Source organism: Melanotaenia boesemani, chromosome 15, assembly GCF_017639745.1.
Source record: "Melanotaenia boesemani isolate fMelBoe1 chromosome 15, fMelBoe1.pri, whole genome shotgun sequence".
Classification (NCBI taxonomy): domain Eukaryota; kingdom Metazoa; phylum Chordata; class Actinopteri; order Atheriniformes; family Melanotaeniidae; genus Melanotaenia; species Melanotaenia boesemani.
The window spans coordinates 12,686,581-12,758,208 of NC_055696.1; the positions used below are offsets into that span (position 1 = coordinate 12,686,581).

Here is a 71,628-nt window from a genome sequence, read left to right on the forward strand (position 1 = left end):
ACTGATCGATTGCCTGTTAGGGTTACACTCAGATTTTTTTCCAATTAACAAACAGGTATTTTAATACAGGACTTTTTTATTTATTTATTTATTTTTATTTTATATACAGGACTAATAGAAAACTGTTTAGATTAGGTGAAAGAAAGATTTTTTTTAAACTTTTAAAAGTAGTGCTGTCAATAGATTAAAAAAATTGAGAGATTAATTAATTATGATCTGTAATTAATTAATCTAATTAATCTCTTTTTTAATCTCACCTAAAAATTGCTGAGTAAAGCCCTCACCTTGAGATATTGTCATTAAATTAGTTATTTTGGCAGATCGAAAAATTGATATAACAAAAAAGTGGCTTAGGTGCACTGTCATGATCTGTGGTGTGGGGCTCAGTTTTTCCAGCTGCCCTGAACGCCTCATCTCCACCAGCTCTTGATTAGGGCTGATGCGCTACACCTGTACCAAGCCCTATATATACAGCTCTGTGACATCCCTCCAGTGCCAGATCGTCTTGGTTCTTCCCTGCACGTTTCCAGCCTGTATATTCCTGCCTTCCTACCCGCCTGACGTTGACCTGATTTTGGACCTGGATTTTGATTCTGCCTGCTCCCTGTCTGGTACTCTGCCCTGATTTATTATTTGGATATCTTGGCTTTCTGACCCCTGGATTGTCTTTAGGATTGGATTTTGGATTACGGACTGAACTATCTGCACCCCAAGACAGGACTAGCCATCCCGGCCTCTGTGTCCTCTTATTCAGGGCTCCTGCCAGAAACCTTTATCCCTCCTTTAACCTCTCCTCTGTTCAGCAGCTTTTCCTCCCGCAGTCAACCTCCCGGCGGCCCTTCTCTGTTCACTGGATGAAACATTCTGTGCCCTGTTGGATTTCACTGCTGGTACGTTAACTCATACTCCCTCTTTGAGTTCTCATCAGCTGCCTGCCTTCTAACTGCCGTCTTGTGTGTCCACAGACCCTGAGCGGAGAAAAGCCGGAGCGCACATTTTCAGTATTCAACTCTGTACAATAAATATCTTAAACCCATCCCTGGGAAACTGAGTATTTTTGAGTCCAACCATCCGAAGCATGACAGAACGATCTGGCCAAACGATGGACTCCTCAGATCCCAGGGATTGGAGAACTAGAGTGGAAAGCGCTATTTGTCAGCAGGAAGCGGGTTTGAATGAACTCATTACACAGGTTAAAACTTTGGCAAGTGGTATCTCCGCTCTGATGACGCCGGACGCCATGGAAACCCGCACTCCCGTTAGTTCCCCGACCGCAAACCCGGGCTACGAGCCTCGTATGGCGCCCCCTGAAAGGTACGCTGGAGACCCAGGTCAGTGCCGGGCCTTTCTGACACAATGTTCCATCCACTTTGAGTTACAACCCTCTTCTTTTCCCTCGGAGAGAGCCAAGGTGGCCTTCGTTTTGTCCCTGCTGTCAGGTCGGGCCAAATTATGGGGAACCGCTGAGTGGGAGAGAAAGTCATCTGTCACCAGTACTTTTCAGAGCTTCTCGGACGAATTACGCCGGGTGTTTGATCCTATATGTCCCGATCGAGAAGCATCACGAACACTCCTCTCCATCAGCCAGGCCAACAGAACGGTGACGGATTACGCAATCGATTTCCGGACTTTAGCAGCTGATAGTACCTGGAATTCTTCCGCTTTGTTTGACGCCTTCTACAGTGGTTTGTCTGATCAAATTAAGGATGAGCTAGCCGCCAGAGACCCACCGAAAGATTTAAATGCTCTCATAGACATCTCAGTTCGCATTGACCAGCGTCTCCGGGAGAGAAGGAGAGAGAGAGGGAGGACGCGGATCCCGATCGCCCACCGCACTCTTCCCGGGCCTGCCTCTCCACCCTCTGCCAACCCCGCCTCTGCGTCTTCGCCGGACTCTGAACCGATGCAAATCGGTCGGTCTAGATTATCCCAAGCTGAGCGAGACTGGCGTATCTCTAAAAGACTCTGTCTGTACTGCGGCCAGGCTGGTCATATCGTTCGCTCCTGTCCAGTAAAAGGAAGGGCTCAGCAGGGGTTGGGAGAACACTGCTGAGCCGAACTCTTGTAGATTCATCTGTCTCCCGTCCAGTCTTCCACATCCAAGTCACCGCAGCGGGTCAGGATCATGAACTCTCAGTATTTATCGACTCAGGTTCTGATTCTGAATTCATAGATAAAGAACTGGCTGAACAGCTGGGCCTCCTCTGCTCCCCGCTGTCAAAACCCGTGCAGGTCCGAGCTCTCGATAACCATCTGTTACATAATGTTACGTCAAGAACTGAGCCCGTCCCGGTGCATATTGACAATTGCCATCATGAGACCATCCAGTTCCTCGTCATCGACTCACCACAGGTCCCGGTCATTTTTGGCATTACCTGGTTGCAATTACATAACCCCCAGATTGACTGGCGGGAGGGCAGGATAATTAATTGGGGTACTAACTGTCTGACCACTTGTCTCCGTTCTCTTTCTCCTCCAGCCAACCTGCCAGCTGCATCCTCAGAGGCCAGTTACCCCTGTTTATCGCAGGTACCAGACCAGTATCATGACCTCAAGGAGGTCTTCAATAAGAGCAGAGCAACCTCCCTACCACCACACCGTCCCTATGACTGTGCCATAGACCTCCTGCCGGGCACCACACCTCCCCGAGGCCGTTTGTTCTCCCTGTCTGCACCAGAGAAGAAGGCCATGGACCAGTATATCACAGAATCACTCGCCGCTAAACTCATCCGGCCATCCTCTTCTCCAGCTGGGGCTGGATTTTTCTTTGTTGATAAGAAAGACGGCTCACTTAGGCCGTGTGTGGATTACAGAGGTCTCAATGACATAACCATCAAGAACCGTTATCCGCTACCCCTCATGTCAACAGCCCTGGATCTCTTGCAGCAGGCCACCATATTCACCAAGCTAGATCTCCGCAACGCATATCACCTGGTTCGCATCCGAGAGGGAGATGAATGGAAAACGGCCTTCAACACTCCTACTGGACACTACAAATATTTAGTGATGCCGTTCGGATTGACCAATGCCCCCGCCGTTTTCCAGGCTCTGGTTAATGATGTGTTACGTGATATGTTGAACAAATTTGGTTTTGTTTATCTAGATGACATCCTCATCTTTTCCCAGAACCCCGAAGAGCACCCCTTTCATGTCCGTGCTGTCCTGCAACGTCTCCTGCAGCACCACCTGTATGTTAAAGCTGAGAAATGTGAATTTCACTGCCCGTCCGTCTCATTCCTGGGGAGCATCATCTCGGCGGGCGGCGTGGAAATGGATCCAGCTAAGGTCTCTGCTGTGCGTGAGTGGCCCACACCTGTAAACCGTAAACAACTCCAGAGGTTTCTGGGGTTTGCTAACTTTTATCGCAAGTTTATTAAGAACTACAGTGCCATAACCACCCCTCTTCACCAGCTGACTTCAGTAAAGAAACCATACACCTGGACCGATGATGCTGACTCCGCCTTTCTCCAGCTGAAGCAGCAGTTCACCACAGCTCCTATACTGCGCACTCCTGATCCGGCCAGGCAGTTTATTGTGGAGGTTGACGCCTCCGATTCCGGGGTCGGAGCTGTTCTCTCCCAACGGAGTGTGGATGACTCAAAGGTTCACCCTTGTGCTTATTTTTCCAGGACTCTGATGCCGGCTGAACGGAACTATGACATCGGTAATCGGGAACTGCTGGCAGTCAAGTTGGCTCTGCAGGAGTGGCGTCACTGGCTGGAGGGCGCTGCAGAACCATTCCTCGTTTGGACAGACCATAAGAATCTTGAATACCTGCATACTGCTAAGAGACTGACGCCCCGTCAGGCCCGTTGGGCCTTGTTCTTTAACAGATTCAAATTCACTCTGTCTTACCGTCCTGGTCACAAGAATATTAAACCTGATGCTCTCTCCCGTCAGACCATCTCTCCTGAAGAGGAAGCTGAGGAGGTTGGGGACTTCATCCTTCCAGCCCGCATTCGTCTGGGTGTCAATCGTGTGCAGCTGGAGGAGGAGATCAGCCAGGTCCAAACTGGGACTGCTATACCCGCTGGGTGTCCCGCTGGACGCCTTTTTGTGCCTCCTCGTCTGCGTTCCAAGACCCTCATACTCTGTCATTCCTCTCGCCTGGCATGTCATCCGGGTACTACGCGTACTTATCACCTGCTCTCTCAGAGGTTTTGGTGGCCCTCCTGTCGACAGGATGTACGGGACTTCGTGGCTGGCTGTCCTGTTTGTGCCCGTTCTAAATCATCCCGAATGCGGCCTGCCGGTCTCCTGCACCCCCTAGCCATTCCACATCAACCCTGGTCCCACATCGCCATGGACTTCGTCACTGGTCTTCCGCCCTCCAATGGTATGACAGTCATTCTAACCATCATAGACCGTTTTTCCAAGATGGCCCATTTCATTGCTCTCCCCAAATTACCCACAGCCAAGCAGACTGCTGACCTTCTTACCACCCATGTGTTCCGCCTTCATGGCATCCCCGTGGACGTGGTCTCGGACCGGGGCCCGCAGTTCGTCTCCAAATTCTGGACCGAGTTTTGCCGCCTGCTGGGGATTCAGGTCAGCCTGTCTTCGGGATTCCATCCGCAGTCGGATGGTCAGTCTGAACGCTCTAACCAGACGCTGGAAACCTGCCTTAGGTGTTTGTGCTCCGAGAACCCCTCTGCCTGGTCCCACAACCTGGCCTGGGTGGAATATGCGCACAACTCCTTACCCTCCTCTGCTACGGGTCTTTCCCCTTTTCATGTGGTCACCGGGTTCCAGCCTCCTTTGTTCTCCCCACAAGAGGAGGAGGTCAGAGTTCCTTCTGCGCACGCGGCGGTCCGCCGCTGTCACCGGGTCTGGAGGTGTGCGCGCGCTGCGCTCCTGCGGGCCTCCCAGCGTTACCAGACGGCAGCCAATCGTCATCGCAGGGCGGCTCCTCCTTACCAGGTGGGACAACGGGTGTGGCTGGCCACAAAGGATCTGCCGCTGCGTCTGGAGTGTAGAAAGCTGGCGCCTAGATTCGTGGGGCCGTTTCCCATCACCAAGGTCATCAACCCTGCTGCTGTGCGCCTGCGTCTCCCTGGGGCCATGCGTGTCCATCCTACCTTCCACGTCTCGCGGGTTAAGCCCGTCTTCTCCTGTCCTTTGGTGCCCTCCTCCAGACCCCCTCCACCCGCCCGGTTCGTGAGGGGTGGGCCGGTGTACACTGTGCGTCGGATCCTGCGCTCCCGTCGCTCGGGTCGCTCCCTTCAATATCTGGTGGACTGGGCAGGCTATGGTGTCGAGGAGCGCTCCTGGATTCCTGCGCGTTTTGTGGTGGATCCTGCGCTTCGGGCTCGCTTCCATCGGCGGTTTCCTGCTCAGCCTGGTGGGTGGTCCTGAGTCGACCCTTGTGTGGGGGGTACTGTCATGATCTGTGGTGTGGGGCTCAGTTTTTCCAGCTGCCCTGAACTCCTCATCTCCACCAGCTCTTGATTAGGGCTGATGCGCTACACCTGTACCAAGCCCTATATATACAGCTCTGTGACATCCCTCCAGTGCCAGGTCGTCTTGGTTCTTCCCTGCACGTTTCCAGCCTGTATATTCCTGCCTTCCTACCCGCCTGACGTTGACCTGATTTTGGACCTGGATTTTGATTCTGCCTGCTCCCTGTCTGGTACTCTGCCCTGATTTATTATTTGGATATCTTGGCTTTCTGACCCCTGGATTGTCTTTAGGATTGGATTTTGGATTACGGACTGAACTATCTGCACCCCAAGACAGGACTAGCCATCCCGGCCTCTGTGTCCTCTTATTCAGGGCTCCTGCCAGAAACCTTTATCCCTCCTTTAACCTCTCCTCTGTTCAGCAGCTTTTCCTCCCGCAGTCAACCTCCCGGCGGCCCTTCTCTGTTCACTGGATGAAACATTCTGTGCCCTGTTGGATTTCACTGCTGGTACGTTAACTCATACTCCCTCTTTGAGTTCTCATCAGCTGCCTGCCTTCTAACTGCCGTCTTGTGTGTCCACAGACCCTGAGCGGAGAAAAGCCGGAGCGCACATTTTCAGTATTCAACTCTGTACAATAAATATCTTAAACCCATCCCTGGGAAACTGAGTATTTTTGAGTCCAACCATCCGAAGCATGACATGCAGTCCTAGCAATTTACATTTTGCTGTACTTAACACTAGTCCCAAGTGCTGCCTGCAACCTTTAGTTTCAACCATATTACTGTTTTGTCAATCTCCAAATAACTAGAAAATTAAAATAAAACATCAGGTCCATATGAAGTGCTGTAGTTAACACATCAAAAAACAAGAACACTTTCTGAGCTATAAAAGTACTGAACACTAACTTTTATCTGAAGCTGAAGGAAAGCAAAAAAATTCAAAGACCCATTAATCACAGTGCTGTAAGTTAGCACATCAAAAATAACATTGTTCATCATCCCAAATTAAAGTGCTGAAATAGAATAGAATAGAAATACTTTATAATCCCTTCGGAGAGCCCTCAGGGAAATTTGGGTATATATATAGTCTCCAGACTCTATTCCATCTTCTTCTGAATCAGAGTCAGACCCCAGCAGGAGAACGCTCCTCCTCTTCTTCTGAGCTGGTTCATCATCCTCTGTGTGGGGCTGGAGAGTCGCTGCTCTTCTGGGCTCTGCTGTTTGGAGCATGCTCTCCAGACTGGTCCACACCTGAATGGATGGATGAATGGATAAATGAATGAATACTAAGTGCAGCAGGCTGTTTTATTTTGTGAATGACTTTGTGTTGCATTTCTCATGTGTGAAAAGTGCTATGTAAATAAAGTTTGATTTGATAAATTGGGCTCATTAGTCCAGCTTATCCTTATGGTCTTTACCTGTTCCCTCTTTTCTCTTGGAAGACATTTCAAATCCTTAAAACGTGGATCCAGTGCTGTGGCCACCATGTACCATGTCTCGTTTGCATCAGTTCGCCGTACTGCCAGTTCCTTCTGGAAGGCATTCTTGAACTTTACCACGTAGGCTGGATCATCATCAGTGATGTCCATGACACGGTCCAAATGGCGAAAAGCAGGCAGCACTACAAAGCAAGAGACATAGGCCTCACCACCCAGCAGCTCAGTCACATACCTGCATAAGTGGATAATTTTGCAAAATAAACTTAGCTGGGTATTTAAAGTGTAACTGATTTCCAATTTAATTGTCCTTAAAAGTAACTACCTAATGTTCATTCATGTTTGTATTACAGATTTGATCATTGTTTACATAATTAAAATGGACAGGTGTTTATTTGGGCTTACCTGCATGGTTCAAGCAGGGCCACCAGCCTCTGCAGTTTCCCCCACTCAGCTTCGGTTGGCATGACCAATCTGTGATTGTTCTGTTGTTCCAACGTCGCCTGGACAGCCTCTCTGTTGCGTAGCAGACGTGAGACCATTGCCAGTGTCGAATTCCACCTGGTCGGTACATCTTGTATTGCTCCCTCTTTTTTCCAAGTGCAACTTGTTGCTGGTTAAGTTCTGTGGTACTCGCAGGGCTTTGTTTAAAATGGCCAACAATCTTGCGGCACTTTGTTAGTACACCAGCAAACCCACTGCTATCGAGGCAGACCATAATGGTCCTCTGGAGAATGTGAGCATGCAGGCGATGTGTTTACATGGAAGGTCTCTCACAGCAGCCAGCATGTTTGCTGCACTGTCTGTACCAATGGTGGATATCTTGTTTTCAATTCCCCAGTCATTTGCCACCTTGACAAACTGTTCGGCACATTTATCAGCAAAGTGCCTGGTTTCTGTTTTCATGACAGTAAGCGCTAATGAGTTGAGGTTCCACTCACCATCAATAAAGTGTCCGGTCACACCAAATTAGCTGTGGTTGCCAGCTGACGTCCAGAGATCTCAAGTTATAGCAACATAGTTGGGTGAATCTTTTGCTAAAATCTCAAGTTTGTTTTTCTTTTCACCATCGTACATCTTGATGATTTTGGTCATCACTGTAGTCCTGCAAGGTGGCTTTTAAGATGGGTCATTGGACGCAGTTTGCAACACCTCTGTTAACCCCTCGTCTTCCACTATGTTTATCGGCCTGCAGTTCATCGCTATCCACTTGGCAATCACATTCGTCAGCTTGTCAGTCACAGACTTGCTCATACGCGGGGTGTTCTCCTCGAGTTTAGTTTGGCGAATAGCTTTGCTATGACTTACTAACTTGCTAACATTTTTGCTGCTAATGTTAGCTGTGGCTGCACTCGTGACAGGGTGCTTTGCGTTGATGTTGTAGGCTAAACTTGAGCTGCTTCAGTGGTAAGCAAACTCCTTCTTACAAAGAAGGCATATCACTCTACCTTTATCAATGGTGCAGTCAGAACATTTTTGAAAAGTAAATTTCCCATTCATCGGACCAACAACTCTTACATGCTCCTCCATTTTCACGTCTCCCACTAATGACTCCTGACCTATGCTCCTGACCTTGCCCTCCCAACTACGACGAGAGCCTATCAACATTTTGCTAGACAAGACTAAACACCATAACAGCCAATCAATGTCCACTTTAGGGTGTGACTGACCTTTGATTTTTATCCCCCTTATTATAAAAAACCCCCCCAAAAAACTCACATACAGTAACAGTAAAAATAGAGATCAAAAAATAGATTAACACGATTAAAAAACATAACACGCTAAATACGACTAATTAATTAATGGCAATTAACGTGATAATTTGACACCCCTATATATATATATATATATATATATATATATATATATATTAGGGCGTGTAGTGCGGTCACAAATATAGCAACACACAAAGCTCACAAATTAATGCTATTCTTTTCAAGAAACACCAGGAACCTTATTAAAAATTAAATGTAAACTTAGAGTGGACTATTTTTAGGGCTCCCCCTTAAAATATCAGCTGAACGTCTTTAGGGGAGCTCCTCTGCCCTTCAGAGGAGCCGAGCTCCCCTTAGCTCCCCCTTAATTTGAACCCTGATGATAAAGTATCTTATAAAGTTTATATAAAGTCCTACAACCTACTGAGACATCACTGTACTCTGGACTTGATCTGTAATAGGTCCTGCCTTTTAATACATTTCCACTGATATGACTGGCTCTGCTCTTTCATTTAAATGGACCACTGCCACACTTTCTCTTGAAAAGCCATAAGTACACCACGGTACTCCTGGGCAAAGAATGGGGCATCACGCCTATGTTGATGCATCATCAGGGCATCAACAATCAACAGGGCATCGACTGGAACACTGGGGAGATTTTGGGTTGGTCTCCTGGCTGTTTGACCACCTGTCTCCGCACCGCTACCACCCCACGGATGGGTTCCGGGACCGCTTCAACAGCTTATCCCAATCTGGCAGAGGTTCCTTGGGAGTATCATGACCCCAAGGAGGTTTTCAATAAGCATCGAGCCACCTCCCTTCCTCCGCATTGACTGTACGACTGCACCATTGACCTCCTGCCAGGAACGTTTCCTCCTAGGGGTCGTTTGTACTCTTTGTCCGGCCCTGAGAACCAAGCAATGAAAGACTACACTGATGACTCTCTCAAAGCCACTATTATTTGGCCTTCCTCGTCTCCTGCTGGAGCGGGCTTCTTCTTTGTGGAGAAGAAGGATGGGTCACTCAGACCTTGTATTGATTTCAGGGGACTTAATGACATAACGGTGAAGAACCGTTACCCTCGTCCCCTCATGAACACTGCTTTTGATCAGATCCAAGGATTCACATACTTCACAAAGCTGGACCTTCCGAATGCCTACCATCTTGTCCATATTAAGGAGGGTGATGAATGGAAGACGGCCTTCAATACGCTAACAGGACATCATCAGTATCGGGTTATGCTGTTCGGATTGTCAAATGCACCAGCTGTGTTCCAGGCACTGGTGAACGACGTGCTCAGAGACATGGTGGGTCAATTCATCTTTGTCTACTTGGACGACATCTTAATCTTTTCAAAAGACATGCCATCACATAAGGAACATGTTCGTGTGTTGCTTCTCTGCCTCCTGCAAAATAATCTGTATGTCAAGGCTGAAAAATGTGAGTTTCACAGAAGGACAACTGCTTTTCTTGGACACATTATCGCCCCTGAGGGCATCTCCATGGATCCTAACAAGGTCAAGGCAGTCACGGATTGGCCTGTTCCCCTGAACCGCAAGCACCTGCAACGGTTCTTGGGGTTCGCTAATTTCTACAGGCGTTTCATCCGGTCCTTCAGCTCCATCACATCACCTTTACACGCCCTCCCAAATGCAAGTTTGTCTGGTCGGACCAGGCAGACAGGGCTTTCACACATTTAAAACAGCTGTTTACCTCTGCACCTGTGCTCTTCTCACTAGATCCATCACGGCAATTCATCGTTGAGGTCGACGCCTCCAACTCAGGAGTGGGCGCGGTCCTTAGTCAGAGATATGCTGACAATAAGGTTCATCCGTGTGCCTTTTTCTCCAGGAGCCTGTCAGCGGCTGAACGGAACTATGATGTGGGCAACCGTGAATTGTTAGCTGTTAAATTGGCGCTCGAAGAGTGGTGGCACTGGTTGGAGGGGGCAACTGAACCCTTCATCGTCTGGACGGACCACAAAAACCTGGGGTATCTGAGAACCGCCAAGAGACTCAATCCCAGGCAAGCCCAGTGGGCCTTGTTTTTCTGCCGGTTTAACTTGCTTTATCTTACAGGCCTGGGTCTAAGAACCTCAAACCAGATGCCCTCTCTAGACTCCATGACTCCCCAGAATGTGAACAGTCGGTGGACCAGACGGACTTCATCCTCCCACCTTCCGTGCAGTTGGCAGCCACCAGGACTTTTTTTTTTTATTTAACCAGGTAAAACTGTTTGAGAACCAAGCACAAAGTAATTGATTCCTATCAGCAACACCCTGTGCCTGCTCTCTGTCCCAAGGGCCGACTCTTTGTTCCTGGTAATCTGGTTTCGGAAGTGCTGTCCTTCTGCCATAGTTCCCGTCTGTGTTGTCACTCAGGGGTGAGTAAAACCATATCCGTGGTCCAGAAATGTTTCTGGTGGAGTACCCTTGGCAAGGATGTTAAGGAGTTTGTTCGTGTCGACACTGCTGTCAGGCCAAGTCATCTCGTCGTCCTCCTATGGGGCTGTTACGACCCCTCCCTATTCCCAATCGACCCTGGTCTCATGTTTCAATGGACTTTGTTACTGGCCTTCCCCTGTCTAATAATCACTCTGTCCTACTCACCATTGTGGATCGTTTTTCTAAGATGACACACCTGGTTCCTCTTCCCAAGCTGCCCACGTCAAAGGAACTCGGTGTAATTCTGTCCAAAGAAATCTTCCGTCTCCATGGCCTACCTGTCAACATTGTTTCGGATCGGGGTCCCCAGTTCGTCTCCAGATTCTGGAAGGAATTATGCACCCTCCTGGGAATACAGGTGGACCTCTCCTCTCCTCATGTTTCCACCCCCAGACAGATGGACAGACTGAGAGGCTCAATCAAAAGGTGGAGACGAAGTTCCGCATACTCTGCGGGCGGGATCCGTTAATGTGGTCATAAAACCTGCCATTCTTGGAGTATGCCTTTAACTCCCTTCCTTCTAGTGCTACCGGGCTTTCCCCTTTCTATGTTGTTTACGGATACCAACCTCCAGTGTTTCAGATTCAGGAAAGGACTGCTGGGGTTCCCTCGGCCCATGCTGCTGCCCGTCGTTGCCAACAAGTATGGAGACAGGTCCGCTGGGTACTGCTTTCAACTTCTGCCGTGTATTCCAGGGCTGCTAATAGGTGCCCAATCCCCGCTCCCGATTACCGTGTTGGACAGGAGGTTTGGTTGTCCATGAAGGATCTCCCTCTTCGTTTGGAGAACCATAAGCTTGCTCCCTGCTTCATCGGTCCCTTTCCTATTACCAGAATTATTAATCCTGTAGCTGTGCATCTTAGTCTGCCCAGGACTCTCCGGATCCATCCCACGTTCCATGTCTCCCGGATCAAGCCCGTGAACTTTTCTCCTCCGGCACCTGCCTCCAGACCCCCTCCTCCCGCCCGGTTCGTTACTGGTGGTCTGGTCTACACTGTGCGGCGCATCCTCCGCTCCCGGGGCCGGGATGTACAATACCTCGTTGATTGGGAGGTTTACGGGCCGGAGGAGCGCTCTTGGATTCCCTCCCGGTTTGTGGTGGATCGCACCTTGGTCCGGGATTTCCATCTCTCTCATCCTGCCATGCCTGGTGGTCCGTCGGGTGCCAGCTGTTGGGATGCCCACTCTCTCCACCTGCTCCCCTCTCTACTTAAACACATTCCAGTCTCTGCTTCCCTGCCAGATGGTCAACATAGCTAACCCTGTTGATATCCAGCGTTTGTCTCTTGTTTCTAGACTCCTGTTGCTGACCTTGCCATGTCTCCTGGATTTCCGGGTCCCCCGTGACAACTCATTATAGTGTATTGTATTGTACAGTAAATATAATGGTAAATGTACAGCAAGGAGGAGTCACAATCTTACCTCTTTAGCAAAGGAGTAGGAGTCACAATCAGAGATGCCCTCCTTCACTGCCTTGGCCTCTCCGCCCATGCTTTCTGCCCTAGCTTCTCTCATTCACTCTGAACTCTTTTTCAGGAGTCTGCAATTCATAGAAAACACATGCAACTTACCAGTGCTAACTTAACTTTGTTTAAATCAAGCTCAACATTATTTAATATTAGCATGCAATGCAGGTAATTGATCTAAGCAAATTAGTTGTTACAACAGCAATGTTCCTTTTTCTTACATTTTCTAAATGAAATATAATAATTGTGATCATACTTAAAATAGATATATACAGCACACAAAGCTGAAGTATTAACCTGTAGTGCAGCCATCACTTCACCTGAGGCTACTGGGTCCACAAGTGAAAACATGTTTTAAATTTTCTGAAAGAATTTTCTTCTTCTGGTGTTTTATGCAAACAGCATTGTAGTGGCACATTACCGCCACAAACCAAAAATAATGTATCAGGACAGTTAGGTTTGGCCACTGATGGCCACCTTCCTTAATAACTGTGTGATGGAGGATGTTTGAAGTCATTGTTATGACCATTTTTAACCTCTAGATGTCACTGATTCTTACACACTAACTTTAAGTTGGTTCTTTCTGTTTTCTATAGAGCCAGTTCGCTCTGGGATTTTATAATTGTCATGCAGTCTTAAAATAAAAATTGCATTCAAAGACAGACATGTCTCTTTTGTTTTTTTTTTTTTAATTTTTTTTTTTATCCATGTTAAGTCTGGTAATCAAGGGCTTTTTAATATTTGCCAGGTCTCCAAAAGAACATGACTGCAAAGTAACTTTTTAGTTAAGCAAATAATTTCTTATTAACGTTCTATAAGCAAAGTGCAGCTGAATGAGGGGAAACACTGCTGGGCAATGATGGCTCCAGAAATGTACATGGTAAATCTCGCTGTGCAATCAAATGCAAAGTTTTAAGGTTAGAAGGTTACAGACTTTAAAAGAAAAAGAACCATACAAAAAATAAGATACAAGGACAAATAGAAAGTCAAACTTTATTAAATAAAAATAATTAAATGGATATGGTAAACAAATAAAATGAAAAAATAGAGTGAAAAGGAACAGAAGTTAGATTTTTTTTAAAAAAACGTGTCAACAGCTTTTGTCTGATGCTCAACACCTTGATGCTGCAGTATGGGCTGTCACACGACATCTTCGGTTATATCACTGTCCTGATATTATGACTGTAACAACAACTAATGTTGATGTTTACGGTACACAAGCATAGAAATTTGTAGCTGGTCAAAATTAAAATAAAAAAAAAGGCAATTTAGGTAAAAAACAAAAACAATTGTAGTTATTTCATTACTTTTTTGTTTTAGGATAATCTATAGGAAGACACATCCAATCGACATATTGACCTGAAAGATGAACAACTGAATAAGCATCGCTCTTTATTATTAATTTCTCAGAAGCAATCTGTCTCTGAGGAACAATCTAAACACCTGTAATGTACCCAGGGCACTAATTCTATTTATTTTGGCAACAACCTTAATACCGAATCCCTGGGATAATACTTAATGCAGCAGTTTTACTGTAGAGGCCCTGGAGCTTTAATAGCCTCTTGAGACACATTCTGATATTGTTTTAGGCACAAAACACTGAGCACCAAGCAATAAAAACTAATCATGAATGTATGTTTCATAGCTATTTAGACTGTGTTTCCTGAGGAGGTTTGGTTTAATCAGTTTCCCTCTTGGCTTGGGTTAGACTTACACAAAGTAAGTTGTATATAATCTTTCCATTTGAGGAAAAAGAGAATATAAAATTTTAAACAAATAGTTATATGTTTATAGCACATACATTTCTTTCTTTCGAACTGATCTGACAAAGCAACCATCGAGAAGTGGTAATGTCAGAGGTGGTGGTTTAAAAAATTATTCTTTAAAATTATTTATCATATAAGCCACAAAATTATATAAATTATGGGTTTGTGGACTTGTTAGTATATTTATATATATATATATATATATATATATATATATATATATATATATATACATATGTATATATAGTATATACTATATATGCTGTAAAAACTTGGCTTGTTTTACTATTTTATTGCTCGTCAGGTCAGTTTCACTGTTGTTCACTTTATCCATAGTCTCAAAAAAATGTATTGTAATGAGCTTTACAAATTTGATCCCTCTGTCCTTTTACTAAAGTTGTCTAAACAAATACTCATTTATTTCAAAGACAGTGAAAGAAATGATCCAGGTCTGTTTTTAACTTAAAAAGGAAATGTATTTCTTACTGTTTTAAAAAAACCTAAGATAGCTTCCTTTCTCCCTGGAGTGTCGCCGGCAGTTTGAGAGCAGGTGTCCCACATCACATACTAAGGATGTGTCATCACGCTGCAAGAGCAACAACAACAAACAACTCATTAACAGTCTCATTAGTCAGAGTTGTTTTTCCCGGTTGTCAGCCTGGGAGTGGAACATAGTTGAGTTGGGATGTAAAGATTTTTCCACCCTAACTTAACTTTGTTAACTTGTTAACTTTTTATGGAAATACATTATGTTTTATGTTAAAAATATATAAGAAAAAAAGAAAAAAGGAAGTAACATTTTGATATTTAGACAATTACTGAGGTTGAATTTAATGAATTTGTATGATCCATTTTAAAACATGCCATAGTGCGGCTAACATGATCATTTTGAAAATACAGTAAATTTGACTATTAAAGCAAGCTGTTGAACATTGTCTGAAATCCAGACTAACTTTATAACCCTTCAGATGAACACACCATGTAATAGTTCTTATCCCAGGATGATTCCATCCCTTTTCTTATTTTACTGCACATCACAAGTTCCCACAAAAGGCACATTTTAAAGCTCTAGCACATCCTCCACTTAATGATCTCTAGGAGACAAAAGAAAACAAAAAACAAAACTTGTACAAATAGAATGACATGATCAGAGAACATATCGGTCTATTTCTGAAGCTGCACTGCTACAGATTGATTAGAGTTCCCACGCTGACATGCTTACTGCCAAAAATGATTCACAATGCACATGTGACCATCTCAAATGGGTCACAGAGTAATGCAAGCTGGTCAAGTTAGATAAATTGTATTTTCTTTTAAATAATTTGGATGCTTAGTTTCGTCTGCGTTACTTACAGATGGAGGACATAGCAACAGGATGCGACATAAAAAAAAAAAAAAGAAGAAGCTGGCTGAGTCAGTGATGGTTTGAGCAACATTTTGCAATCATTATTGTTGTAGATGCTACATTAAAACATACCAGCTACTCAACCATCATTAGTCCACTTCTTCATGAAAACAGTGTTGCTTGATGGCTATAGTCTCTTTCAACCAAACTTAAAAAAATGAGTCAAGGGAATAACATACATGGATAACATACTTCAGGGGTTCGCTTCACCTCACAATTCTCCAGATCTCTCTCTAATTGAGCATCTTTGGGATGTGCTGGAAAAACAAGTGAAATCCATGGAGGACCCAACTCACAACTTAGTGTTTTAGTTTAGCTTTTATTCATTCATTCTTCAAATAAGACAACACATAAAAAAATAATCCAAAACACGAAAAGGAGCAGAAATGACTATAATCAACTTAGAGGCCTTAAGGAATCTGCCATTGACTATTTGGTGCGTATATTGACTATTAACTGACTTTGGGTTGTGGGTAGGACAAATAATTTGGGGACGACTTCTGGCTTGAACATATGGGGCTGGTTTTAGAGACAGGGCATAAGACTACTCCCAGACTAAAATGCCAGTTATAGCTGACTCAACTCAAAATTGTAAAGATTTACTCAGAAGACCCAATAATTCAGCCTCACACCAAAGTAAAGGTTTTAACAGAAACAGATTTATTTCACAGGGGAGGCAGAGCAGGAAACAAAGGAGTAATCCTATGGACTGTGGTGGAAAGGTCCAGGTAGACAGAGGCCTTCAGGAATCTGCAAAACTCCAAAACATCAAGGCTTACTTCCAAAAGCCAAGATCCGAGGTCAAGAGGGAAGGCAGAGGTCAAAAACAGAGAGGCAGTTACTTATCCAGGCAGGCAAGAATTTGTGGTCGTTACAGGCAGGGCCAGATACCCAGAGAGATTTGAAGCAAGACAGATCGTTGTGAGTCAGGCAAGGATAATCCATGGGCAAAACAGGTCGATGACAGGAGATCTGAAATATAAAGCAAGGCTGGATATCAATAGAGCAAGAGCAATTGACCATCTTGCAGGGAAGCAGAGACTGGAGGGAGTTTAAGTAGAGCAGAGCACAGGTGAGACAACGGAGCAATCAGGGAACTCCAGGTCGAGCCAATGAGCCTGATCAATGGACTGGAGGCCCTGCAACCGTGACAAAGTCACTTGCAAAGACTTGGCCTAAATAAGTCGCAATTTTAGTTTATTCTGGATTAAACTAAACCAGCTGCAAGAGGGAATATTAGACTTAAAAGTCCAATGTCCTGGTTTAACTATAGATTAAGGCCTGGTCCTAGTTTACTCTAAGCCCTGTCTTTGAAACTGGTCCATGATGCTGTTTTATTAGGAGAGGGGATCTTCCTACATCCCTGTTTCCTGTGTTGGGGCTGGAGGAGGTCAGAGGCTTGACTTGGCATGGGTGGTTGGGTGAAAAGGAGAAAGTAATCAAAAGAAAGTTAACGAAAGAGAAAAGGAGAGTGAAGAGAAGAGAAAAAAAGAGACAAGTATACACCAGATATAAAGAAGCAGCATCAGCCGTTCAATCTTAGAAGAAAAAACAAAAACAAAACACAAACAAAACAGGTGCTTCTTGCAAGTGCCCCTCATGATTGTCTGCTGTTTTTTTTTACAGAGCCTGTAGGATGTTTTTGGTTTCATGTGTGAACCCTGGGTCAGGTGTTCTGTAACATGTAAATTAATCATGCTTCTTTGCGGGAAAACAACAACAACAACAACAACAAAAAAAAAAAACATATAACCCTACCCACAGCTCAACTGCTCCAAGTGCTCTCCAAACAAAAATTAGGAAGATGGCCGCCTCAGGATCCTTCCATCCATTTTCTATACCGCTTAATCCAAATCAGGGTCAAGGGGAATATGGAGCCTAGCCCAGCAATTAACAGGCAAGAGGCAGGGTGCACCTTGGACAGGTCGCCAGTCTATTGCAGGGCCATCACAGAGAGACAACAATAACCATTCACTCACATTCACTCACAGGAATAGTTTAGAAATACCAATCAACCTAGCATGAAATACCAATCAACCTAGCATGCATATCTTTGGATGGTGGGAGGAAGTTGGAGTACCCGGAGAGAAACCACGCATACATGGGGAGAACATTCAAACTCAGTAATCTGAATTCTAAAAGAATTTTTTTTTATATGAAAAAATGAATGTTCTGCTTTATTATTATTGTTTATATTAAAATACTTTTCCATTGCAAGAACAACTTTGTGAAACAGTTTGAGATAATCTGTTTCCAGTAGAGTACACTCAAGGGATCTGACGCATTACAATGACTAAGGCATAAAAAATGCTGAAGCCTATCAGAGCTTCATTATTTGAGAGAGACTGACAGAGATAAACGCTGACAACATATATATTTCAGATCTGATGTGCAATATTGTTATTTGTACCAGCAGTGCATGGACAGCATAGGCTTGATCATCAATACACAATGGACTTTTTCAACTCTGCTTCTGGAAGAAATATCACCTTTGTGCATCCTGAATATTTTATTATAAGTGGATTTATTGGTATACCCAACATGAAGTATTACTATGTCTTTCTCTTTTTTCTTTATGTAATTTCAGTACTTGGAAACACAGCTGTAATGGTTGTAATTTACCTGGATCATAACCTAAAAACTCCTAAATATGTTGCTGTCTTTAACCTTGCATTTGTGGACTTGTTAGGTAGCTCTGCTCTAGTTCCAAAGGTAACAGACATCTTTCTGTTTAATCATTACAACATCTCTTACAATGACTGTTTGACGTTCCTGTTTTTCTGTTACACCTGCCTTTCAATGCAAGCTCTTAATCTGGTTGCTCTCTCCTACGATCGACTGGTAGCCATCATCTATCCTCTGCACTATCAAGTGATGGTGACCCACAGATTTATGTTCTCTTTGATTGCCTCTTTCTGGATTATTGCTATTATTGCTATACTAACTGTAGTAGGTCTTCTTACCAGACTTTCCTTTTGTAAATCTGTGGTTATTAACAGCTACTTCTGTGATCATGGCCAGATATACAGACTTGCATGCAATGATTATACTCCTAATGATGTCATTGGCAGATTGTTGACCTTTCTTTTTCTTTATCTTCCCCTTATAATTATCTTGTGTAGTTACATTTGCATTGGCAAAGCTTTAGCTAAAGTAGCCACAGTTCAAGAAAGAGTGAAGGCCCTCAAAACTTGTGCAGGTCATCTTTCCTTGGTGGCAATCTATTTTATTCCAATAATGATCACATTTGCCATGGGTGCAAAAATAGATCCAAATTTCAGGATTATAAATTTGTCTTTGACCTCAGTCTTACCTCCTATGTTAAATCCAATTATTTATGTTCTGCAGACACATGAAATCAAAGTATCAATGAAGAGAATATTAAAATTTAGGAAGCAATCCAAAATTCTGGTAAAGTGAGATCGGATGAAGCCCATCTTATAGAGTAATCATCTGTTGTTATGTTGGTATTTGTTATGCTTTAACTGAAGATCCCACATATTCAGAGTCGATGCTTTTGTTTGGGGGGGGGGGGGGGGGGGGGGTTGCAAAGTTTATCAGGAAGGCACCCTCCTGGCATGATCAGGGTGTACTTATTGTTAGTGATATGGAGCAGATAACAGAGAAAACATACGCAAAACACTTTTGCTATTGATGAAGTACTTTATCAGGTTTTTTCTGATTTTTGTTAAATATGCAAAAGAGATAAGTAACTTTACCTTTATCCTTAACCACTTTCAAGTGACAGCCTTTTGAATTCTTGATAAGTTGAACAACTTACTTGTAAAATCCTGGCACCTAAAGAGTTAATTGCCACAAGAGGCTGAAGTAATTGTCATGTTATTTAGAATCCAGATGTAGGATTGTAAATTCTTTGTATTGTGTTGAATCATTTTAAATCACATCATAAACTGCATCAAACCAAATCACATTGTATAAAGTCAAATTGTTGTCAAATCATTAATGAATCTCACTGCATCTTAGACATTATTGCATTGTATCAGCAGGGGCTTCATTTATTGTTAATTTATCGTTTCACTGGCAGCTTATTGAGATGTGTTTTGAATCAGCCTCATTGGTGGAGATTCACATCCCTACACTGTATGTGATTGATTGATTTTTATTTTTTGGTCACCACCTTGCCCTGATGTAAGCAAATAACATTAGATTTCACAATAACTCCCAAATTACCCTGTCTATCTGCCACCTCATCACACCCCATTGCTTCCCACCACTCAACTGTATTTAAATAACAATTTTATTTTAACTTCTTAAAATAATTTCTCTGTAAAATATGTATATAGCTGCTATTATTGTTATTATAATATTTCAGGGTTTAATAATGTTTACGATACAGTTATGTATAACTTTCGTTCGTTCGTTGTTTCTTTCATTCTTTCTTTCTTTCGTTCGTTCCTTCTTTGAGAACCTAACCACTTATCAACTTTAAACTTCTGTCTGTTAGCGTATCTACCTTCCTAAGCAAAAGTGTAAGTTGAAAACATCTTTCTTTTATTTAATCTTGAAAGTTTTTTCTAGTAGTCCTGTATTAAAATTGTTAGAAGAAAATAAAGTTCAATAAAATGAATAGTTTCATAGTTGTAATTTTTTTCAGTAAAGTTTGTAGTTTATAGTTATAACTGTTCTCTTCTTAAGACTATTGCAAGCATATTCTGTGAATCGTAATCTGTGAATCTTACACTGTAGCCGTGACTGTGTGCATATATTGTCAGTAGATACATAACTCATTTTTCTCATGTGAAAAACTAGACATGACCTTACTAAGAAGATAATGCAATCTTCAGTTCACATTTGGCTCTCTTTCGGTTCACACTTGGCTGTGCACTGTTCACAGCTTGCTTGTGCCGGTTTTTGTGCAAAACTGAACTCCTTGCAAGTAAATGACTCTACCACGATTCAGTTGGTCTGTTGTTCCTGTTTGAAAGTCTGGGATTATTTTTTTCCAACAAAAATACCTGTTGTTGAATAGAAAAAAATGCGCCTTTTCAAGTCACTTTTGGCAGACCTGATCCTGATCCTGTCTCTGTCCCATCCCACGTTTTTACACAATTTGTCTTCTTGCAGGTGTTCCTGATGATTATCTGCTGTTTTCATACAGAGGCCGTAGGTTGTTTTTGGTTTCATGGGTGAGCCCTGGATCAGGTGTCGTGTAACATGTAAATTAATCACGCTTTTAGGTAATTGCAACATTTTAAATTGTGATTTTGATTAAAAAAACAAACAAACAAATAATATAAAAAAAAAAAACAGCCCTACCCACAGCTCAACTTCTCCAACTGCTCTCCAAACAAAAATGTGGAAGATGGCCGACTCAGGATCCATCCATCCATTTTCTAAATCGCTTAATCCAGTTCAGGGTCAAGGGGAAACTGGAGCCTATCCCAGCAATTAACAGGCGAGAGGCATGGTACACCTTGGACAGGTCACCAGTCTATTGCAGGGCCAACACAGAGAGACAACAATAACCATTCGCTCACGTTCACTCACAGGAATAGTTTAGTGACCAATCAACCTAGCATGCATATCTTTGGATGGTGGGAGGAAGTTGGAGTACCCGGAGAGAACCCCACACATACATGGGGAGAACATTCAAACTCAGTAATCTGAATTCTAAAAGAATTTTCTTTATATGATAAAATAAATATTCTGCTTTATTATTATTGTTTATATTAAAATACTTTTCCATTGCAAGAACAACTTTGTGAAACAGTTTGAGATAATCTGTTTCCAGTAGAGTACACTCAAGGGATCTGACACATTACAATGACTAAGGCATAAAAAATGCTGAAGCCTATCAGAGCTTCATTATTTGAGAGAGACTGACAGAGATAAACGCTGACAACAGATATATTTCAGATCTGATGTGCAATATTGCTATTTGTACCAGCAGTGCATGGACAGCATAGGCTTGACCATCAATACACAATGGACTTTTTCAACTCTGCTTCTGGAAGAAATATCACATTTGTGCGTCCTGAATATTTTATTATAAGTGGATTTATTGGTATACCTAACATGAAGTATTACTATGTCTTTCTCTTTTTTCTTTATGTAATTTCAGTACTTGGAAACACAGCAGTAATGGTTGTAATTTACCTGGATCATAACCTAAAAACTCCTAAATATGTTGCTGTCTTTAACCTTGCATTTGTGGACTTGTTAGGTAGCTCTGCTCTAGTTCCAAAGGTGATAGATATCTTTCTGTTTAATCACTACAACATCTCTTACAATGACTGTTTGACGTTCCTGTTTTTCTGTTACACCTGCCTTTCAATGCAGGCTCTTAATCTGGTTGCTCTCTCCTACGATCGACTGGTAGCCATCATCTATCCTCTGCACTATCAAGTGAAGGTGACCCACAGATTTATGTTCTCTTTGATTGCCTCTTTCTGGATTATTGCTATTATTGCTCTACTAACTGTAGTAGGTCTTCTTACCAGACTTTCCTTTTGTAAATCTGTGGTTATTAACAGCTACTTCTGTGATAATGGCCAGATATACAGACTTGCATGCAATGATTATACTCCTAATGATGTCATTGGCAGAATGTTGACCTTTCTTATTCTTTATCTTCCCCTTATAATTATCGTGTGTAGTTACATTTGCATTGGCAAAGCTTTAGCTAAAGTAGCCACAGTTCAAGAAAGAGTGAAGGCCCTTAAAACTTGTACAGCTCATCTTTCGTTAGTGGCAATCTATTTCATCCCAGTATTAGTTACATTTACAATGAGCGCAAATATACATCCAAATGCCAGGATTATAAATCTGTCTTTGACCTCAGTCTTACCTCCTATGTTAAATCCAATTATTTATGTTCTGCAGACACATGAAATCAAAGTATCAATGAAGAGACTATTAAAATTTAGGAGGCAATCAAAGATTCTGGTAAAGTGAGATCAGTGGAATCACATCGTTTTTCTCTAGAGTAATCATCTGTAGTTATGTTGGTATTTGTTATGCTTTAAGTGAAGACCCCACATTTTCAGAATTGATGCTTTTAAGTTGAGGCAGAACTTCCCTGGATAATCCTGGCGCCTAAAGATTTAATTGCCACAAGAGGCTAAAGTAATTGTAATGTTATGTATAAACTAGATGTAGGATTGTAAATTCTTTGTATTGTGCTGAAAATTTCAAATTACATTATGAATTGCATCAAACCAAATCACATTGTATGAATTCAGATCATTAATAAATCTCATTGTTTGGTGAACATGGTTGAATTGTATTGTATCGTATCAGCAGGGGGCTTTACTGTATTGTTAATTTATCATATCTGTAATGATTAGCTCCTGAAGACTCAGGAATCCAGCCACACACAGAGGGTAAAGGTTTGAACAGAGTAAGGTTTATTGAAACTAGGAGAATGGTGGGGAGAGGCCAGATGTAGTCCGTTAAGGAGTGGCTGGGAAATCCTGAGAAGCTGGTTTAAGTAGGGTGGGGAGCAGGTGAGGAGAGGGAGCAATCAGGGCAGGTGGAGCAGATGGACTTGATTGCAGAGCTGCACAGCAGAGCAGCAACCATGACAGTATCACTGGCAGCTTATTGAGATGTGTTTTGAATCAGCTTCAGTGGTGGGAATTGACATCCCTACACTGTATGTGAAAACACTTTTGCTATTGATGAAGTACTTTATCAGCTATTTGCTGATTCTTGTTCAATATACAAAAGAGATGAGTAACTTTATCTTTATCCTCAACCACTTTCAAGCGACAGCCTTTTGAATTCTTGATAAGTTGAACAACTTACTTGTAAAATCCTGGCACCTAAAGAGTTAATTGCCACAAGAGGCTGAAGTAATTGTGATGTTATTTAGAAACCAGATGTAGGATTGTAAATTCTTTGTGTTGAATCATTTTAAATCACATCATAAATTGCATCAAACCAAATCACATTGTATAAAGTCAAATTGTTGTCAAATCATTAATGAATCTCACTGCATCTTGGACATTATTGCATTGTATCAGCAGGGGCTTCATTTATCGTTAATTTATCGTTTCACTGGCAGCTTATTGAGATGTGTTTTGAATCAGCCTCATTGGTGGAGATTCACATCCCTACACTGTATGTGATTGATTGATTTTTATTTTTTGGTCACCACCTTGCCCTGATGTAAGCAAATAACATTAGATTTCACAATATCTCCCAAATTACCCTGTCTATCTGCCACCTCATCACACCCCATTGCTTCCCACCACTCAACTGTATTTAAATAACAATTTTATTTTAACTTCTTAAAATAATTTCTCTGTAAAATATGTGTATAGCTGCTATTATTGTTATTATAATATTTCAGGGTTTAATAATGTTTACGATACAGTTATGTATAACTTTCATTCGTTCGTTCGTTGTTTCTTTCATTCTTTCATTCTTTCTTTCTTTCGTTCGTTCCTTCTTTGAGAACCTAACCACTTATCAACTTTAAACTTCTGTCTGTTAGCGTATCTACCTTCCTAAGCAAAAGTGTAAGTTGAAAACATCTTTCTTTTATTTAATCTTGACAGTTTTTTCTAGTAGTCCTGTATTAAAATTGTTAGAAGAAAATAAAGTTCAATAAAATTAATAGTTTCATAGTTGTAATTTTTTTCAGTAAAGTTTGTAGTTTATAGTTATAATTGTTCTCTCCTTAAGACTATTGCAAGCATATTCTGTGAATCTTAATCTTTGAATCTTACACTGTAGCCGTGACTGTGTGCATATATTGTCAGTAGATACATAACTCATTTTTCTCATGTGAAAAACTAGACATGACCTTACTAAGAAGATAATGCAATCTTCAGTTCACATTTGGCTCTCTTTCGGTTCACACTTGGCTGTGCACTGTTCACAGCTTGCTTGTGCCGGTTTTTGTGCTAAACTGAACTCCTTGCAAGTAAATGACTCTACCATGATTCAGTTGGTCTGTTGTTCCTGTTTGAAAGTCTGGGATTATTTTTTTCCAACAAAAATACCTGTTGTTGAACAGAAAAAAATGCGCCTTTTCAAGTCACTTTGGGCAGACCTGATCCTGATCCTGTCTCTGTCCCGTCCCACGTTTTTACACAATTTGTCTTCTTGCAGGTGTTCCTGATGATTATCTGCTGTTTTCATACAGAGGCCGTAGGATGTTTTTGGTTTCATGCGTGAGCCCTGGATCAGGTGTCGTGTAACATGTAAATTAATCACGCTTCTTTGCGGGAAAGAAACAACAACAACAAAAAAAAAAAAATAAAAACATGTAGCCCTACCCACAGCTTACCTGCTCCAACTGCTCTCCAAACAAAAATTAGGAAGATGGCCGCCTCAGGATCCTTCCATCCATTTTCTAAATCGCTTAATCCAGTTCAGGGTCAAGGGGCAACTGGAGCCTAGCCCAGCAATTAACAGGCGAGAGGCATGGTACACCTTGGACAGGTTGCCAGTCTATCGCAGGGCCAACACAGAGAGACAACAATAACCATTCACTCACAGGAATAGTTTAGAAATACCAATAAACCTAGCATGCATATCTTTGGATGGTGGGAGGAAGTTGGAGTACCCGGAGAGAACCCCACACATACATGGGGAGAACATTCAAACTCAGTAATCTGAATTCTAAAAGATTTTTTTTTTATAAGAAAAAAATAAATGTTCTGCTTTATTATTATTATTTATATTAAAATACTTTTCCATTGCAAGAACAACTTTGTGAAACTGTTTGAGATAATCTGTTTCCAATACAGTACACTCAAGGGATCTGACACATTACAATGACTAAGACATAAAAAATGCTGAAGCCTATCAGAGCTTCATTATTTAAGAGAGACTGACAGAGATAAACGCTGACAACAGATATATTTCAGATCTGATGTGCAATATTGCTATTTGTACCAGCAGTGCATGGACAGCATAGGCTTGACCATCAATACACAATGGACTTTTTCAGCTCTGCTTCTGGAAGAAATATCACATTTGTGCGTCCTGAATATTTTATCATAAGTGGATTTATTGGTATACCTAACATGAAGTATTACTATGTCTTTCTCTTTTTTCTTTATGTAATTTCAGTACTTGGAAACACAGCTGTAATGGTTGTAATTTACCTGGATCATAACCTAAAAACTCCTAAATATGTTGCTGTCTTTAACCTTGCTTTTGTGGACTTGTTAGGTAGCTCTGCTCTAGTTCCAAAGGTGATAGACATCTTTCTGTTTAATCATTACAACATCTCTTACAATGACTGTTTGACGTTCCTGTTTTTCTGTTACACCTGCCTTTCAATGCAGGCTCTTAATCTGGTTGCTCTCTCCTACGATCGACTGGTAGCCATCATCTATCCTCTGCACTATCAAGTGAAGGTGACCCACAAATTTATGTTCTCTTTGATTGCCTCTTTCTGGATTATTGCTATTATTGCTCTACTAACTGTAGTAGGTCTTCTTACCAGACTTTCCTTTTGTAAATCTGTGGTTATTAACAGCTACTTCTGTGATCATGGCCAGATATACAGACTTGCATGCAATGATTATACTCCTAATGATGTCATTGGCAGATTGTTGACCTTTCTTATTCTTTATCTTCCCCTTATAATTATCTTGTGTAGTTACATTTGCATTGGCAAAGCTTTAGCTAAAGTAGCCACAGTTCAAGAAAGAGTGAAGGCCCTTAAAACTTGTTCAGCTCATCTTTCCTTGGTGGCAATCACTTTTATTCCAATAATGATCACATTTGCCATGGGTGCAGGAATAGATCCAAATGCCAGGATTATAAATTTGTCTTTGACCTCAGTCTTACCTCCTATGTTAAATCCAATTATTTATGTTCTGCAGACACATGAAATCAAAGTATCAATGAAGAGAATATTAAAATTTAGGAGGCAATCCAAAATTCTGGTAAAGTGAGATCGGATGAAGCCCATCTTATAGAGTAATCATCTGTTGTTATGTTGGTATTTGTTATGCTTTAACTGAAGATCCCACATTTTCAGAGTTGATGCTTTTGTTTGGGGGGGGGGGTGCAAAGTTTATCAGGAAGGCACCCTCCTGGCATGATCAGGGTGTACTTATTGTTAGTGATATGGAGCAGATAACAGAGAAAACACATGCAAAACACTTTTGCTATTGATGAAGTACTTTATCAGCTATTTGCTGATTTTTGTTAAATATGCAAAAGAGATAAGTAACTTTACCTTTATCCTTAACCACTTTCAAGTGACAGCCTTTTGAATTCTTGATAAGTTGAACAACTTACTTGTAAAATCCTGGCACCTAAAGAGTTAATTGCCACAAGAGGCTGAAGTAATTGTGATGTTATTTAGAAACCAGATGTAGGATTGTAAATTCTTTGTATTGTGTTGAATCATTTTAAATCACATCATAAATTGCATCAAACCAAATCACATTGTATAAAGTCAAATTGTTGTCAAATCATTAATGAATCTCACTGCATCTTAGACATTATTGCATTGTATCAGCAGGGGCTTCATTTATCGTTAATTTATCGTTTCACTGGCAGCTTATTGAGATGTGTTTTGAATCAGCCTCATTGGTGGAGATTCACATCCCTACACTGTATGTGATTGATTTTTATTTTTTGGTCACCACCTTGCCCTGATGTAAGCAAATAACATTAGATTTCACAATATCTCCCAAATTACCCTGTCTATCTGCCACCTCATCACACCCCATTGCTTCCCACCACTCAACTGTATTTAAATAACAATTTTATTTTAACTTCTTAAAATAATTTCTCTGTAAAATATGTGTATAGCTGCTATTATTGTTATTATAATATTTCAGGGTTTAATAATGTTTACGATACAGTTATGTATAACTTTCGTTCGTTCGTTGTTTCTTTCATTCTTTCTTTCTTTCGTTCGTTCCTTCTTTGAGAACCTAACCACTTATCAACTTTAAACTTCTGTCTGTTAGCGTATCTACCTTCCTAAGCAAAAGTGTAAGTTTAAAACATCTTTCTTTTATTTAATCTTGACAGTTTTTTCTAGTAGTCCTGTATTAAAATTGTTAGAAGAAAATAAAGTTCAATAAAATTAATAGTTTCATAGTTGTAATTTTTTTCAGTAGAGTTTGTAGTTTATAGTTATAATTGTTCTCTCCTTAAGACTATTGCAAGCATATTCTGTGAATCGTAATCTGTGAATCTTACACTGTAGCCGTGACTGTGTGCATATATTGTCAGTAGATACATAACTCATTTTTCTCATGTGAAAAACTAGACATGACCTTACTAAGAAGATAATGCAATCTTCAGTTCACATTTGGCTCTCTTTCGGTTCACACTTGGCTGTGCACTGTTCACAGCTTGCTTGTGCCGGTTTTTGTGCAAAACTGAACTCCTTGCAAGTAAATGACTCTACCACGATTCAGTTGGTCTGTTGTTCCTGTTTTAAAGTCTGGGATTATTTTTTTCCAACAAAAATACCTGTTGTTGAACAGAAAAAAATGCGCCTTTTCAAGTCACTTTGGGCAGACCTGATCCTGATCCTGTCTCTGTCCCGTCCCACGTTTTTACACAATTTGTCTTCTTGCAGGTGTTCCAGATGATTATCTGCTGTTTTCTTACAGAGGCTGTAGGATGTTTTTGGTTTCATGGGTGAGCAATTAGGTAATTGCAACATTTAATATTGTGATTTTGATTAAAAAAAAACAAACAAACAAACAAACAAAAAAACAATTAATCATTCCGCCCTACCCACAGCTCAACTGCTCCAACTGCTCTCCAAACAAAAATGAGGAAGATGGCCGCCTCAGGATCCATCCATCCATTTTCTAAATCGTTTAATCAAGCCTATCTGGAGCCTATCCCAGCAATTAACAGGCGAGAGGCATGGTGCACCTTGGACAGGTCACCAGTCTATTGCAGGGCCAACACAGAGAGACAACAATAACCATTCGCTCACGTTCACTCACAGGAATAGTTTAGAGTGACCAATTAACCTAGCCTGCATATCTTTGGATGGTGGGAGGAAGTTGGAGTTCCTGGAGAGAATCCACGCATACGTGGGGAGAACATTCAAACTCAGTAATCTGAATCAGTAATCTGATTTCTAAAAGAATTTTTATTTTTTAATGTGAAAAATGAAATGTTCTGCTCATCAACAGGTTTTTAAAGTACTTTTCCATTGCAAGAACAACTTTGTGAAACTGAGATAATCTGTTTCCAATACAGTACACTCAAGGGGTCTGACGCATTACAATGACTAAGGCATAAAAACATGCTGAAGCCTATCAGAGCTTCATTATTTGAGAGAGACTGACAGAGATAAGAGCTGACAACATATATATTTTAGCTTAGATGTGCAATATTGCTATTTGTACCAGCAGTGCATGGACAGCATAGGCTTGGCCATCAATTCATGATGGATTTTATCAACTCTGCTTCTGGAAAATATATTGCAGACTTTCATGCAATGATTATACTCCAAGCCGAGTCCTTGGCAATCTGTTGCCACTTATTATTCTCTATCTTCCCTTTGCAATTATTTTATTAAGTTTTCTTTTTATCCGCAAGGCTTTAGCTAAAGTAGCCACATTTCAAGAGAGAGCAAAGGCCTTTAAAAGTTGTACAGCTCATCTTTCGTTAGTGGCAATCTATTTCATACTAGAATTAATTATATTCACAATGAGTGCAAATATACATCCAAATGCTAGGATTATAAATCTGTCTTTGACCTCAGGCTTTCCTCCAATGTTAAATCCAATTATTTATGTTCTGCAGACACATGAAATCAAAGTATCAATTAAGTGAATAATAAAAATTAGGAGGCAACCCAAAACTATGGTAAGGTGAAATATGATATAACCCAAATTATTCCTTAAATTATCTGTTATGCTTTGACTGAATGTGCCATAGCTTTACAAATAGTTGAGCCTTTTAATGGCTGTGGAAGAAATTTTACTTATTATGTTTTATATACACTGCTCAAAAAATAAAGGGAACACTAAAATGATACACCCTAGATCTGAATGAATGAAATATTCTTATTAAACACTTTGTTCTTTACATAGTTGAATGTGCTGACAACAAAATCACACAAAAATTATTAATGGAAATCACATTTATCAACCCATGGAGGTCTGGATTTGGAGACACACTCAAAATTAAAGTGGAAAAACACACCACAGGCTGATCCAGCTTTGATGTAATGTCCTTTAAACAAGTCAAAATGAGGCTCAGTAGTGTGTGTGGCCTCCATGTGCCCATATGACCTCCCTACAATGCCTGGGCATGCTCCTGATGAGGTGGCAGATGGTCTCCTGAGTGATCTCCTCCCAGACCTAGACTAAAGCTTCCGCCAACTCCTGGACAGTCAGTGGTGCAACATGGCATTGGTGGATGGAGCAAGACATGATGTCCCAGATGTGCTCAGTTGGATTCAGGTCTGGGGAATGGGCGGGCCAGTCCATAGCATTAATGCCTTCGTCTTGCAGGATCTGCTGACACACTCCAGCCACATGAGATCTAGCATTGTCTTGCATTAGGAGGAACCCAGGGCCAACCGCATCAGCATATGGTCTCACAAGCAGTCTGAGGATCTCATCTCGGTACCTAATGACAGTCAGGCTACCTCTGGTGAGCACATGGAGGTCTGTGTCCCCCCCCAAAGAAATGTCACCCCACACCATTACTGACCCACTGCCAAACCAGTCATGCTGGAGGATGTTGCAGGCAGCAGAACGTTCTCCACGGCATCTCCAGACTCTTTCACATCTGTCACATGTGCTCAGTGTGAACCTGCTTTCATCTGTGAAGAGCACAGGGCGCCGGTGGCGAATTTGCCAATCTTGGTGTTCTCTGGCAAATGCCAAATGTCCTGCACAGTGTTGGGCTGTAAGCACAACCCCCCACCTGTGGACATTGGGCACTCATACCACCATCATGGAGTCTGTTTCTGACCGTTTGAGCAGACACATGCACATTTATGGCCTGCTGGATGTCATTTTGCAGGGCTCTGGCAGTGCTTCTCCTGTTCCTCCTTGCACAAAGGCAGAGGTAGCGGTCCTGCTGCTGGGTTGTTGCCCTCCTACGGCCTCCTCCACATCTCCTGATGTACAGGCCTGTCTCCTGGTAGCGCCTCCATGCTCTGGACACTACATTGACAGACACAGCAAACCTTCTTGCCACAGCTCACATTGATGTGCCATCCTGGATGAGCTGCACTACCTAAGCCACTTGTGTGGGTTGTAGACTCCATCTCATGCTACCACTAGAGTGAAAGCACCGCCAGCATTCAAAAGTGACCAAAACATCAGCCAGAAAGCAGGAACTTAGAAGTGGTCTGTGGTCACCACCTGCAGAACCACTCCTTTATTGGGGGTGTCTTGCTGATTGCCTATAATTTCCACCTGTTATCTATTCCATTTGCATGTGAAATTGATTGTCAATTAGTATTGCTTCCTAAGTGGACAGTTTGATTTCCCAGATGTGTGATTGACTTGGAGTTACATTGTGTTATTTAAGTATTGCCTTTATTTTTTTAACAGTGTATTATAATCACACCTGTAATAATTTCCTTTCATTATTCATTCCTTTATTCATTCATTTATTAAATATATTCACACTGATTATTTCCCTTTATTAAATTTTGTTATACTTTACTCATTCCTGACTCTTGGTAATTAATTTTTCTACAACACGGCCCCTTTATGTTACCTTACGTTGGTTAATAGTTTTGCCCGTTTTAAACATTGCCATGTGTCATCATCCACATACTTCCATGCAGGTTTTGCATTGCCATGGGTGTTAGGCCAGTTCCTCCACTAGTGGCATTGCTAAGTTCAGAGTTCACTCCCGCAATCCATCATCAGTTTCAGATACCTTAAGGCAGCAGTAATGCATCACTATAAAGTTGTTCCCAACATGCCCTAACCATTTGCACATTTCTTCAAAAGTTCACAAAATATCTACAGCTCCTATCTGTGTGGCCTCCCGGCCGACCCTCCAGAGATCCAACTCCTTTCTGTGTGGCCTTCTGGCCACCTTCTAGAGATCCAGCTCCTGTCTGCACAAATTCCCAGCCACCCTCCAGGGCCAAACCTGCTGTCTGCGTGGCCTCTGAGCCACCCTCCTGAACTTTGTTGCCTGGAGTGTTTGCTTGGGCCTGGTTTCTGTTCTGGCTTCTTGTGTTTGGTCTTTGTCATGGTTTTGGTTTGATCTTGGTTTCTTGTATTTTCTTGTATTTAGGGTCATGTTCTGTGTTTTTTGGTTTCTGCTCATTAATTCACCTGGTCTAATTTGCTCATTCACCTCACCTCTATCTTGTTCCTCAGTGTATTTAAGGCATGGGTTTCAGTTCCTCCCTTGACCTCTGGTTTCTGTTTCTGCTGTTAGTTTAGTATGTCCATGCCATGTCCATGTTTTTGCTACCCAAGTCTTATTTTCTGTAAGTTAAGTTCTACTTTATTAAAACCTTTAACTTCATCGGTCTGCCTCCCGCCTCATCAGCCCGCACTTGGGTCCTCATGTCCACGACTCTTCTGACAATGTGATGGTTTCATATGAATATGAACAAGTATGAAAATGTTATCAGTGTTTTGATTAAAATTAATTCCACAGAGCTTTGATCTGTAGAAACGTTCAAATCAAATTAAATGTGTATATTTATTTTCGTACAAGTAGCACAAAGTGCTTTACATGAAAATGATTTTTGAGAGTTAAAAACACAAGCCATCACACACAAGTTTGAACAATTTATAAAAAAAAAAAAAAAAAAACACACACACACACTAAGCACACATAGAGTCCATCCATATCTCTCATGTTCTTAAATAACTGCATGTACTAAATATACTGGAAATGCTGTTAGTAGATTTTAGAGATTACATAAATATTTAAGAAACAATTTAATGAATTAATTAAAAGAGAGACTTGTATATGTTAAGTTATAAACAAATGTAAGATTTGCAGTCAATGAATTTGGAAATATACATCCGTCCATTTTCTATACTGCTTAGTTTCAGCAGTAATTCAGGGTTGCAAACAAGAAGCAGGGTAAACCCTGGGCAGTTTGCAAGGCTATCACAGGGCCAATACAGAGAGAGACAAACAACCATATACACTCACATTCACTCTAAGGAAGAATTTTGAGTGACCAGATAACCTAGCATGCATTTCTTTGGACAGAAGAGGAAACTGGAGACATGGGGAGAGCATGCAAACTCAACATAAACCTTCCTGCTGAGGCTGGATCCCAGCAGCTTTCTTGCTGTGAGGCCGCAGTCCTTACCACCACACCGCTGTGCAGCCATCCACCTCAGATTGAAGAGAGAGTGAATAAGCTATGTTGCAATGCGATGACATTGAGCGGTGAAAAGATGAACTGCTCTCCCTCATTTCACAAGTCAGAAACCAAAGGGTCTTGATAGGGATGGGTGACAGTAACATCCATGTAATCACTGAATAGTGAAAGTATGTTTAATAACAGCAGTGGCTCCTCTGTCGCTCATAGCTTTTTGTATCATGGGAGTCCCAGAGAGTATGCCAGTAGATGATCACAGGATGGAAATACTCAGGTCAAATTAAACGTAATAGCTTCTCCCTTTCAATATCAGTTGAATATTATATCATTTCTGTTTTAGAATAGCAAAAACAATATTAAAATGTACCAAATCAATAAACATAGCGAGGGAAACACATTTTTATTTCATGTAAAGAAGAAATAAGCAACACATTTAGGCAATAATTAAATTACAAAATTGCAACATGAAAATCAGTAATCTGAATTCTAAAAGAATGTTTTGATGTGAAAAACTAAATGTTCTGCTTGTCAACAGGTTTTTGACATACTTTTCCATTGCACGTTAGAGATCTGTTTCCAATACAGTACACTCAAGGGATCTGACATATTACAATGACTAAGACATAAAAAATACTGAAGCCTATCAGAGCGTCATTATTTGAGAGAGACTGAGAGAGATAAGAGCTGACAACAAATATATTTCAGCTTAGATGTGCAATATTGCTATTTGTACCAGCAGTGCATGGACAGCATCGGCTTGACCATCAATACACAATGGACTTTTTCAACTCTGCTTCTGGAAGAAATATCACCTTTGTGCGTCCTGCATATTTTATTATAAGTGGATTTATTGGTATACCCAACATGAAGTATTACTATGTCTTTCTCTTTTTTCTTTATGTAATTTCAGTACTTGGAAACACAGCTGTAATGGCTTTAATTTGTCTGGATCATAACCTACAAACTCCTAAATATGTTGCTGTCTTTAACCTTGCATTTGTGGACTTGTTAGGTAGCTCTGCTCTAGTTCCAAAAGTGATAGATATCTTTTTGTTTAATCATTACAACATCTCTTACAATGACTGTTTGACGTTCCTGTTTTTCTGTTACACTTGCCTTTCAATGCAGTCTCTTAATCTGGTTGCTCTCTCCTATGATCGACTGGTAGCCATCATCTATCCTCTGCACTATCAAGTGAAGGTGACCCACAAATTTATGTTCTCTTTGATTGCCTCTTTCTGGATTATTGGGATAATCTCTACACTTGCTGCAGTTGGTCTTCTCACAAGACTTTCCTTTTGTAAATCTTCTGTGGTTATTAACAGCTACTTCTGTGATCATGGCCAGATATACAGACTTGCATGCAATGACTATACACCTAATGATATCATTGGTGAAGTGTTGCCCATTCTTATTCTTTATCTTCCCCCTATAATTATCGTGTGTAGTTACATTTGCATTGGCAAAGCTTTAGCTAAAGTAGCCACAGTTCAAGAAAGAGTGAAGGCCCTTAAAACTTGTACAGCTCATCTTTCATTGGTGGCAATCTATTTTATTCCAATAATGACCACATTTGTCATGGGTGCAGGAATAGATCCAAATGCCAGGATTATAAATTTGTCTTTGACCTCAGTCATACCTCCTATGTTAAATCCAATTATTTATGTTCTGCAGACACATGAAATCAAAGTATCAATGAAGAGAATATTAAAATTTAGGAGGCAATCCAAAATTCTGGTAAAGTGAGATCAGAGGAAGCCCATCTTATTTTCTCTAGAGTAATAATCTGTCATGCTGGTATTTGTTATGCTTTAACTGAAGATCTCACATTTTTGTTGATGCTTTTAATATGTGAACAGCTCTTAAGTTGTGGCAGTCCATTTTATCCAAAACATCCAAGCAGATTATTCACTAGTCTCAAACTCCGGTTAAAAAACGTATGTGTTTTAGCAGCTTTTGTGTCATGCTCAACACCTGATGCTGCAGGATAAAATAAGTTGTCACACTGCATCTTCACTTTATGCCATTGCACTGATTTATTGTTAACATTTACTGTATGAAGACATAATTTTCTTTGTCTGGGCAATTGTTAAAATAAAATAAATATTTTTAATATTTTACAAGCGCTTCTAATTGAAGCTCGAGGAGCTTGAACCTGTGGCCTTAATTTATAATTAGTTATTTATAATTGCAGCCTTTTTGGAAATAATTCAAAATTTCATCTTTTCACAAAGTTTATCAGGAAGATTAAGTTTGAAAGCCACCCTCCTGTCATGATGAGGGTGCGCTTATTGTCAGTGATATGGAGCAGATTACAGAGAAAATCACACGCACAACATTTTTGCACTGTTGATGAAGTCATTTCTCAGCTATTTGCCAATTCTCATTCAATATGTGAAAGAGATTAATAAACCTACTCCCATCATAAACTAAAATACCTTCATCCTTAACCACTTCCAAGGAACATTGTTTTGACTTTTTTACATAAAAATAAACTTCCTTGGAAAATCCTGGAGCCTAAAGGGTTGATTGCCACAAGAGGTTACAGGATATGGAATAGCTACCTGTAGGAAGGGGAGAGATGAAAGGGAGAAGTGATCCTCATTAACAGACATTCCAAGCACCTAACGTACCCTCTAAAATAATGTTTTATTTTAGAGTCCCTGAAGTTTGTCTCTTGAGATACATTCTGAACACCAGAGATTTCAAAAGAATTGTAAATGTAGGTAACACAGCTACTTAAACAGTTTCAGGAGTCACAATAACTGTTTATTTGTTTGTTTATTACTATTCTGTTGTTTGATTAAATTTTCTTTGTTTGAATTAAATTTTGTATATATATATATATATATATATATATATATATATATATATATATATATATATATATATATATATATATATATAAATACACACACACACACACCACACACACATGCAGAGATGCTCATCATAAAATTAGAATATCATGAAAAAGTTGATTTATTTCAGTAAATCCCTTCAAAAAGCAAAACTTGTATAATGTAGACATTCATTCCTCAAAGACTGACATATATCAAATGTTTATTTTTTTTTATTTTAATAATTATAACTGACAACTAATTAAAATCCCAAATTCAATATCCCAGAAAATTAGGATTTTAAGACCACTACAAAAAAAGGATTTCTAGAAATACTGGCCAACTGAAAAGTATTAACATGAAAAGTATGAGCATGTACAGCACTCAATATTCAGTTGGGGCCTTTTGCCTGAATTACTGCAGCAATGTGGCGTGGCATGGAGTCGATCAGTCTGTGGCACTGCTCAGGTGTTATAAGAGCCCACGTTGCTCTGATAGTGGCCTTCAGTTCTTCTGTATTGTTGGGTCTGGTGTATCACATCTTCCTCTTCACAATATCCCATAAAGTAGAGTGTGGCATCAGGTGTTTTTAATTATTAACCTTTCCACAATATTCACATTTTCTGAGATACCCAATTTGTTTTTGTTTTTTTATAGATGTCAGTTATAATCATCAATATTAAAAGAAATAAACATTTCAAATATGTCAGTCTGTGACGAATGAATGTCTACATTATACAAGTTTCTCTTCTGATAAAGATTTATTTTGTGTGTGGTGCTATATTGCGGTGCCACCATTAATGAGGTGCCAAGTCCTAATTACCTCAAATCTGCCAACATGGACATCAGCATGGAAATCTGGACTGACATATAGAGCTGGCTAAATGCACCATGTATCTTTCTCAGCATGTTCGCATCAGTAAAACCCATTGTTACATCGATTATTACATAGTTTATCTCTTCTTTACCTGTGTTTTCAAGGTACCTTGAACACACCCTCACTATCATGGCATTTTCTTATTAAAACTAAAACAGGTAAAGAGGAAATATTTTCTTATATAAGTTTTATAAGTGTTTTGTGAAACATTGTAAAACCAGAAGCACTCAAAGAGCACAAACCTCTGCCAAACTATCGTAAATGTTTTTTTTTTCTTTGTTTTTTGCCAATGATTGTTGGCATTAATTTTAGAGTTATAGGCTCTAATGGTAAAATGATCCCTATCTCCCCATAGCAAAGAATCCAGACAGAGAACACTAGGCTCATTAATGCTTGACACAGAAGACGGATATACAGACAGACGGACACCTTTGTCTGTTTCCTGTGTCGTTAACATGCATTTTGGTGCATTCGTCAATTGATGCAACAAAAAGAAAAATACCATCTGAAACCACGGGGTCAGTGTTGAGCAGTATAACAAACCTGTGACCAGCAAAAGGAAGAAACTACAGAAGAGGAGGAACAAGAGAAGGAAGAGAAAGATGACGACATGGACAACAATTGTGGAGATGGAGAGAACTTTTGAAGAAAGACTGTGTGAGTGTGTTCGGCAGTTGCAAATAATTTTGTAGCATTGCATTACTGCCACCAACTGGTGTCCAAATGTGACATGAGAACGCAGGAGTGACCTCTGAAGATGAGAATGAGATTAAAAACAAATGTAATGACAAAAACATTTTGTTCATGATTTTGTGTTTATTATGGATTAAACAATCCTCTGTTCTATACTGAATTCTTTTAAAGCTGGATTTATTGGTTTGCTTTAAAGAAAACAATCAACTATCAAATACATCCTTCACAGAGAAAGATGTCACGGCTGGGTTCAGCCGTCGGAGTGAGGTGAAGCAGGACCCAAATAGCAGACTTAATAACTGTCGAAAATAGAACAAGTTTATTGAATACAGGGGTTCTGGGTTGTCCGAGCTGGAGAGGTTCTGGATCTCTGGGAGGAGAGGAGAATGGTGAGTGGCAGTCCTAAACAACAATATCCTGTTTTTCCAAGCTTGGTGAGCGGCTTACTATATCCAAATGAAAATCCAGACTGGAGGAGGAGGTTGCTGCTGCTGATCCCGAGCTGAAGGGTGGTAGGGCAAGCAAGCAGGTAGGCAAGGTAACGAGCTGGTGATCGGAGGAGGAAGACTGGAGGTCAGATGTACTGGAATGCTGGAGCTGCGACAATGCTGGAGAGGAGGGGAAAAGGCAAGGCAAAGATGAGTGTACTAGACTGGAACAATGGCAATACTAGTAGCGGCCTGATTTACCACGGTAACAGTGAGAATAATCTGGAGAGGTCTAGTTGCTCCTGCAGTCCTTATAAAGGGAGGCTTGATGAAGGTTGATGGAATACAGCTGGGACGTGGCGTCAATCGGCCAGACGGCGGTTGTGTTCAGCTGTGCGTTGCAGAGCCGCGCGAGTCCGAACCCAAACACGCCGGACCCGCTGGAGATGGTGCTGAACCGAGGGAACAGCGAGCTCCCTCTCCTCCTCGGGAAACAGGGGAGGCTGATAACCCAGGGAAGCCTCGAACAGTGAACGGCCAGTGGCTGAGGTGGTAAGGGTGTTGTGAGCGTACTCTATCCATGCCAGATGCCGACTCCAGGCAGCGACTGTCTGACGCCACACAACGGAGGGCAGCTTCCAGCTCTTGATTCAGACGCTCCGTCTGTCCATTGGACTGGGGATGATAACCAGGGGACAGCGAGACCTTGGCGCCCAAGGCAGAACAGAAAGACTTCCATACCTGCGAGACGAACTGTGGTCCTCGATCCGATACTATTTCTGAATGTATACCATGTAGGCGGAAGACATGGTCAACCAAGAGGTCTGTAGTCTCTGTAGATGATGGAAGCTTACTGAGGGGAATAAAATGAGCTGCTTTAGAAAAGCGATCCACTACAGTGAGAATAACAGTATTACCTTGCGATGGAGGCAGGCCCGTAATAAAGTCCAGAGCTATGTGGGACCACGGCCTGGGAGGCACCTCCAGGGGCTGCAGAAGACCTGATTGTGGTCGGTTGCCACTCTTATGCCGAGAACAGGTGGCGCAGGCTGACACATACTCCCTGACGTCAGACACCAGGGAGGGCCACCAAAAATGGCGCTGCAGCAGAGCGCAGGTCCGATGAATCCCTGGATGACAGGAAAAACTGCTTTGACATCACTGATTGGGATGTACTGCTGAGACAACATGGTGAGGAAATAGAGGAGCAGACTCACTGTCTGACTGACTACATCAACTTCTCGCTGGACGTAGTCTCCCCCAATAAGACTGTCCGTTGTTATCCAAATAACAAACCTTGGATAACACAAGATGTCAAAGCTGCCCTCAACAGGAAGAAGGTGGCTTTCATGAACCATGACAGGGAGGCAATGCAATTAGCACAGCAGGAGGTGAAACAATGCCTGAAGGTGGCAAGGGACACCTACAGAAGGAAGGTAGAGGATAAACTGAGTGAGAGCCATATGAAGGAGGTCTGGGATGGAGTCAACACCATCACAGGCTTCAGATCAAAGGCCATAACAGCGGGGGGGGACAGTGGAAGAAGCAAACAGGCTGAACATCTTCTTTAAACGCTTTGACCAGCCCACGGTCCCCCCTCCCCCACTGCAGTACACAACATCCCTGACTTCATCCCCTGTGCAGCCCCCCTGCCAACCTTTACCCCTCCCCCCATCTCAACACCCTCCACACATAACAGCAGAACAGATGAGGGGAGAACTGAGGAAGCTCCACCCATGGAAAGCAGCAGGCCCTGACGGAGTGCCTCCTGGTCTGCTTAGGACCTGTGCTGCTGAACTGGGGGAACCACTCCAGCTTGTCTTCAACCACACTCTACAGCTGGGGAAAATGCCTACCCTGTGGAAAACATCCTGTATTGTTCCAGTTCCAAAGAAAAACCGTCCTGGTGAGCTGAACGATTACAGACTGGTGGCACTTACATCCCAGCTGATGAAGACGATGGAGCAGCTCATCCTCAATCTCCTCAAGCCAAGTGCAACAGGCCCAGGACCCCCTACAGTTTGCCTATCATGCAGGAGTGGGTGTGGAGGATGCTATTCTCTACCTCCTACACCGTGTCCAAGTTCATCTGGATAAGGGGAGGGGCGCAGTGAGGATCCTCTTCTTGGATTTTTCAAGTGCCTTCAACATATTCCAGCCCCTGATGCTTCTGGACAAACTGAGGGAGATGCAGGTGGACCCCTGCTTGGTGTCCTGGATTGGTAACTACCTCACAGAGAGACCGTAGTAAGTCAGGCTAAAGGACATCATTTCTGACACTGTTATTAGCAGCACAGGAGCACCCCAGGGGACCGTGCTGGCCCCCCTCCTCTTCACACTCTACACCTCAGACTTCTGTTACAACTCAGAGCTGTGTCACATCCAGAAGTTTGCAGATGACACAGCCATCGTGGGGTGGGTGCAGTCCGCCTGATACAACACATGCACAATAACCCATACAAACAGTTGCAATAAATTATACGTGCAATAGTGAACTGGGAATCTGTAACACCTCTACTGTGTGCAATGCTTGTTTATATTGTTTTATTTAACTTATCTTATTGTTATTATTGTTATATTTATTGCATTCTATTTGCCTCTATTTGCTTTGTACCTGTATATATTGTGTCTTGTGCTTGTCCTGCTTTACTGTTGGTGTTGTATTGCTGCTGGCACCCAAATTTCCCTGAGGGCTCTCCGAAGGGATTAATAAAGTATTTCTATTCTATTCTATTCTAAAAGCGTGCTGTATGGGCCCAATGGAGTACTGCTGAACGGGCTGCAGTAGGCACATATTGGCGGCCCGAGGGCCCGTCGCCAGGATCGGGGTCAGTGATCAGCAACTGAATGATGAGCTCCTCGATCTGCCAGGAAACCCCACCTGGCTGAAGGAAGGATCCAACTAGGAGTCTCTGATTTCTCATCAGAAGTGTAGAGACGGGAAAGGGCATCAGGCTTGGTATTGCGAGAACCTGGGCGGTAGGTGACAGAGAAGTTAAACCGTTCAAAAAACAAGGACCAACGAGCCTGACGTGAGTTTAATCTTTTAGCATGCTGGAGATAGGTGAGGTTCTTGTGGTCGGTCCAAACAATGAATGCGTGATTGGCTCCCTCCAACCAGTGTCTCCATTCCTCCAGTGCTAATTTTATAGCCAATAATTCCCGATTACCCACATCGTAATTCTGCTCAGCTGCTGACAAACGTCTGGGGAAAAAGGCGCATGGATGCAGCTTACCTTCACCCTCTGATCTCTGAGACAGTACTGCCCCTACCCCTGAGTCGGAGGCATCCGCCTCCAGAATGAATTGCCGATCAGGGTCTGGCTGAATAAGGACAGGTGCCATGGTGAATCTTTCCTTCAGTCGCTGGAAAGCTTGGTCGGTGTCGGGGTTCCAGCTAAAGGGAATTTTCACAGAAGTTAGTTTTGTCAGGGGTGAAGCAATCACGCTGTAGTTGCGAATAAATCTACGGTAGAAATTGGCAAATCCTAAGAATCTCTGGAGCTGCTTGCGTGGGGAGCTGTTGGTGGGGACCGGCCAATCCACCACTGCCCTTATCTTGGCTGGATCCGTCTTCACCTGCCCGCCCTGGAAAACATGACAGAGAAAGGTTACTGAGGCAGCGTGGAACCCACACTTTTCTGCCTTAACATACAGCCGGTTCTCAAGCAGTCTCTGTAAAACCATCTGAACGTGCTGACTGTGTTCCTCAGGTGTCTTGGAGTAGATCAGGATATCATGTAAATACACAAAAACAAACTGGTTCAAATAATCTCTCAGTACATCATTAATGAGGGCCTGGAACACTGCCGGAGAGTTAGTGAGACTGAAAGGCATAACCAAGTATTCAAAATGACCAAGAGGTGTGTTAAATGCCGTCTTCCATTCGTCACCCTCACAGATCCTCACTAAATGATAGGCGTTGCGGAGATCTAGCTTGTTGAAAATGGTCGCCCCCTGAATGGGCTCGAATGCAGAGGTGAGGAGTGGCAGTGGATACTTATTCTTAAGATTGATTTTGTTAAGGCCCCGATAGTCAATGCATGGTCTGAGGCCTTTATCCTTCTTCTGTACAAGAAAGAACCCCGCACCCACCGGTGACGACGAGGATTATGAAGGTTGATGGAATACAGCTGCGGAGGAAGGAGCAGACCGGACTCCGCCCCAGACTCACAGAAACCTTGACAGCCCCACCTAAAGCTCAGATAGAGAAGGATAAGCAGCAGAACCGTGACAAATGAGAGGTCAAAATAATTGCCATGTTATTTAGAAATCAGATGTGGTATTGTAAATTCTTTGTATTGTGTTGACCTGGACAACCTTGTCCTGATGTAAGCAAATAACATTACATTTCACAATATCTCCCAAATTAGACTATGTCCACATGGCACCGAAGCCGGTTCAGGTGTGAAAACGGTGGCATCAACTAGAGAAAACCTTCAACAACCACATGAAACCACTGTAGTACATACTACAGGGCTGTGGGGGGCGCTACGATGATTAAAGAGTAACACTCCAGAGCTAGAACAAGACGTAGCGCGTGCGCAGATAATGACATCTGTTTGCTTCCGCTGTTGATGGTACAGTAGCGCATAAAGCTATACACAAGCCAGGACTGTCTGGAGCAGCACCGTTGGTCACGGACACCATTATTGATGTTGTGTTTGGCGCGTGTTCGTCACATTGACGTCATATCCTCTAGTGGTGCGGTAGCAGTTATCCTCACTGTACCGCAGACGGTGGAGTTTTCAAACTTATCCATCTTGGTACCTGGTTTCAGACATGATCGGTTTCATGGAGGTTAATCCCTTGCTTTGTGGGGATAAAAGGGTGGATTGCTAAAATACTTTTGCAGTTTCACTGAAAATTGGCGTCGTGTGGACGACACCTTAGTCATTTATTATCAGCAACACAACAGCCACTTGTCTCTTAGCCTAATAGCAGCATTAATTAGCATAACTAATATTACCTGTTGTGTCACGTTAAGCTGGACGTCAACATGAATACGTTTAATGACAGACTGACAACTTTTCCCCTAAAGTTACTGTGTTGTTGTTGTTGGAAGTGAAATCCAGTGTTTACTCTACCATAACAGCGTGTCATTTCTCCTCTGCTCTCTTTATGTCTGATGTTTCCACTCCGATGTGAACACAGCAGCAATCTTCATCAATTAAAGGTCCATGTGTCGTGGGTGGAGATGCGCTCTTTGCATTTACTTTCTGTTGCACAATTAAAGTTTCCCACTGCTGTTTGAACAGCCAAGAAAAGTCCTTCTAGATTTCCTTGACATCATTAAGAAAATAGTCAGATTCTTATCTGTTCTGCTGTGACATGCACAGAAATGCCACCTCAGCAGTGGCAGAGGGTCTACTTCTGGTGTTTATGCCCCACCTCATGCCCTTTGTCAAGTCATGTTGGGCAGACCCGATCCTGGAGATGCTGCTTGTGATCCAGGGCTTATTATTTGAAAAGCATTTAACTGTTTTGACAGGGGCCACCACATCCTTGCAAAAATTTATATACTGTAAGGCAGATCACAGTAACTAAGTCTGGCCCTCCTCCATTCCCTACATTTTACCAAATATAGCATTTTGATTGTGTAGTGACCTCGCTAACATCTCATGTTAGAGAGGTCTCCTCACTGAAGATCAGCAGTTTTTAGTTGGATGTTGAAAGGTACTCACGGCTCATTACATTGACAGGCTAGCTTGCTGTTCTGTGTGGAGCCAGAGCCCACAACCCAACACAACAGCAATTATAGATGTTAAAGTAGATGGCTGTATGTTCTATAGTTACCATCCAGAGTTCTGTAGGTTCCTTGTTGTGTGAAATATTTTCCACACACAGAGTATAACTCACATCAGAGGTCCAAGCACAACAATATGACAGTCCACCACCCCATCAGTGTTGTCAGACCTGTGAGTGTCCAGTTGCATGTTCCAGTCAGTGAACTGTAAGCAGTCCCTCAGAGCTTTGCTGATTTCTGGGGTCCACTTCTTGTGAGACCTCATGGAGGAAGGCAGTCTCACTACACAAGGTCTGTAGGATGTCTTGAGGTGGATTAAGTTGTGGTCTTACTTGCCAAGTGGGGACAGGGCCAATACATTGTAAGCATGTTTTATATTGATGTAACAAAGATCCAAAGTATTGTTGTGCCTCGTGGGACAGTTGACTTACTGTGTAAAGCCTCCTAAATGAGACCTAATGTCCACATGATTGAAATCTCCCGAAATTACAATCAGTGCATCTGAGCGTTGGGACTGGATTCTTCCTACTGTGTCCTAAATGACTTCACATGCTGTGGAGGGAATGTAAACAATAACGGTGACGATAGTAAGCACATAGTAAGATTGCAACTTCTCATCCTGACAGCAAATCCTCTCCTTCACAGGAATGTGACCGGAATGACACCTGTTATTGTTCACGAACAGCACCAGTCCTTCACTTTTCCCTTTGGACATTTTTCTGGCTCCCTGACTTCCTGCACCAGAGTGAAACCAGGTATATTGACAGCTGGATCAGGAAAAGTATCAATGAGCCATGTCTTCGTGAGGTAATATAATCTGCCCTCTCGCTGTTTCTGATCAGTTTTCACCAAAGCCTACAAGCCTACAACAAACAAAGCCTACAAAGCCTAGTTGTATCATTTCAACAGTTTTTAGTCCAGCATGACTAAAAGCTAATACAACTGTTCTGTAAATACATAGCAATGTAGCAAGAGTCGAAAAAATTAACTCACATTGAACTGTATGATTAGGTAACATGCATGATGACATCTGATTTATTGACGAAAAGACTAACAAAAAAAACAAAAAAAAAAACAATTACCATTAAATTGCAATATTGTAATATATTTTGAAAATGTTAAATAAAATAAATGTAAGGAAACCAAATGTTCTGCATGTATACAGATTTTTGAAATACTTTTCTACCTAAAAAAGACAACTTCTTAAAACTGTGATTGAGACACTATGTTTCCAAGAGAATGTACCATACAAATGCTATGCTTAGACACCTCAAATGAACTCAAGGGATTTCACACATCACCATTAATGTGGTATGAAAATAGTTAAAGCACATCTGAGCTTCAGGATCTGAGACAGAATGAGAGTGAGAAGAGCTGACAACACATGAAATCATATCCTTGATGTGCAATACTGCAGCGTGAAGCAGCAGTGCATGGACAGCATAGGCTTGACCATCAATACACAATGGAATTTTTCAACTCTGCTTCTGGAAGAAATATCACCTTTGTGCGTCCTGAATATTTTATTATAAGTGGATTTATTGGTATACCCAACATGAAGTATTACTATGTCTTTCTCTTTCTTCTTTATGTAATTTCAGTACTTGGAAACACAGCTGTAATGGTTGTAATTTACCTGGATCGTAACCTACAAACTCCTAAATATGTTGCTGTCTTTAACCTTGCTTTTGTGGACTTGTTAGGTAGCTCTGCTCTAGTTCCAAAGGTGATAGACATCTTTCTGTTTAATCACTACAACATCTCTTACAATGACTGTTTGACGTTCCTGTTTTTCTGTTACACCTGCCTTTCAATGCAGGCTCTTAATCTGGTTGCTCTCTCCTACGATCGACTGGTAGCCATCATCTATCCTCTGCACTATCAAGTGAAGGTGACCCACAGATTTATGTTCTCTTTGATTGCCTCTTTCTGGATTATTGCTATTATTGCCCTACTAACTGCAGTAGGTCTTCTTACCAGACTTTCCTTTTGTAAATCTGTGGTTATTAACAGCTACTTCTGTGATCATGGCCAGATATACAGACTTGCATGTAATGATTATACTCCTAATGAAGTCATTCGCCAATTGTTGCCCCTTCTTTTTCTTTATCTTCCCCTTATAATTATCGTGTGTAGTTACATTTGCATTGGCAAAGCTTTAGCTAAAGTAGCCACAGTTCAAGAAAGAGTGAAGGCCCTTAAAACTTGTGCAGCTCATCTTTCATTGGTGGCAATCTATTTTATTCCAATAATGACCACTTTTGCCATGGGTGCAAAAATAGATCCAAATGCCAGGATTATAAATTTGTCTTTGTCCTCAGTCTTACCTCCTATGTTAAATCCAATTATTTATGTTCTGCAGACACATGAAATCAAAGTATCAATGAAGAGAATATTAAAAGTGAGGAGGCAATCCAAAATTCTGGTAAAGTGAAATCTTATTTTCTCTAGAGTAATCATCTGTTATGTTGGTATTTGTTATGCTTTAACTGAAGATCCCACATTTTCAGAGTTGATGCTTTTAATATCTGAACAGCTCTTTAAGTTGTGGCAGTCCATTTTATCCAAACATCCAAGCAGATTATTAACTAGTCTCAAACTCCAGTTAAAAAACGTATGTGTTTTAGCAGCTTTTGTGTCATGCTAAACACCTGATGCTGCAGGATAAAATGAGTTGTCACACTGCATCTTCACTTTATGCCATTGCACTGATTGTGATTGTGACAGCATTTAATGTTAACATTTACTGTATGAAGACATAATTTTCTTTGGGCAATTGTTAAAATAAAATAAATATTTTTATTATTTTACAGCTCAAGGAGCTTGAACCTGTGGCCTTATAATTAGTTATTTATAATTGCAGCTTTTTTGGAAATAATTCTTCCTTGGAAAATCCTGGAGCCTAAAGGGTTGATTGCCACAAGAGGTTACAGGATATGGAATAGCTACCTGTAGGACCAAGGAAGGGGAATGATGAAAGGGAGAAGTGATCCTCACTAACAGACATTCCAAGCACCTGTAACGTACCCTCTAAAATAATGTTTTATTTTAGAGTCCCTGAAGTTTGTCTCTTGAGCTACATTCTGATATTGTTTTAGGGGAAAAAAGAAAGAAAAAGAAAAAAGAACCCAAAAACAAATGAACACCAGAGATTTCAAAAGAATTGTAAATGTAGGTAACACAGCTACTTAAACAGTTTCAGGAGTCACAATAACTGTTTATTTGTTTGTTTATTACTATTCTGTTGTTTGATTAAATTTCCTTTGAATTAAATTTTGTATATATACATATATATATATATATATATATATATATATATATATATATGTATATATATATACACACACACACACCACACACATACACAGATGCTCATCATAAAATTAGAATATCATGAATAAGTTGATTTATTTCAGTAATTCCCTTCAAAAAGCGAAACTTGTATAATGTAGACATTCATTCCTCAAAGACTGATATATATCAAATGTTTATTTCTTTTAATTTTTATAATTATAACTGACAACTAATGAAAATCCCAAATTCAATATCCCAGAAAATTAGGATTTTAAGACCAATACAAAAAAAGGATTTCTAGAAATGCTGGCCAACTGAAAAGTATTAACATGAAAAGTATGAGCATGTACAGCACTCAATATTCAGTTGGGGCCTTTTGCCTGAATTACTGCAGCAATGTGGCATGGCATGGAGTCGATCAGTCTGCGGCACTGCTCAGGTGTTATAAGAGCCCACGTTGCTCTGATAGTGGCCTTCAGTTCTTCTGTATTGTTGGGTCTGGTGTATCACATCTTCCTCTTCACAATACCCCATAAATTTTCTATGGGGTTAAGGTCAGGTGAGTTTGCTAGCCAGTTGAGAACAGGGACACCATGGCCCTTAAACCAGGTACTGGTAGCTTTGGCACTGTGTGCAGGTGCCAAGTCCTGTTGGAAAATTAAATCTGCATCTCTATAATGTTGGTCAGTGGCAGGAAGCATGAAGTGCTCTAAAACTTCCTGGTAGACAGCTGCATTGACCGTGGACCTTAAAAAAACACAGTGGACCAACACCAGCAGATGACATGGCACCCCAAACCATCACTGACTGTGGAAACTTCACACTCAGCCTCAAGCAATGTGGATTCTGTGCCTCTCCCTTCTTCCTCCAGACCATAGAACCTTGATTTCAAAAGATCATGCAAAATTTACTTTCATCAGAGAACATAACTTTGGACCACTCAGCGAGACGCCTCTGACGCTGTCTCTTGTTCAAGAGTGGCTTGACTCAGGAATGCAACAGCTGAAACCCATGTCTTGCATATGTCTGTGCGTGGTGGTTCCTGAAGCACTGACTCCAGCTGCAGTCCTCTCTTTGTGAATCTTCCCCACATTTTTGAAAGAGTTTCATTTTACAATCCTCTCCAGGGTGTGGTTATCCCTATTGCCTGTACACTTTTTTCTACCACATCTTTTCCTTCCCTTCACCTCTCTATTAATGTGCTTGGACACAGGGCTCTGTGAACAGCCAGCCTCTTTAGCAATGATCTTTTGTGTCTTGCCCTCCTTGTGCAAGGTGTCAGTGGTCTTCTTTTGGACAACTGTCAGGTCAGCAGTCTTTCCCGTGAGTGTGTAGCCAACAGAACTAGACTGAGAGACCATTTAAAGGCCTTTGCAGGTGTTTTGAGATAATTATCTGATTAGAGTGTGGCATCAGGTGTCTTTAATTATGAACCTTTCCACAATATTCACATTTTCTGAGATACTCAATTTGGGGTTTTTTATAGATGTCAGTTATAATTATCAATATTAAAAGAAATAAACACTTCAAATATGTCAGTCTGTGACGAATGAATGTCTACATTATACAAGTTTCCCTAATATATATATATACCTGGTATGTTGACAGCTGGATCATATATAAAAATATTGACAGAAAAATGCAAGCAAAGGGGAGAGTGAAGCTGCAAAGTGTCAGCATAGAACAGATGCAGGAAGCAATTAGGAGTACTTAATGTTTCAAATCACAACAGTTTTTAGTCCAGCATAACTAAAAGCTAATACAACTGTTCTGTAAATACATAGCAAGAGTCGAAAAAATTAACTCACATTGAACTGTATGATTAGGTAGCATGCATGATGACATCTGATAGATTTTTACCTTTTATTGTCTATCTGTGTTTATCTTAGATTACCATAGATTCTCTTCATATTAATATTACATTGTCTCTGTTACAACATATGAAAGCTATAAAAAAAATATTCATTCTATGATAATACTGAGGCAGGTTGTTAAGATGGAGGAAAACACATGGGCAAACTTGGAAGGAGAAACCATCAATGTTTTACTCCCTGTTAATAATAATCAGATATAAGGAAGAACATTTTAAGTTTGGATGGAGAGTCAAAAAAAAAACCAAAACACACACACACACACACACACACACACACACACACACACACACACACACACACACACACACACACGCACACACAAACAAAACCAAAAAAAAACAAACCAAAAAAAAAAAAAAAAAACATACTTTAAACAAAAATGAAAATTTTAAATAAAATAAATGTAAGGAAACCAAATGTTCTGCATGTATACAGATTTTTAAAATACTTTTCTACCTAAAAAAGACAACCTCTTAAACTGTGATTGAGACACTATGTTTCCAAGTGACTGAACTCAAGGGATTTCACACATCACCATTAATGTGGTATGAAAATAGTTAAAGCACATCTGAGCTTCAGGAGCTGACACAGAATGAGAGCGAGAAGAGCTGACAACACATGAAATCATATCCTTGATGTGCAATACTGCAGTCTGAAGCAGCAGTGCATGGACAGCATAGGCTTGACCATCAATACACAATGGAATTTTTTAACTCTGCTTCTGGAAAAAATATCACCTTTGTGCGTCCTGCATATTTTATTATAAGTGGATTTATTGGTATACCCAACATGAAGTATTACTATGTCTTTCTCTTTTTTCTGTATATCACCTCAGTGCTTGGAAACACAGCTGTAATGGTTGTAATATACCTGGATCGTAACCTACAAACTCCTAAATATGTTGCTGTCTTTAACCTTGCATTTGTGGACTTAATAGGTAGCTCTGCTCTAGTTCCAAAGGTGATAGATATCTTTTTGTTTAATCACTACAACATCTCTTACAGTGACTGCTTGACGTTCCTCTTTTTCTGTTACACCTGCCTTTCAATGCAGGCTCTTAATCTGGTTGCTCTTGCCTATGACCGACTTGTGGCCATCATCTATCCTCTGCACTATCAAATGAAGGTGACCCACAAATTTATGTTCTCTTTGATTGCCTCTTTCTGGATTATTGGGATAATCTCTACACTAACTGCAGTAGGTCTTCTCACAAGACTTTCCTTTTGTAAATCTTCTGTGATTATTGACAGCTTCTTCTGTGATCATGGTCAGATATTCCGACTTGCATGCAATGATTATACCCCAAGCCGAGTCATTGGCAATTTGTTGCCAATTACTATTCTCTATCTTCCCTTTGCAATTATTTTGTTAAGTTATATTTTTATCAGCAGGGCTTTAGCTAAAGTAGCCACATTTCAAGAGAGAGCAAAAGCCTTTAAAACTTGTACAGCTCATCTTTCGTTAGTGGCAATTTATTTCATCCCAGTATTAATTACATTCACAATGAGCGCAAATATACATCCAAATGCCAGGATTATAAATCTGTCTTTGACCTCAGTCTTTCCTCCCATGTTAAATCCAATTATTTATGTTCTGCAGACACATGAAATAAAAGTATCAGTGAGGAGAATATTTAAATTTAGGAGGCAATCCAAAATTATGATAAAGTAAGATATGATATGATATGACCCAAATTATTCTTTAAATTAATTATGTTGTTTTGCTGGCATTTGTTATGCTTTGACTGAATGTCCCATAGCTTGACAAACATTTAAGACCTGTCCTTTTACTTGTGTGAAAGGGCTACGGTTAGTAATTCAAACACAGCTTTTATTCATTCTCTTTTGTTATGTGCACAAGTGATCAAAAATATCTCTGCAATAAACACAAAAATGAAAAAGTGAATATAACTGTACATGCTATTATTTATTTACCTCAAAGTTTTTCACATTATTGCACACACACATCAGGCTTCCTCCCACTGCCCAAAGACATGCACGTTAGTTTAACTGGTCACACAAATTCTCCCTAGGACACAGTTGTTTGTCTCTCTGTGTTGGCCCTGCGATGGACTGGCAACCTGTCCAGCGTGTATCCTACCACTTGCCAGTTAATTGCTGTGATAGGCTCCAGCTTCCCTGTGATTCTTAATTGGACTAAGAGGTTCAGAAAAATGAATGAACACACACTTTTATTTTGATAAGGAAATAAATTCAGTAAATATTTACTTGCTAAAATTGAAAGAAAATTCTTACTTTGCAGTGTATAAACTGTTATGCTATAATATTACTTGATGTAGTATATATTTATAGCTTATGTGGTAGTTTTATATGAATATGAACAGGTATGAAAATGTTATCAAAATGTTTGCTTAAAAGTAATTCCACAGAACTTTGTTTGCACTGTAGAAATGTTCAAATCAAATTTATAAAGCAATTTTTATACAAGTATAGCACAAAGTGCTTTATATGACAAAAGCAAGTTTTGAGAGTTAAAAACACAAGCCATCGAACACTCAAGTCTGAACAATTTAGGAAACAGACACAAGCACACACACACTAAGCACACATAGACCCTACCCACATGTCCCATGTTTTTAAAGGACTGCATGTGCTAAATATACTGTAAATGCTGTCAGATTTTAGAGATTACATAAATATTTACAAAACAAATTAAAAAATGTAATAAAATGTAAAGATAAGCCTTGTTTTTTGTCTTGAATATGTTAAAAGTTATAAACAAAGAAAATGTCAGATTTGCACTCACACAAATGTGACACACAGTGTTGTAAACACCGCTATGACTGCAAAATTGAGACATGATTCTTATAAAACAAAATGTCGACTTTTAAAAAAATGCTATCGTTTATATATATATATATATATATATATATATATGTGTATATAAGGAGTGGGACACAATAAAAATAAATCTAATTAGATAAAGAAATAGAAAATATCCCTGGCTTAAAATGAACAGACCTTTAGTTGAAGTGGCATTTTAAGTATTTTAACAGCTTCAGTTGTTTTCTGATTAAGAGTTTAGAGCATGTTAAAGTGCTCATTCATTCATTCATTCGTTCATTCATTCATTCTCTGTACTGCTTAGTCCATTGCGTATCACGGGTAAGCAGGACCCTATCCCAGTATTTTAACAGGTGGGAGGCAGGGTACACCCTGGACAGGTCCATGACAGTCAAGAAACAAATTAAAGAATTAAATAAAATACAGTGTTTATAACTATTTAAATGTTTTGTCCACACTCTTCATTAATAGGCATTAATTTTTGACAATAAGCCAGGGTAGGATCAGCCAACAGAAGCTTTGTGCGTTATTTTCAATCTGGTCATAAAGCAGAGGCGACGAGCTCCTGCACTGACTGCAGCTGTAAGCACTTCTGGATAGGGGATGGGCCTGTGGAAGCTTTCATCCAGCATAGCAGCTGCCATATGAATGTGGCCAAACCTCAAACCTGACATATCCCTTACCCACTTTCTCATCTACCTAATGTAAAATAAAAGACACTAGAGCCACCCGTTCATAGAAGACACACATTACACTAATAACATCTCACATGCTTTACAATTTAAAAGACCTGACTCGTTGACTTAAAAAATCACCTAAAATGCCCATCCCTAATGGCCCATATATATATATATATATATACATATATATATATATATATATATATATATATATATATATATATATATATATATATATCTCAATTTTTAGGTTTTAAAATAACGAAAAACATAAAACCTTTAAGAAAGAGGATAAACAGACTTTCTTCTAAGGGATGTAAATATTTGTGGAAAATTATGTAAAAGAAAAAATAAGTTCCTGGTTTCCAACCTAATGACAAGAAAGATAGATTCAAAAAAATATTTTAGCCATGTATTCCAGATAGTCACTTGTGGCTCCAGAGTCGCAGGTTGAACACCCCTGATGTAGTGTTAGTAAGCCAAAAATTTACTGCATTTTCTTTATATAGCTGTAGGCCTTCTCATAATTCTGAATTAAAACTTTTTTTATTATTAATTATAAAAAAAAAAAAAACAGCAGATGTAGCAACCGAAGTTAAACAGCCAACATTGATGAACAAACTCTGATGAAACTGATGTTCTGAATAAAAACCACTTTTTCCTTTTGTCATTGAATTGTAAGTGTTTGTGCACTAGTTATAAAAGTCCTACAGCAGCATCACCCAAAGTAAGCACCTGCTGATAAATTATATATTTTGGCGAGTTTACATTAAATGATCACTTAATTTGTAATAATCAATTCAATATTTCATAAAATCTAGACCTAAAATAGATCATATTTGTGCCAATCCTGGTCAGTACTCCTGCCTGGTCTCCCATCAGAACTTTTCTAGAGCCGCCCCTGCATAGCTGAAATCCTTTCCACAGCTACTTTTGGTCGTCAGCTGCATGCTTTAGTCAGCTACTTTGTTAGAGATGGTCCTGCCAACAACAACACTTGAGGTAAATATGTGACAGTGTGAACCATGAACCGCTAGTTTCCTCCTTTTCAGCTGAACAATAAACAAACACAACAAAAGAGAAAAGTTGATTAGCTGATCAATGACAACCGTAGTAATTCACGGAGCAACATGAGAGGAGAGTGAAGAAGCCGCTGTTGCACAAACGCGGAAACGACCAGAGATCGTCTAGAGCAGACACCATCCATCCATCCATCCATCCATCCATCCATCCATCCATCCATCCATCCATCCATTTTCTGCTGCTTGTCCAGAGTCAGGTCGCGGGGGCAATTGCCTACACAGGGAAACCCAGACTTCCCTCTCCCCAGCCACATTCACCAGCTCATTCAGGATGATCCTGAGGTGTTCCCAGGCCAGCTGAGAGATGTAGTCCATCCTCACCAGGGAGGCGTCCAGGAGGCATCCTGACTAGATGCCCAAACCACCTCATCTGGCTCCTTACTCCCAAGTCCACCGAGTTTGGGGGTTACCACCACGGCAGGCACTGACGACCTTACAGCCACAGCTCTGTCTGACAGCCTAAACAATACAGGCATGGAAAACAGCCCACTCGGACACAATGTCCCCCGCCTCACTTGGGACATGGTTGAAGCTCTGCCGGAGATGGGAGTTGAAACTCTTTTTGACAGGGTACTCCGCCAGACGTTCCCAGCAGACTCTCACAACACTCTTGGGTCTGCCAGGCCTGACCGGCATCCTCCCTCACTATCTGAGCCAACTCATCACCAGGTGGTGATCATTTGACCGCTTCGCTCCTCTCTTCACCCGAGTGTCCAAGACATTAGGCCACAAGTCACGGCACGGCTACAAAGTCGATCATCGAACTGCGGCCTAGAGTCTCCTGGTACCAAGTGCACATGTGGACACTCTTATGCCTGAACAAGGTGTTTGTTATGGACAATCCATGACGAGCACAGAAGTCCAATAACAAAAGACCACTCAGATTTAGATCAGGGAGGCCGTTCCTCCCAGTCATGACTCTCCAGATCTCACTGTCATTGTCCACGTGAGCATTGAAGTCCGCCAGCAGAACGAGGGAGTCTCTGGAAGGAGTGCTTTCCAACACCCCTTCCAAGAACTCCAAAAAGAGTGGGTACTCTGAATTACCATTTGGTGCATAAGCACAAACAACAGTTAGGACCCGTCCTCCCACCTGGAGGCAGAGGGAGGCTACCCTCTCGTCCACCGGTGTAAATGTACGTACAATGCACAGGTGCCAAGTCCAGGGGCAATGAGCATGCCCACATCTGCTCGGCGTCTCTCACTGGGGGCAACTCCAGAATGGAAGAGGGTCCAGCCCCTCTTGAGGACAGTGGTTCCAGAGCTCAAGCCATGCGTCGAGGTGAGTCCAATTATATCTAGCTGGAACCGCTCAACCCCGCGCACCAGCTCAGGCTCCTTCCCCACCAGAGAGGTAACATTCCACAACTAGCTTCTGCAGCCGAGGATCAGACTGCCAGGGTCCCCACTATTGGCCGCTGCCCAGCTCACACTAAACCCGACCCCAATGGCCACTCCTACAGGTGGTGAGTGTACGGGGGGGGGCATGCCAACCTTTCTGGATGAGCCCTGACCGGGCCCCATGGGCAAAGGTTTGGCCACCAAGTGCTCACCTCCGTGCCCCACCTCCAGTCCTGGCTCCAGAGGGGTGCCCTGGTGACCCACGTCCAGAAAAGGGCAACCTGGGTCCATGGTTTGTCGTCATCGTAGGGGTTCTTTGAGAAGCGCTTCGTCTGGTCCCTCCCCTAGACACTTGTTTGCAATGGATAACCCTACCAGGGGCATAAAGCCCCAGACAACCTAGCTACTATAATCATCAGGACAAGCAAACTCCTCCACCACAGTAAGGTTGTGGCTCAGAGAGGAGCAAAGCAGACACGTTGGTGCAAAATGTAGGATAAGTTTAAAAAAGAATGTGGGAAAAGTGCGGTATGGAACCCTCTCACTGGGAAAAGAGTGTGTGTTAATACACCCACATTCTCCACAGAGGCAACAGCCATGGGTCGTGCCATTAATGCTGTTTATTCTCAACCAAAGAGATGAGTGTGATTGTGCAAATGCAACCACACCTCTCTGGAGGCTAGAAGCAGTCTAAGGCAGCCCAAAGACCTGGGCGATCAGCAGCAATCCTGGAGCACAAACCCAAGCCACCCTACCACAAAGACTACCCTGGACCCACCTAGAGGGTGGCAGAGGACGGCTAACTTCTACTGTTTGGAAAGTTTGTTTTCTGTCCATATGCTTGTGTCCATCATACTGCTTCATTTCAAAGTGTCTTCTTACGTTATATTCTTTCATTACAGCCTCACTGTCTCCACACAGAAGATACTCAGTTTTCAAAGTCCAATTTTTGTTAAGCCATTTTTTTGGAGAGGGGTTGTTGACAAAGGCACGTAGCTCTGTCAGGTACACGCTTTCAGCCCCTGAATGACACACCAATGCATCCACAGTGCATTGTGGGACTTGTAGTATTATGGTAGTGAGTGCACTCTATCAGCGGACTAGCTCTAATAATGATTAGATATGTTAATGCGGGCCAAAGATAATTCCTTTGCTGTCTTTTCCTTTATGCAAAAGACAGAAACGGAGCATTTTGTCCATCTTCCATTTAGATGCGTAATTTGGTCTGTTTACGGGGCCTCAGCAAATGCATTCCCTAACAAAGTAGTACCACCTGAAACCGCGACACTGCTGAGCAGTAAGAGAAAGAAGCTGCAATGTATTTAATGGCCTTACAGACATACAGCCATCTTCTGCGCTGGCTCTTTTTATGTCTCTTTCTAGGAATGTACATGATCATGATCACCCCCAGCATCGCTATGTTTGCTATTTTCTGAAACTAAACTTGGAGGTGAACTCTGCCTTCTAGTGAATGTTTTGGCTAACAATCATACTGAAGGTAGGGATGCAGGAAAATATGAGAGCAGTGATGTTTGAAACAGACGTACAAATTTATATACATAAAGCCAGCATAGATGGGCCATTAGCCTCCCTGGAAAAGTCTATGCCAGGGTGATGGACATAAGGGTCAAGAGGATAAATGAATGAAATTTTGTAAGTTATTCACATCTTGTTTAATGTGTAGCAACACTCATTCTGAAAACTATGTCAAGCCAACCTAGACAATATTTTTAAAAGAGTAAGTTTAAAATGCAGATGAAAAACTATTGATGTTATCCAACATTGTCTTATGCACTGTTGAGACGGTCCAATGTTACCAATCATCACTCACCCGAACCCCTAAGATGATCAAACCCGACCTGTTGATATCTCCCATTGAAATCTGGATCTGACCTGACAATGTATAACCTGCGACCTGACCCACAAGTTAACACATTGTAAATACACCCCCATCTCTCTCTCTTCATTACATTACTTTTCTTTATTCGTTCATGTTCACATTTATTTCATGTGATAATGTTCTTTTGTCATTTTCATTTGCAATAAAAACAGGAAAAGACAACAACACTAAATATATTTGAATTTTTATTTTAAACAAACTTTTAACTTTTTTTTTTACCTGCATATTTCTTTGAACCACTAGACTATCTCCCTGTAGTCTATAATTTTGCCAGTTGGGGGTTTTATTCACTTGATTGGGAGATTGCTGCAAAAACAAGATATCATCCACCATTGCTGGTTTCAGTTGTCTTTCCCTTCCCATGTCTGCACTAATAAATATCCACTTTACCCGTGAAATTTAATCGACGTAATTTGTTGGTTCTCGAACCGCTGCAAGACTCTCCCCAAGACTGCAACATCTGGCTCCACTGTTTAATGTTTAAGAAGCAGAAAGATTTACTCTATCGGTCCTGGCCAGTCAAGGCCAGTTTTTTCTTCCTCCTGCTTTTTTTATTTTTTGATGCTTTGGTAACTTTCGCCTCCTAGCGAGCAGTTGTTTAACCACGTGATGTTGTGCAGGCGGTTTGGTCTGCTTCAGTTAAGTGCAGTTTTTTAGAAATCCCCTCCAAACAGAATTGAATTCTTTGGACTATTCTGGTGTGAATGCCCCCTTAGCCCCATTCCCACCAAGGGGGTCTGACTCGAGACAGGGTAAGTTTGGTACAGTAACCGTGATTTCTGTTGGGCTTCCACAGCCAACTGTATCCCTACTTAGTATGAGACAGATAGTGATAAATGCATCAGCTATGTAATAGCAGTGTAACACTTTCCTTGATTTCTAACACAGAATAATGAGACACAGAAACAAAGGAACACCAAAATATCTGTGATATATCTAAACATGGCACAGATTGCAAATTCTGGCACTCTTCCTAGTTTTTGCCTTTGGCATCCCACACAAACACACACACACTCAAAATGTTTACCATCTTGTCCTGTACCAAAGTTTTTAAATTTCCATTACAGCCATGAAAAATATCATGATTTTCTGTCTCCACCCAGGACAGCACTATACACAACAGGTTTAAACTAGCAACTGATTATAAGTCACTGCTAATGTTACAGGTACAATGCAGAATTGCGTTGCTGCAGTAATATGAAGTGAAATGGGCCTATCTGATGATGCAAAAGAAATACACAGGGGAAATCACAGTGGTGTAGAGTAGCACTGCTCTGCTATAAAACCACTACGGTCAGATCATTTAAGCTTGAGAGATCTCTGCCACATGAACTCAACTCCATCTCTCCGTCTACATAGGACATTCAACCCTGTGCTGCTTAAAGGCATAAAAGAGTTTAAATTGCCTTTTTTAAACTCTATTTTAAAAATGGAATTTTTCAACTCTGCTCCAGGGAAAAATATCACTTTTATGCGTCCTCCATATTTCATAATAAGAGGATTTATTGGTATACCTAATGTAAAATATTATTATGTTTTTCTGTTTTTTGTCTATATTCTTTCAGTGCTGGGGAACACAGCTGTCATGGCTGTAATATATCTGGATCATAACCTAAGAACTCCAAAGTACATAGCAGTTTTTAACCTTGCGTTTGTGGACCTGTTTGGCAGTTCTGCTCTGGTTCCAAAGGTTCTTGACATCTTTCTGTTTAACAATAACATAATTCCCTACAATGACTGCTTGACATTCCTTTTTTTCTGCTACACATGCCTTTCGATGCAGTCTTTTAATCTGGTTGCTCTCGCCTATGATCGACTGGTAGCCATCATCTACCCTCTGCACTATCAAGTGAAGGTGACCAACAGATTTATGTTATCTCTGATTGCCTCTTTCTGGCTCTTTGCTATTATTGCTGTTATGATTTCAGTTGGTCTTATTACAAGACTTTCAATCTGTAAATCTGTAGTTATTAACAGCTATTTCTGTGACCATGGCCAGATCTACCGTCTAGCCTGTAATGACAATTTTCCCAATGATGTAGTAAGTTTTCTTTACCCAGTTCTTATTTTTTGGCTTCCACTGGTTTTTATCCTGTTAAGTTATCTGTATATTGGCTATACTTTAGCTAAAGTAGCCACAGTTGAAGAAGGAAGCAAAGCCTTTAAAACATGCATAGCTCACCTCTTATCAGTAGTAGTCTATTACACCCCACTGTTGATTACATTTACTTTGATGGAAAAAATACATCCAAATAACAGGATCATAAATCTGTCTCTGACCTCAGTTGTTCCTCCCATGTTAAATCCAATTATTTATGTTCTTCAGACACAAGAAATCAAATTATCAGTAAAAAAATTATTAAAAATTCATGTGAGATCTAAAGTGACAAATAGAAAATCAGTGATAGCGTGACTGGAATGTGGATTGAATAAACATGACATCATTAAAGTGTAACGAAACAGCAAAACTAGAAAACAAGAGTCTGCAAAAAATATGTTGTTGTTTGTATGACACATTTTTATTTTAGAAAATAATTGCAATATGTTATTAAATGAATGGAGAGATGGCGTCCAAATCTCTTCTGGTACATGCATCTTTCCATGTAATCCACAAAATGGTGTGATTTGAAAAAAAAAAAAAAAAAAAAAAAAAGCTAAATAGAATATATCCCATGTTAAAAATAAAAGTAGGATAATGTTTTAATATGCTTGTAGTCGACTAAGGAAATATATTTGACATATTCAGTGTTTCTGTTTATTAAAATGTATTTTTGGGTTTTCTTTGGTAAGTTTACAATAGTTTTTACATTAAACTCTATGCAAACAGTTGTGAGATTATTTGTGTCTCTTCTGATGAGGCTCATACAAATGAAACTTATTATTGCTTCTTTTATAATAAATGTCCTCACCTTTTCATGAAAGATGTTACTTGTATATTCTATGCAGTTTTTTTTCCCCATTTCTTCAAGTTTTATTTGTTTGTTTATTTAAACTTGCCACTGGGCCCTTCCTCTTTACCAAAAAGTCCTAAATATCCCTAATTTTTATAGCTTCCTATACTAAGTCAAACCCATTACATTTCCAAGCTGTAGCTTACGTTAAAATCCTATTTGACTTAAGCTGGATCATATAGCTTTAGCTTAGTCAGCACTAAGTATCTCAAATACTGAGGTATTGAGGTATTTTGAGCAATTTTACAACTCTGGAAAATAGAGACCAATGCTCAAACTGTTCAAATTACCTAAAGAAATTAACTTTGCTTGATGGTTTGTTACCATCTATCTTACTTTTGATGTCATTCCAGAGGTTTTTAGCAGGAGTCAGACCTGGTGCTGGCCATGACAGACTCTGGATATGGTGATCCTCCATCCAGACCTTGGTTCCCCTGGTATGGAGGATTGTCCTGTTGTAATCCTCTGAGTTGGGGAGCACAGTGTTAGCAAAAGAAAGTAAATGTTTTACTAGGATAATCTTGTATACAGCTTTGTTAAGTGCATCTTTCACAAAGACACATCTGGAGATATGATAAGCATTGTGCAGGTGAAGGATTATCAGTCTTTTTCTCATTCAGGCAAGGTTTACAGGTTAGGGGAAAAAAAACACCTATGACCCAGAGATACCTGCTGATGACGCAGAAGGGTTTTCACCTGTCTGGTTGCTCAAAAAGCTCCTGTATTTATATAGTCTATAAAAAAAATAACATTTTTTTTTTTTGCAAAAGATTAAATAAAGTGCAGGGCTAAATCTGTGAAAAAATACAGTGGCATTCAGTTCACTTGTGTGGTGGAGAAGATAAATTTTGACTGTCTTTCTGTTTGGTGTTTGTCCTTTCATAAAGAAATAACATAATATATACACTATATATAAAGACACAAACACAGAAAAAAGAAACCTATGTCTTTATGTAGAACTGATGTGAGCCCCCTTCTATGACAGTGTTTGTGGAGAAATTGAGAAACAATGAAGGGACCACCACAAATAGCAATGGGAGAGGTGTCAAAGAATAACTGCATACTTTCAGAGTTCTTTCAAAGTTTCATCCTTTGCTGGAAAAACACTGAATAATGGTTGGTTAGCCTCCCTGCAAAAGGAGAGAAGGGAGAGAAGAAAGAGAAAGAAAGGGTAAGAATTTAGTTTTTTTTCCCCCTCTTTCTTCTCTTTAGTTATTTTCCCTTTTTTTCTCTCTTCTTTTCTACCAATGATTATAATATTATAGTTCCATTCATTTAGCAAATAACTTGTGAATAAATATAGAATATATAGAGATTTGATATAGAGATTTTGCCTTATCTGGACAGAGACCAGTGTTGTTTTTTTGGATGCTGCAGTGGGAACCCTCAACCCATATAAGGGTAGAAGAGGTTTCCCCCACAGCTAGATGCTACCTCCAGCCCAGCTCAGGGTCATTTAGAAGAGGCTCCAGCCTTGGAACCACCTTTGTTTTGTTTAATATATACATATATATATATATATATATATATATACATACTACCGTTCAAAGGTTTGGGGTCACTTCCCAATTGAATCCCATGGCAAAGTGACCCCAAACTTTTTAACGGTAGTATATATATATATATATATATATATATATATATATATATTTTTTTTTTTTTTCTCTTTTTTCTTTTGTTTTGTTTTGTTTGTTCAGGGAGCAGATCTGACAAATTATTACTTGTCCATTTTAATGATACTTAGACACATCAATATTCATGGCTAGTGGCAAAGTAAGAGTAATTTCCTATAATGTTAATAGGCTATTAAATTTTATTAAACGTAATAAAATATTATCTAAAACAAAAAAAAGAACAGGCCAATGTAGTATTTCTTTAGGAAACTCATTTAACAGATCTTGAACACAAAAAAACTTACGAAAATGGATTATTCTAGTTTACTTTTTATCATATAGGAAGACAGGTTTGTCTTAGTTAGAGGTTATGTTCATGGTAAACCAGTTACTTTCCTGAATATACACACCTCTAGGAAGTAATGTTATTTTCTTTCAGAAAATGATAAAAAAAAATTATGATAATGGAAACAGAAGGGCTGCAGAATTTTGGTGGAGATTTAAATATACATTTACAACCTGAGTTGGATATAAACCTCTTAAAAAAAAAGTCCTTACATAAAAAAGTGAGTGCACTCTTTAAAGAGGCAGGTTAAATATATGGAGAAAATTCTTCACTAATAGAAGAAATTATACACACTTCTCTGCCCCACATTCCCTTTACACAAGGATATATTATTTTGTTACATTTGGGAAGGATAAAAATAAAATGAGTGATTGTGAAATAGGACAATAGACTTAAGCAATCATGCACCTGTCTATCTGTCAACTTTGGTTTACAACCAAGGAACATTACATGGAAATTTAATTCTAGTTTGTCTAAATATTCTCAATTTAAAGAACAAATTAGAAGAGAAATAAATTTTTATTTAGAATTTAATGACAACGACACTGTTTCCCCTCCCTATCCTATGAGATACCTTAAAAGTCGTACTAAGAGGGAAAATTATATAATTCGTGTCACATAAAAAATGAAAAAGACAGATAAAGAAAAAAAAATGACGTGCAAAATAAACCAAAGGAATTAGAAAGACAACACAAGTTGGGGTTAGAGGAAAAGATACTAGAATATATCAAAAGAATTAGGAAAGAAAAGAACAATTTGGCCACACAGGAAATTGGAAATATTTCTTGAAACAAAAGAATTATAAAGTGGATCTAAATCACTGAAAATATTGGCTCGGAAATTAAAAAAAGAATTTGTCAGACAAAAACAGTATAGAGGATTAAACATCCAGAAACTAAACTAATAAAAAAATGGGAAAAATGAAATTCAGGAAGCGTTTGAGCTGTTCCATAAAACCTTAAATTCTAAAATTCCAGGAGGAAGTACAACTCAAACAGACACTTTCCTAAATTCTTTAGAGCTCCCCTCATTAGCTGAAGAACAAAATGAAAAGTTATCTGCTAATATAACTGAGTGTATGACCTCTCTTGTGAATCTGCAGTAGGCAAATTGGTTAGTTACCTTATAAACGTGCCACTTGCCACATGAGGTTCAGTGACCAGCCTTTCAGTTTGGATTTAAAAAGGACCTCTGATTATCACCTCTGGAGCCACAAAATGTGGATACACTTCAACCTCATTAATATAGACCTCATCCTCTTGTGGTGCATTTATTGATCAAATAAAAAAATAGGAAATTTTATTCCCCAGCAAATAACTTTGGTTCCATATAAGGCTGGGTGATATGGCCTGAAAATAAAATCTCATATTTTTTATAACCAAATCCGATTTTCGGATTTTAATCGATTTTTCTTTCTTTTCTTTTACAAAACATAAACTTATTAAAAACATTTGTTTATATAAATGAATGCCAGCAAAAATAAAGCATATAATGTCATAGCTTTTTCACCATATAAATGACTTCATATCTTACATAAAAATATGTGACGCAATGCATCCGTGATCACTTTCCACCTGGATCCTTATCATACAGGATCCACTGCAGAAATAATACCCCTGGTGAAGGTTGTCTCTTAACTAGGGTTTGTGGGTTAAGTTGACTTCTGCATCTCATAGAGAGCAGCATTTCTCACTGCAGTTATATGCACAGCTAAATCCCAGGCGTGAGTGAAGGGTTACTTCACTGAAAATCTGTCAGACAAACACCGTTCTGGTGTGGAGGGAGGACTAAGTCTGCTAACTAACTAACTAACTTCATAAAAATAAATCTCCAGAAATGGAAAATTCGATTTATCAATTTTGTTGATTAATCGCCCAGCCCTATAGTTCCATGTAAATCAGAATTTATTCTAATTTATGTATATAAATTAACATGCCTCCAGCTTATGTCAGATCTCTCCTTATTGAAATTATTTTAGAGGGGAAAGGCCACATTTTTGTGTGAAATTTGATTATGTCCACTTTAAACCTCACACCTATGTATGCCCTCATTTTTTTATTTTTTTTTTTTTTTTTTTTTTTTTTTACATTTTACTGTGTCCAAATAAATTTGAATACACTTCTGTTAAAGAATAAAACCTTAAGGTAAAGTACAAAAACTTAAAGGATTCAACATCAAATCATCATAAAAGGTAGTCTACATGTCTACATGTCAGGTCTGGCATATTCCCAAAAGGAGCTCAACAAACCAAGTAGCTTTTCCTCTGAACAGGTGTTAAGCTCTCTTCTTAGTTTGTACTAAATCCTCGTTCATTTGTTTGCTTATAACATGCAAATTAGCTGTGCAGTCTTAACCTGCCAGTATTAGTTCCCTCATGTTCTTAGATAGAAAGAGTGTTGATCTGATGGCTTATTGAGCTTATGATGCACAATGTCACTGTAGAACTTTTTGCAACTACAGGCTAGAGAAGCCCTCTCATTGTTAAAACTCTCCTAAAGACCCTTTTTTTATTTGATCTGGACTTTGATCTAGCATCAGACTCTTGTTTTCTTGTTCTTCATGTTTAATTGTTTTTAGGGTTTTATTGTTTTATAATTTTACTGCTATTGTTTCTGTTTTTACATTGTATTTTACTTTTAAATGTCTTGCCTCTATATAGCGTTCTACAAATAAAGTTGAGTTGAATTGTGGTGTAATATAAAACAGACACATAATGAGCATGTTTAAATACAGATTCTTAGAAAAGATGGACTTAAAGTCTTGCCTATTTTTGTGTACTCCAAAAAAAAAAAAAAAAGTCACCATGTGACACAGCTGTATTTCTGTTGGCCACCAGCGAAGAGTTTCAAGTATAAATTAGTGGCTTAACATAGAACTTTTCATTTAGTTACACTGCACAGCTGATGTTGATTTGAGGGAGTTCGTTCACAGAAACTTTTGTTACTGTGTCATCTTTGATTATATTTGTATTATGTTATTGGATTGTTTTTATATCCAGTCAAACAGGTATTGATTTTGAATTTGGAAAGGAAAGCCATCATGGTATTTAACATGACATTTGTTCGCCCTGCAAATTTTTACCTGAGTGGCTTTTCCAACATCCCTCATACTAACTTTTACTATGTTTTCTTATGTTTTGTTTACATTGTTACTGTTCTTGGAAATGTTTTTCTTCTCTTTGTCATCTTTCTGGTAAAGTCTCTTCATACTCCTAAATACATGATTGTGTTCCACTTGGCTTTGACAGATCTGTGTGGCAGCACAGCTCTCATCCCAAAAGTCTTGGATACATTTCTGTTTGACAGGAGGTACATTGTCTATGAGGCTTGTTTAAGTTACATGTTCTTTGTTTTTCTATTTGGAAGTTTGCAATCATGGACACTTGTAATCATGGCATATGACAGACTTATAGCAATTTATGTCCCTCTGAGGTACCACAGTATTGTTACTAAAAAGTCTATTGCTGCAATGTTGCTGTTTTCATGGGTGTTTTTGTTGAGCCTGATAACATGTTTGGTTGATCTAATTGATCGCCTTTCTTTCTGTGGATCTTTAGTGGTGCAAAGTTTTTACTGTGATCATGGGCCGATATATCGTCTGGCCTGCAATGATACAATGTTAAATAGTATAATGGCATATGTTACAATTACTGTAGTCATCTGCATTCCTCTTATACTGATAGCTATAACTTATGTTTGTATTTCCATAGCACTGAGCAGGATTGCATCTAAAGAGGAACGACTCAGGGCATTGAAAACTTGCACATCTCACCTGATTCTTATTGCTATTTTCTGCCTACCATTGCTGTACACCAATATAGCTGCATTGGCTTCATACATCCATCCAAATACCAGAATCATAAATTCCTCTTTGACACACACCCTTCCAGCTTTGCTCAATCCTATTATATACTCTTTAAAGACAGAAGAAGTTTTGAATGCTATTAAAAAGCTTTGGAAAAGACATCACCTTTGTAACATAGTTTCAAAATGACCTCTTTATCATTGATGCGTGAAATGTTTTACTACATAACAAGACTATGTAAAATAAAAAGAGTAATTATATGGTACTAGCCACATTGTGTACAGTTTAGCAACTTCTGTGAGCTTCAATTCGCATTTTAATTTCTTATAAGACAATCATATGACAGGGAGAATTGTGAGACAGAGACTTGAACAACATTGGATGTCTTGATGCATGCTGATTTTTATTTTAATATAAAGCATTTGCCTTGTTTTTAAAGAATGTTTTACTCTCATTAGTTGGATCATTTTTCCCAAAGGAAGAAAATTACATATTCTTTCTGGTTATAGAGCTATTTGTGCAAACCTTCTATTGTACACACAAGCTTCTATTGTACTGCTTTAACTGAGATAAAATAAATAAAGAGAACATGTTGCAGGTTCAACTCCCTGCAAGATTCTGTCTTTCTTTTATGCATGCCTGACAGCACAGACAGGTTTTGTTTTGAAATGGGGGAGCTAACTTCTTCCTCTGCACAAACACACAAACACACACACACACACACACACACACACACACACGCACACAGACAAAATAGAATAATATACATATATATATATATATATATATATATATATATATATATGTTAAAACAAATGTTTGCTATCATACAGCTGACATGTACATCATGGTTGCTGTGATATTTTTTACTTTTTATCTTGTTCTGTCCAGCATCATAGCAAGAAATATGATTGTTTGGTTGCCTTGTTGTGCCGAACAAATTTGCTTTGTCTACAGGATCTTGGTGGATAAAGTTTTTGTGAATTTGAAGCCTGTTTTAATGCTTCAGTTTAGCTCTTTATTTGGTTATAACTAAGGAGCGGTTTACACTACAATGTTTCCATGCAAAACACTAAGCTTTTTCTTTTGTGTATTTAAAAAGAAAAGTGAATTTACAGTGGAATGAAAACTATCTCTGTGCAGGGGAAAATGCAAATAAGACCAGAAACTATGTAGTGTGCATGCCAAGCCCCTAGTGGGCATTGAAACTTGTCAATGGTCTAAAAAGATTATTGTCAACAGAACACTACTCATTTTGAAGTTTCACTTAAAGTCTGTTCAAATAATGCTTCATTCTAAGAAAGTGTAGAGCTCACCCAAATAAAAAAAACCTCATCACATTATAACGTGATAGTTTATTGTAAAAACTGCATTATGGGATGTGGTCGCCATACTGAAATATATGCATTGTTTCTTGTATGCACACTTTTACACTTTTACAGTGACAAACACAAGTCAGGCAATAAAGAAGGAAACCTTTAAAGTGGAAATGAAACAGTCAACCATAATAACATGTTTTCACAAACCTCCGCTGAAGCAGAGAACTGTCCTGCTGCGCTGGTTGGCAGCGCTGCAGAGAAAAACCCTCCTGACTCCAGGGTCTGCAGGGGTTTTTTCGGGAGGAAGAACAGACAGAGCAGAAGTCTCATTTCAGTCTGGCAAGCTAGTGGTCCATCAGACCAACAGACTAAAGTCTAAGCTGCTCAGAGTGCTTTTAATTTACCGCCTATAACCTCCAATAATTCCACGTCATTTGTCAATTTTATCCCTTATCCAGGGATCACCACAGCTTGTACAAACCTCCACAGAAACAAACTATTTCTTACCCTGACTCAGCGTTTTCCATGACGTTGAGTTTTCCAAGTTATCCTAAATTCCGTCAACTCTCTCACCACCATCCTGCAGGTTGTATTCATCTAATGCGTTTAGCATGCAGTACTCATTTACTTGGACAAACTGCTTCAAATGCATCTCGGAGGGGGGGGCAAGCCATCACGAACCAACGTAATGCACAATCACCTACTATTGGAAAAAGTACAGCACAGATAATGATCGCTAGTCGTCATAAACTGGCTGATTGAGGCCTGACTTTTAGGTCACAATGGTTACCATAGCAAAACTTTGATAATTAATGCTATAGTTCTGTAATATTTGACCCAAAGTTGAACAGAAGAGGTCCAAGGACTGTCCCCTGGGGGACTCCACAAGTCATGGCCACTCGCTCGGATTCATAGCTGTCGATCGAAACAAAATAACTCCGGCCTTCTAAATAGGACCGCTCCAGAAAGTCCAACCCAGTTTTCCAGCCTGTGCAACAGGATTCTGTGATCTACAGTATCAAACGCAGCACTGAGATCCAGCAGAACCAGGACTGACACTTGACCAGAATCAGTATTCGACCTAATGTCATTTAACATTTTGACCAGAGCTGTTTTAGTGCTGTGATGAGGTCGGAAGCCGGACTGAAATTTATCAAGATTTCCACTTTTTATTTAAAAAGTCATTAAGCTGGTGAAATACAACTTTTTCAGTAATCTTGGAAATAAAAGAGAGGTTAGAGACAGGTCTATAATTGTTTATTATAGAGGCGTCTAGAGTCCTTTTCTTTAGGAGTGGCTTAGTGGCAGCAGTTTTTCAATCATAACAAACAGAGTGTGAGAATTGTTGACGTTCTTGTTAATCATTTCAGATAAATGCAGCTCTCTGGCCTTGCACAGCTCATTGTTAGTTATGAAGGCTTTGTTTGTACAGCTCATAGTGAATTTGAACTTTATTTTTCCGCCATTTCCGCTCAGTTTTTCTGCATTCCCTTTTTAGGCTCATGATCACAGTGGTGTTTCTCCATGGTGTTTTCTGTTTGCTCAAGGTGCTCTTGATTCTTATCGGTGCAACGGCATCCATTAAATTCAAGATTTTCAGATTGAAATAATCCAGGAGTCCATCAACTGATACTGCACTAGTCATTGGTAACATAGCTATGGCCTCCACAAACTTAGTACTTGTTCTTTCATTAATGTACCTCTTCCTAATGAAGGAGCAGGTTGGTTGGACATTCTGAGCGATCAGTTAATCAAACAAAATACAAAAATGGTCAGACAAGGCCGAGTCAGTGACCGCAACAGAAGAAATATCAACACCCTTTGAAATAACCAGGTCCAGAATGTGACCTTGAATGTGGGTTGGTTCTTTTACATGTTGCCACAAACCAAACATGTCCAATATTGAAGAAAATTCCTTGACATTACCATCCATCATGTTATATATGTGAATGTTAAAATCCCCAGTTAAGATGAAAAGGTTAAAATCATTAGAGATAACTGACAATAACTCAAAAAAAGAAAATTCATTAGTAAAATCTGCACAATGTCCTGGACGTCTGTAGATGATCAGAAATAGGATTTTAGAAATGCCCCTTAAAATAAAACTAAGATATTCAAAAGAAGTAAAATCAGCAAATGAAATCTCTTTACACTGGAATGAATCTTTAAATAAGGCAGCTTCTCCTCCCCCTTTCCTCTCGTTTCGACATTTATTCATAAAACTAAAATGAGGGGGTGCTGTTTCATTAAGAACGGTAGCACTTGTGTCTTCTGTTAACCATGTTTCTGTCAGAAAAAGAAAATCTAAACTGTGTAAAGATGCGACGCAATGCATCCGTGATCACTTTCCACCTGGATCCTTATCACACAGGATCCACTGCAGAAATAATTCCCCTGATGAAGGTTGTCTCTTAACTACGGTTTGTGGGTTAAGTTGACTTCGGCATCTCATAGAGAGCAGCATTTCTCACTGCAGTTATACGCACAGCTAAATCCCAGGCGTGAGTGAAGGGTTACTTCACTGAAAATCTGTCAGACAAACACTGTTCTGGTGTGGTGGGAGGGCTAAGTCTGCTGCTAACTAACTATGGAAAAAAATCCAGATTTTCATAAAAATAAATATCCAGAAATGGAAAATTCGATTTATCAATTTTGGTGATTAATCGCCCAGCCCTATAGTTCCATGTAAATCAGAATTTCTTCTAATTTATGTAAATCAATAAACATGCCTCCAGCTTATTTCAGATCTCTCCTTATTGAAATTATTTTAGAGGGAAAAGGACACATTTTCGTGTGACATTTGATTATGTCCACTTTAAACCTCACACCTATGTATGCCCTCATTTTTTTATTTTTTATTTTTTTGACATTTTAATGTTTCCAAATAAATTTGAATACACTTCTGTTAAAGAATAAAACCTTAAGGTAAAGTACAAAAACTTAAAGGATTCAACATCAAATCATCATAAAAGGTAGTCTACATGTCTACATGTCAGGTCTGGCATATTCCCAAAAGGAGCTCAACAAACCAAGTAGCTTTTTCTCTGAACAGGTGTTAAGCTCTCTTCTTAGTTTGTACTAAATCCTTCTTTATTTGTTTGCTTATAACATGCAAATTAGCTGTGCAGTCTTAACCTGCCAGTATTAGTTCCCTCATGTTCTAGATAGAAAGAGCATTGATCTAATGGCTTATTGAGCTTATGATGCACAATGTCACTGTAGAACGTTTTGCAGCTACAGGCTAGAGAAGCCCTATCATTGTTAAAACTCTCCTGAAGACCCATTTATTTGATCTGGACTTTGATCTAGCATCAGACTCTTGTTTTCTTGTTCTTCATGTTTAATTGTTTTTAGTGTTTTATTGTTTTATAATTTTACTGCTATTGTTTCTGTTTTTACATTTTATTTTACTTTTAAATGTCTTGCCTCTATATAGTGTTCTATAAATAAAGTTGAGTTGAATTGTGGTGTAATATAAAACAAACACATAATGAGCATGTTTAAATACAGAATCTTAGAAAAGATGGACTTAAAGTCTTGCCTATTTTTGTGTACTCCAAAAAAAAAAAAAAAGTCACCATGTGACACAGCTGTATTTCTGTTGGCCACCAGCGAAGAGTTTCAAGTATAAATTAGTGGCTTAACATAGAACTTTTCATTTAGTTACACTGCACAGCTGATGTTGATTTGAGGGAGTTTATTCACAGAAACTTTTGTTACTGTGTCATCTTTGATTATATTTGTATTATGTTATTTGATTGTTTTTATATCCAGTCAAACAGGTATTGATTTTGAATTCGGAAAGGAAAGCCATCATGATATTTAACATGACATTTGTTCGCCCTGCAAATTTCTACCTGAGTGGCTTTTCCAACATCCCTCATACTAACTTTTACTATGTTTTCTTATGTTTTGTTTATATTGTTACTGTTCTTGGAAATGTTTTTCTCCTCTTTGTAATCTCTCTGGTAAAGTCTCTTCATACTCCTAAATACATGATTGTGTTCCACTTGGCTTTGACAGATCTGTGTGGAAGCACATCTCTCATCCCAAAAGTCTTGGATACATTTCTGTTTGACAGGAGGTACATTGTCTATGAGGCTTGTTTAAGTTACATGTTCTTTGTTTTTCTATTTGGAAGTTTGCAATCATGGACACTTGCCATCATGGCATATGACAGACTTATAGCAATTTATGTCCCTCTGAGGTACCACAGTATAGTTACTAAAAAATCTATTGCTGCAATTTTGCTGTTTTCATGGGTGTTTTTGTTGAGCCTGATAACATGTTTGGTTGATCTAATTGACCGCCTTTCTTTCTGTGGATCTTTAGTGGTGCAAAGTTTTTACTGTGATCATGGGCCGATATATCGTCTGGCCTGCAATGATGCAACGTTAAATAGTATAATGGCAAATGTTACGATTATTGTAGTCATCTGCATTCCTGTTATACTGATAGCTATAACTTATGTTTGTATTTCCATAGCACTGAGCAGGATTGCATCTAAAGAGGAACGACTCAGGGCATTGAAAACCTGCACATCTCACCTGATTCTTATTGCTATTTTCTATCTACCATTGCTGTACACCAACATAGCTGCATTGGCTTCATACATCCATCCAAATACCAGAATGATAAATTCCTCTTTGACACACACCCTTCCAGCTTTGCTCAATCCTATTATATACTCTTTAAAGACAGAAGAAGTTTTGAATGCTATTAAAAAGCTTTGGAAAAGACATCACCTTTGTAACATAGTTTCAAAATGATCTCTTTATCATTGATGCATAAAATGTTTTACTACATAACAAGACTATGTAAAAAAAATAGGTTAATTATATGGTATTAGCCACATTGTGTACAGTTTAGCAACTTCTGTGATCTTCAATACACATTTTAATTTCTTTTAAGACAATCATATGACAGGGAGAATCGTGAGACAAAGACTTGAACAACATTTAATGTCTTGATGCATGCTGATTTTTATTTTAATATAAAACATTTGCCTTGTTTTTAAAGAATGTTTTACTCTCATTAGTTGGTTCATTTTTCCAAGAGGAAGAAAATTACACAGTCTTTCTAGTTATAGAGCTATTTGTGCAAACCTTCTATTGTACACACAAGCTTCTATTGTACTGCTTTAATTGAGATAAAATAAATAAAGAGAACAT

At 40.0% G+C, this 71,628-nt stretch overlaps 10 protein-coding genes across 10 annotated transcripts in view; all 10 read left to right on the top strand.

Annotated features, from left to right (window-relative positions):
• Positions 1–899, top strand: part of LOC121654603 (olfactory receptor 1-like) — a 7,317-nt gene extending 6,418 nt beyond the window's left edge. The window contains exon 2 of the mRNA XM_042008818.1: positions 767–899. Within this exon, the coding sequence (XP_041864752.1) occupies positions 767–899 (133 nt within the window). The remainder of the gene's footprint in view (positions 1–766) is intronic.
• A 17,184-nt stretch (positions 900–18,083) lies between these two features.
• Positions 18,084–19,052, top strand: LOC121654488 (olfactory receptor 1-like). Its single transcript, XM_042008653.1, has one exon. It carries the CDS (start codon positions 18,084–18,086, stop codon positions 19,050–19,052), a length of 969 nt encoding a protein of 322 aa, XP_041864587.1.
• Positions 19,053–21,578: 2,526 nt separating this feature from the next.
• On the top strand, positions 21,579–22,547 carry LOC121654451 (olfactory receptor 1-like). The gene has a single exon (XM_042008603.1). It carries the CDS (start codon positions 21,579–21,581, stop codon positions 22,545–22,547), a length of 969 nt encoding a protein of 322 aa, XP_041864537.1.
• Positions 22,548–25,540: 2,993 nt separating this feature from the next.
• Positions 25,541–26,509, top strand: LOC121654453 (olfactory receptor 2AP1-like). The gene has a single exon (XM_042008606.1). It carries the CDS (start codon positions 25,541–25,543, stop codon positions 26,507–26,509), a length of 969 nt encoding a protein of 322 aa, XP_041864540.1.
• A 7,130-nt stretch (positions 26,510–33,639) lies between these two features.
• On the top strand, positions 33,640–34,611 carry LOC121654441 (olfactory receptor 1500-like). Its single transcript, XM_042008580.1, has one exon. It carries the CDS (start codon positions 33,640–33,642, stop codon positions 34,609–34,611), a length of 972 nt encoding a protein of 323 aa, XP_041864514.1.
• A 10,303-nt stretch (positions 34,612–44,914) lies between these two features.
• LOC121654452 (olfactory receptor 1-like) lies at positions 44,915–45,883 on the top strand. The gene has a single exon (XM_042008605.1). The coding sequence runs from the start codon at positions 44,915–44,917 to the stop codon at positions 45,881–45,883; it is 969 nt and encodes a 322-aa protein (XP_041864539.1).
• Positions 45,884–49,316: 3,433 nt separating this feature from the next.
• LOC121654474 (olfactory receptor 1-like) lies at positions 49,317–50,288 on the top strand. The gene has a single exon (XM_042008638.1). It carries the CDS (start codon positions 49,317–49,319, stop codon positions 50,286–50,288), a length of 972 nt encoding a protein of 323 aa, XP_041864572.1.
• A 7,565-nt stretch (positions 50,289–57,853) lies between these two features.
• Positions 57,854–58,837, top strand: LOC121654604 (olfactory receptor 146-like). Its single transcript, XM_042008819.1, has one exon. The coding sequence runs from the start codon at positions 57,854–57,856 to the stop codon at positions 58,835–58,837; it is 984 nt and encodes a 327-aa protein (XP_041864753.1).
• A 4,705-nt stretch (positions 58,838–63,542) lies between these two features.
• Positions 63,543–65,327, top strand: LOC121654605 (olfactory receptor 1-like). Its single transcript, XM_042008821.1, has 2 exons — positions 63,543–63,585; positions 64,333–65,327. The coding sequence occupies exons 1-2, from the start codon at positions 63,543–63,545 to the stop codon at positions 65,325–65,327; spliced, it is 1,038 nt and encodes a 345-aa protein (XP_041864755.1).
• Positions 65,328–70,272: 4,945 nt separating this feature from the next.
• LOC121654606 (olfactory receptor 51F2-like) lies at positions 70,273–71,226 on the top strand. The gene has a single exon (XM_042008822.1). The coding sequence runs from the start codon at positions 70,273–70,275 to the stop codon at positions 71,224–71,226; it is 954 nt and encodes a 317-aa protein (XP_041864756.1).
• Positions 71,227–71,628: the final 402 nt, after the last annotated feature.

What these genes read in the sequence shown, in the direction of transcription:
- LOC121654452 (XM_042008605.1), top strand. Translation starts at nt 44,915, where the DNA reads ATGGAATTTTTCAACTCTGCTTCTGGAAGAAATATCACCTTTGTGCGT.
- LOC121654606 (XM_042008822.1), top strand. Translation starts at nt 70,273, where the DNA reads ATGATATTTAACATGACATTTGTTCGCCCTGCAAATTTCTACCTGAGT.
- LOC121654604 (XM_042008819.1), top strand. Translation starts at nt 57,854, where the DNA reads ATGGAATTTTTCAACTCTGCTCCAGGGAAAAATATCACTTTTATGCGT.
- LOC121654453 (XM_042008606.1), top strand. Translation starts at nt 25,541, where the DNA reads ATGGACTTTTTCAGCTCTGCTTCTGGAAGAAATATCACATTTGTGCGT.
- LOC121654474 (XM_042008638.1), top strand. Translation starts at nt 49,317, where the DNA reads ATGGAATTTTTTAACTCTGCTTCTGGAAAAAATATCACCTTTGTGCGT.
- LOC121654441 (XM_042008580.1), top strand. Translation starts at nt 33,640, where the DNA reads ATGGACTTTTTCAACTCTGCTTCTGGAAGAAATATCACCTTTGTGCGT.
- LOC121654488 (XM_042008653.1), top strand. Translation starts at nt 18,084, where the DNA reads ATGGACTTTTTCAACTCTGCTTCTGGAAGAAATATCACCTTTGTGCAT.
- LOC121654451 (XM_042008603.1), top strand. Translation starts at nt 21,579, where the DNA reads ATGGACTTTTTCAACTCTGCTTCTGGAAGAAATATCACATTTGTGCGT.
- LOC121654605 (XM_042008821.1), top strand. Translation starts at nt 63,543, where the DNA reads ATGTCAGGTCTGGCATATTCCCAAAAGGAGCTCAACAAACCAA. An exon ending in AAAGGAGCTCAACAAACCAA is followed by an intron (nt 63,586 to 64,332) that starts GTAGCTTTTCCT and finishes TTTTATATCCAG; the next exon opens with TCAAACAGGTATTGATTTTG.